The 72,089-nt window shown below is 32.3% G+C and overlaps 4 protein-coding genes across 4 annotated transcripts in view; 3 read left to right on the plus strand and 1 right to left on the minus strand.

Moving 5' to 3' along the window:
* Positions 1–8,126, plus strand: part of LOC128156525 (uncharacterized) — a 10,047-nt gene extending 1,921 nt beyond the window's left edge. The window contains exons 2-8 of the mRNA XM_052818690.1: positions 1,742–1,804; positions 1,973–2,236; positions 2,379–2,468; positions 2,811–2,918; positions 3,950–4,150; positions 4,583–4,687; positions 6,942–8,126. Coding sequence (XP_052674650.1) covers positions 1,742–1,804; positions 1,973–2,236; positions 2,379–2,468; positions 2,811–2,918; positions 3,950–4,150; positions 4,583–4,687; positions 6,942–7,205 — 1,095 coding nt within the window. The 3' untranslated portion in view covers positions 7,206–8,126. The remainder of the gene's footprint in view (positions 1–1,741; positions 1,805–1,972; positions 2,237–2,378; positions 2,469–2,810; positions 2,919–3,949; positions 4,151–4,582; positions 4,688–6,941) is intronic.
* An 8,692-nt stretch (positions 8,127–16,818) lies between these two features.
* LOC128155822 (uncharacterized) lies at positions 16,819–25,664 on the plus strand. The gene is made up of 8 exons (XM_052817699.1): positions 16,819–16,965; positions 21,758–21,820; positions 21,984–22,238; positions 22,359–22,448; positions 22,526–22,633; positions 23,384–23,584; positions 24,085–24,180; positions 25,254–25,664. The coding sequence occupies exons 2-8, from the start codon at positions 21,758–21,760 to the stop codon at positions 25,578–25,580; spliced, it is 1,140 nt and encodes a 379-aa protein (XP_052673659.1). The 5' UTR covers positions 16,819–16,965; the 3' UTR covers positions 25,581–25,664.
* Positions 25,665–39,663: 13,999 nt separating this feature from the next.
* LOC128156433 (uncharacterized) lies at positions 39,664–54,381 on the plus strand. The gene is made up of 7 exons (XM_052818581.1): positions 39,664–39,726; positions 39,880–40,149; positions 40,278–40,364; positions 40,442–40,549; positions 40,971–41,171; positions 41,637–41,741; positions 53,950–54,381. Exons 1-7 carry the CDS (start codon positions 39,664–39,666, stop codon positions 54,379–54,381), a joined length of 1,266 nt encoding a protein of 421 aa, XP_052674541.1.
* A 4,489-nt stretch (positions 54,382–58,870) lies between these two features.
* On the minus strand, positions 58,871–72,041 carry LOC128191578 (leukocyte surface antigen CD53-like). Its single transcript, XM_052863709.1, has 8 exons — positions 71,987–72,041; positions 71,567–71,664; positions 69,980–70,210; positions 69,727–69,801; positions 60,915–61,028; positions 59,841–60,026; positions 59,197–59,280; positions 58,871–59,083 (listed from the first exon to the last, which is right to left on the minus strand). Exons 1-8 carry the CDS (start codon positions 72,039–72,041, stop codon positions 59,018–59,020), a joined length of 909 nt encoding a protein of 302 aa, XP_052719669.1. The 3' UTR covers positions 58,871–59,017.
* Between the last annotated feature and the right edge of the window lie 48 nt (positions 72,042–72,089).

Raw genomic sequence — 72,089 nt, forward strand, 5'->3', positions numbered from 1 at the left:
ATCATATAAAACAGGGCTTGATTTTAAAAACAAAACGAAGACAGGTGTACTGTAAACCATGATAGTAGTTCTGCTCTGCCACTTCTTAGTATTGCTACAACTCAAAGTAAACAAATTTGTGAAAAGGATAAGGATTTTAAGCGTTCAATATTCGATAATGCTCTGCTTTGAAAATAAATAATTACATAACGATACTTTTAAGACAATAGTCAGCACCTTATATCTTCTTACTGAATGAAATCTTGCGTAATAAAGAGGGCTTTAATTGATATTAATTACAATGTAACGATAATAGTAAATGCATCAAAATGGTACTCTTTTGTTAAAAAAAAGAAAGAAAAAGCCCATCATCAATTATTTTCCTGAAACTGTCAGTAAATGTACCAATTTAAAAAAGTGTTGCAATGCGTTATATGTGCACGTAAAGTAATATTTTTCCGTAGCTCGTATGGAATCAGCTATGATCGGACAAGCTGATCACAGAATTCACTCATTTGGTTAAAATTAACTTATTTGAGGTTATATCAAAAATCTTACATCACTGACCCATACTATTGATCAGTTTGAATAAAACCTCGAAAATTAAAATTTTCTGTTGCTTGTTGATTCTTTATTACCCCCGCCCCCATCCCCACAAAAAAATCAAAACAAGAACAAAACAAAACAGCCTTGATTTATGCAAAAAGTTCATCTGAATAACGACGTGATGTAATTTGGACGTTTTTCTCCGCAAATGTTTTAAAATATTTGTTTGATAATGAGCAGGTGAAAAAAGCAAGATATTTTTAAGGTCAAGATCTAGTAAATGATTCCAGAGTTCTTTTTGGTTCTAGAACCATTATGACGTCATAATTGATTTGTAGAATCTTTTCCCCGTACTTTAGGCTTTAAAATAATTATGTAGAAAATTAAACAATTTCCAGAGATCCTATGTTAAATTATGGAAAAAGTAATCCCGATACCTATATTTAATTTGACATAATTTTAAAGAGGAGGCGAAGAGCTTGATTAATCCTGTTTTTGGAGAGACTGTAGCCATTTCTAAATATATTTTATTGGTCTAAAATGGACAAAACTCCAAAATTTGTTCCTTATTTCATTCATATTTCATTAAAAACATGATTTTTTATTGTGTTTACCAAATATTTAAGCCCCAGGACACCCAATCAAACAAAGCAATTGTTATGAACCATTCTTGAAAGAATTTATATCCTAAATTTTATAAACTTGTAGGCACCTTTCATTTACTAGATCTTGACCTTAAGTTAAAATTTCATTTCAAAAATGTCAAGTTAAATGCACAATTACGCCAAAAAAGTTATAGACACCCTACTGTAATTTTGCTTTGATTTTGTGTTAAGCTGTGTGTGTAAATATAAAAAATACTTTAAAAACTTAAAAACTTGTATTTAAGATCCAGCCCCTTGGAATAAAGTAAACACAGAGAAGCATTAACGTTTATTTTTGAAAACGAATCTATTTTTAAGGTCTGTACTTTCATTGTTTACACTGTGTCTTTGTATATATTTTCTAGATGTATTTTCTATTTCTTAAATATAAAATGTTGGCAAATCTAAATTATCTATATTTTGTTTAATTTCGCTATGTCGGAATATGTTACATATCAAATGGTACAGGTTTTTATGCAGGTCAGTGAATTTTTTTTGGTAGATCAGGAGCAAACCATATCAATTTCATGATAAATAATTAAATGATTCGGTATTTTGTTTGTTTTTTTCAGATGACACGTTTAATTTTAATTCAGTCCGCCATATTGGCTTGGATAGTTACCATTCTTCTCTCAGTAAGGATTTTCTTCAGAAGCACAAATTAAAACCGTGGTCCATATTTGTAGTATGCTACATATACATTAAACTTTTTAATAGATTAATTTTTATCCTCGGCAATTTAATACCTTTGTGTTTGGAAATAATTTATTCACATGAATTTTGTTTTTTATCATATTCTATAGATCGCAAGTGGGCCAATGCTAAAGATGTGTTATTCAATGGAGGACTATTCCAATGGTCTCAATGTTCATAAAAAGTTACAGAACTTGAACATCATATCCAGTGATTTCGGTGGCATCAAAAATACAACCAAGCAATTTTTTGCTTGTTTGACCAGTTTCTTAGCTTGTGTCTTAGGTCTTAACATAATTGTGACAATTTTGACGATCTTCCCAAAAATGTTCTACAAGAAGATTTTATACGCAGCAGTCGTATTCTTTTCTTTAGTATGTATTCAGCATACCATTCTCAACCAACCGAGCTTAAATTTATTAAATGTTTAAACTTCTTATTATATTGACAGAAGGAAAAAACACTCAGGTACATGTATTTTCAAAATAAATCGAACGGTTTTTTTTTAAATTACAGTTTACCGCTGTCTTCATAGGTTTAACCATTTGGTCGGTTTTACTTTACGTGGATCTGAACGATGAACAAATCGATCCTAACACCAAAACGGTAATGTATATGTAATATATTGTAATATTTTTTTTCATGTGTTATTACTTGTGTTGACTTTTTTTTTCATTACCTCATAAAAAGTGTTTCCAACTTTGATTTTTGTTCCTTGTGCTTACATCTCATTTTACACCTCTCATATCTGCAGTGTATGCAAGAGAGGGATTAATATAAGCCGTATCGCTCGTTTCCCGATCTTACAATTGTAATTATCACCATGTAAATGTATCTGAATTTATAATGAATAAATATTGTTTAAACTAAACAGTAATGTTCTTTCATAACAACCTTTTTAAAAAGTGTGAATATAATTCAAACAGCATCTTTTTTTTATCAAAACAGAGTGATTTGCATGGTCAAATGTTATCTTCATTAAAAGACAATTTTCGGAGTGACAACTTAACCACTGGAACTAAGATCTCCAATGAGTGGAATCACCTATTTATGGACGTAAGTGAATGTAAAACATTTCAGTAACACACTTTGAATCTTCTTTCAAAAACATTTATTTTATTCAATATATCAGTATAAGCTAATCATAGAAATATCGTTTGGATTGGTTTAACAGTTTGAAGTGAGGATTTTTCGTTAATTTTCCATAAGAAACATTTTATTACTATAAAAAATATAACTAAAATCTGAACAGTTGCAATTCTACGCACATCTGCAATCAAAACTTGTAGAGTCATCATTGATAACCAGTTGCTTTTATGTACTCCACAAATCATTTTTGTTTTACTTTTCTCTTAAAACTGACATGATATCATAAAAATATTTAGTGGAGAGTTACAGTCGGTTGCTCTCCGATCGAGGCTAATTTTTTTTGGCACAGAAATGGTACTATTCTAAATAACATACCAGGTATATGCGATATATAATCTTAGTACATAACTACTTGTGATATTTGGTGGTTTTTTCAAGTAAACACCCTGTTTCTGTGTGATCTTTTCCAGTTTATGATTTGCACATGTGCGACGCCATATAATTAGAAGCTTGGGTCTTCCGGTTTTATTATGAAGTAAAGAAAAAAAACCGGAGCAAGATTTCACTTTGGTATTAATATAAGATGTTGCATATGAGGAGTCCTAATCATTGCATTTTATGCCAATTTAGAAACTATCTTGAAATTTCAAATGAATTTGGAATAGTCCATAAATTCTCCATTTTTATCTCTCGTATGGATAATCGAACATACCAATTATGCAAAGACAGTTTGCATTTGGTAAAAATATGAGAACTATTGGACATTCTAGATTATTATCCATCGTTTCTTTTCGTGTACGCAATGGCGATATGTCTGGAAATTATTCTTTGTATCACATGTATATTTATAATAGCTTATTTTTTTAAATGCTGAGAAAAAGCACATCTTTTTAAAGGGATGAAATAAGCGACATACATTCTATTGTCAAGTATATTTATGCATTCGTTTTACTAGACCTCTGAAGCACAGTGCTATGGCTAGGCATGCAATATTTCAGTTCGAATGTTGCGGCGTGAACAAAGTGGTTGGAACTATCAACGACTTCGAACCCACCTACTGGTGTAAGACAGAGGGGAGTTGTCATGCTACCTCATCGCAGATACCAAGGACGTGCTGCAAAGGTTTTACAGAAAATGATTATCAAAATGCTCCTATTGAATGTAAATCCTCCGTTAAATCCGGCTCTTACTATGACAAGGTAACCACACTCACAAATAGGAAAAATATAATGTTAAAATAAGATGGAATAGATAAAAGAAAAAATAGGTAATAGGAAAGGAAAAGAAAAGAGAGATGATTTTGAATGTGTAACAACTTTTTATTCATTTTTTTTTTGGTCGTGTTCACCTGTTACAAAGATAGACTTCATGCTGCTCAATATTAGTTAATTATTGAGTTACTTGTTTACCCAGGTAAATTGATATGGATGATGATTTGATAAGATAATTGATTCTATTCTGTGTAAATAAATTGTGTTTAATTGGTTCAAAGTATGATATGTATATTATGTCAATAATTGTTTCAAATGTAAACTAATGTTTTAAGAATTCTTACAAAATAGAAAAAAAACAATTAAGGTATTTTAGTTTTTTTCGGTAAAGATATCTAATAATCCTTATTTCCTTTAAAGGGTTGTTTCTCTGTCATCATGAAAGAGGTTATAAAGGAAAGGATTAACTTTGATTCTTTTACCGATGACATTCTTACAGAGGGGCTAAAAGTAATTTTAGTCATGGTGGGTATATTTACTTAGGATTTTTGGAAAAAGAAATAGAACATTTTTTGTGAAGCCATCTACTGTAGATTCCCAATGAAGCGCGAGGAATTAATATCTGCTTAAAAACATCGCTTTTATTTTTCGGACTGATGTAAACTTTAGTGAACTGTGATAAAAACTTGGCGTTTGCCATTTTTATACTCTCGCCATTAGACGCAAAACGGATCAATCGCAGAATTAAGTACTAGCGAATAAAAGGAGTCTACAGTATTATATCCGCTTATTGACCTACACTTCATCCAAAAAGAAAAGTTACATGTGCAATGTAGCTGTCAAATAAGTTTCTGAAAAGTATATCCATATGTGGATAGAACGCTTTGACCAGATCGATATTAACTGGCGGCAAAATATTAAAAGTATATATCTATTTATATATTTATTTATTCGTAGATTAGTTTTCTATTTTTTTTTTTTCAATAAAAGTCTTCTTTTCCGTACAAGAAAAAGGGAAATGCGGAAATCGATTAATCTTGTCACATCATAACTGCAAATCTCTAACTTTACGGGAAAATTCGGAGTGGCATGCCATATGATGTCTACAGCATGTCAACCCTAATTTTTACCTGTAGACGGATCTTCGGCTAGTCACATCTTACATTCCCAATTTTATCATACCCCCGCTACGAAGGGGAAGGGAATATACAGTTTAAATCGTTGTGTGCCTGTCTGTCTTTCCTTCTGTCTGTGTCTATCGGTAGCCAAAATTTCTGTCGCATTTTATCAGCAACCATTTATCGCAGTTGCTTGAAATCTAAAGACTTTATATGTTTAGGCATGCATTAAAGTGGGATCCATTTTTGTACCAATTAGACTTCAACTTCTTGTTAAATGACGATTTGGTTTATTTTTAGCCTTAATATACAATTAAATTTGCGTTAAAATGTCTATTTCTCAGCAACTATTTATCGCAGTTACTTGAATTTAAACACATTATTTGTTTAGTCATGTCATATGGTGAGATCTATTTTTGTACGAATCGAACGTCAACTTCCTGTTAAATGACGACTTTGTCTTTTTAAGCCTTACTTTTAAAACATTTCTCAACAACTATTTATTGCAGATGTTTGAAATTTTATTAATTAAGACACTCTTTGTTTTGGCATGCCATATGGTGGGATCTATTTTTGTACTAATCAGACATCAACTTCCTGTTAAATGACGACTTTTTTTATTTTTAGCCTAAATTTTTAATCAAATTTTCGTCAAAGATTTCTAAGCAACTATTTAATGCAGATGTTCAAAAATTTAATACACTCTTTTTTCAGGAATGTTATTTGGTGGGATATATTTTTGTACCAATCGGAAGTCAACTTTCTGTCAAATGTCGACTTTGATTTTCTTATTCAGATCAGAGCAGGGGTATTACTATTGAGCATTGGCTCACAGATATCTTGTTTTTTGAAACATGAAGAGAACAGAATCATGCGTTTTTACTTACATACTAACTTAGAACATACTTACGTACTTACATTAATATTTGAGCATGCTCAATTCCAAACATGCAACAGCGCTGTATCAACGGTGGTTCAACTTAGGTATAAGGTGGCAACTTAAATGATTTCTTAATCTTAAACTTAAACCGTTGTAAAATCCCTGTCACATCAGTGTTACATCCTCAATGCAATTCCTCGGCGTCCATGAATACTGCAGATCAGTAGAGTCCGACAGCGCCGCAACAGCACGGCGACATCTACAGTTGGGTCGCTTAGAACGCCATGCTCCAAAAGCGGACAATGTCTATCTCGATCCCTTGCTCAAAGAGTAAAGGATACATCCTAACTTCGAACACATAGGTGTGACATATATTTTCTTCAATGATCAAACCTATGCATTTACTTTATCTAGCAATAATAAGTTAAAGTCCTAGAGACCACATGTTCTAAAGGAAAGTGAAAATTGGCAGTTTGCGCCGTTGAATATATGTTTCGTTAATTTTGATCAACATGACCATAGTTTTACCTTATAATGTAAAAAGTTTGCAAATTCCTATAAGAGTTTGCCTGTCCGTTACCTTTGTTCATAAATATGATCATACTCGAAAGCCGCGTATACTGTAGTTAACCCAACTAAAAATCATCAAAACCTAGAACCTAATCATATTTTCGTACGTTTTCGGAACAGAATCATGCAAATTTTATTGGGATTTTCCAACTTTGTTACATGAACTCATTGATTGACTTTATAATGATAAAAACTTCATGTATGTTTTCAGTGGACCTGTTCATTCTTAAGCTTGTTTGGAATGTGTCTTTTTATTGGCATATGTTTGACGAAAAAAGGTAATGCCGAAAAAGGTAATGCCGAGAATGGAGATACTTCGCAAACTGGGAATGCATCACCGAAGACCAAACACTTGTATCCGAACTATCAAAGATCTTCGCAAATCTTCACAAAACAAGAACGCATCAACTATGACCGACCAAACAACAAATATGACAGACACTGGCAAGATATCGGTTACAGTTATAGATATTAATTGTCTATTATCATAAAATGATAAGTTTTCAAAAACTATATTTGTAAAATTATTTTTATGAGCATCAACATAAAACCATATACCCCATTCCCCCCTCCCCCATTTACTCACCCCCTTTCTTTATCTATCTTCTCTCTCCATAAAACCCGATCTCATTGCACGTTTACATACAATAATGTTAAACATGCCTTTGTTTGTAATCTGCGATATACATATATGTATTGTATAGTCTTAGATAAGCATATTTTTGTGGATGTAAGTTTTCTCTACTATATATTGTGCTCAAATCAAAATAGAGAAAGCAAAAATTATGTACTTATCCTATGTTTATATGTGCTTTGATATTGATATGAATAAAAAAATTATTTTAAAAAAAACTATGACCGACCACTTGTATCCAGATTAACCAAGAAACAAACATATTGATTCAACTATGACTGAACTTGTCCATGAAAGTATACGACACAATACTTCATAATTAAAAATAAATGAATGCATAAAAATAATTGGAAACAGTTTAGTATCAGCTTTTTGTAGAAGAAGTTTATATTAAAAGCCAAAAATTTCTTGAAGAATGGTTGGTTGAAACTTTCAAATTACATCGATATATCCACAGTACACATGGTACCGCTGTACTGATGAATTTTGAAACTTGAAAACCATTTAAGGCAAAGTTTTCCCATTGAAACATATTGTGGTTTTCACTTATACATAGTATATATTCTACTGTACAAAGAAATATGCATATACATTACGGATTTCAACTTTATTTGGATATCCTAGTCCAATAATTAGGATTTTCAGGTTGTTCTTAAATTGTATAGGAAATGTTTGTTTTTTTTCTAAACAAAATCTAATTGCAAATATTAATAGTTCATCTAGATGCATGATATATAGCAACATTATTGATCATTTTTAAGTATTTAGTGAAATCCATTCCTTGTATTTACAAAAAACAAATAAGTAAAATTTGATTGTCATCACATCACATTTGGCTATAAAAAGTAGACGCCATTGAAATATTTTGCGTATTAACCGAATATTTGAATTTTGAAGAACTGAAATTAAGAATGAGTATCAGTTTGTTTTTAGATAATAGTTCACGCTATTAGGAATTAAGAATTAATCATGTTAAAAAATACAATGTTTAAAGAAGATGGGGGAATAAGATGGCGCAAATGCCCATTCGGTTTAGTAGTGAAATACAATTTTGAATTTATTTTTCCCCAATTAAATCTATTCAAATATATTATAATACAACTTTGCAAAAGCAAAATTTCTAATTATAGTCAGTTTTTGATATATTTAACAAAAAATAAGAAAAAAAAAATTGTCGGAATTTTGGTGGTATTGAACACGTAACATAAAAACTCTAGATATATAAGGTTAGCTTATGCCAGGTACTATAACTACTGAGCCATTTCAGACACAACAAAGTGGGCTATTTAAATATTATGTGTGACTAAGGCCACGAACTACCGGACTTGTATTATTTTTTCAAAACGTTCAATTGTTGGGATACAAAATGATATTTTTAATGTATAGTGGGTCATCTCTCCACGTTTTTGTTGATTGAAATCAGTTTGTTTTCCAATAGACCTTAAATAGATTATGAGAAAAATATGGAGCACAGACCCACTCTATAAAAGAAAATGCCTTGAAGTTCTAAAAAATGACAGTATTTGCAGGTTTTGATACGTATACGCCTGTTTGAGGCAACATATTCCAAGTATTGAACATACCTATGGGTTAAAAATCAATGATTCGTTAAATATATATTGTTTTAAATGATTTTAAAAAAAACCCATCAGATTTATTGATACTTTAATTTTTCAGTAGCCTGTCCGACCGCGTATGGGCATTTTACGCGCCTTATCCACCCATCTTCTTTATACAGCTTTTATGTATTCAGAATGTTAAAGAACTATGTTACTTAGTATAGTATTTGCACCATTCCTCAAAATTACGTAATGATTGATATATTAATTCATCAACTGCTGTAATTAGTTATTGTATTGTGTTCTCTATTGATGTAATTATTATAGTTCATATTTATTGTTACTATTACCAGTAAACAGATTGTTAATCATATTATTACGGTACATATTTTGTTTAAAAAATACAATTTGCAATAAGATGTGTCTTACGAAATATATTAAATTGAAACTTAATCATTTACCCGAGTTTATATTACTTCTTCTAAAAGAATGATTCGTTATTGGAGAACATATTATCCAATTATAAAATTAAAGATTTGTAATTAACATGTAACAGAAAAAGTAAATTTTTTGTTTAGTATTTTGTATGTTATTTATGTAATTTTTTATTGTCTTACCTAAGTAGTAGATGTTTATATATAAACAGTAATATTTCATTGTAATGTAAATCTAAAATTAGGGTGTTTTGTTATATTTTGTTCAGATACATGTATACCAATGTTGTAAGTGTAAAAAATGTACAGATGCTGCACCCATTCTTTTCTACATTTTTATTGAAACAAAAATAGGTTGAAACCTTAAAATTTCGAGAGGACGTCCGGTAAATTTCTCAAACATAAGTTTTGCCTGAGGTCAATGTCCAATTTATTAACTTTGTACAACATGATATATTGCGTAGTTAATATTGGTATTTTGTTATGCTTCATCAAAATTTGAAAGCAAAATATCGAGTTACAAGCAAGAAATGGAGATCGTAATTCCTTGTTTTACAAAACAAAGCTCGAGTCTTCTTATTGTTTACAAATGTGTTAAATTGGTATAGGTTTCAATAGAGTTGATAATATTAATAAATATAAAATAAAATGTGATCTGAAATCATGTTTAGGTCCCTTTAAAAAAATTTTGTGAAAGCCTTTATTTTATCGCTTTTATACAAGATAGAATATGATACAGTAAGGTGCCTGTATGTGTCCAATTTTAAAAAAAATGGTTAAAAAGCTGTCCATTCTTAACATTATTGAATTAGGTAATTACGAACTTTACACCATATATCAAAATCTCGAGTCAAAATTGATCAAGTTAATTATATTTGTTATTGATTTTATCACAAATCACGTCATATATGTATAGAATGTAATTTTGACAAACTTCATTATATGACATTCACATTCTTTACTTATCAAAATGTTAATTCTCGATCATCCTGACCACATCCCTCCTTGAAAAGGTTCATAATCTTCAACCCCCTCTATTACTTGAAAAATATTCTGCATCATGGCCTATCATTGTTTATTGTTGGGTAATCATTTTATCAAAAACCTTTGTCGTTTGAAAATTTGGCACAATATTATCAACCTCCATATCCAGTATATCACTTTAACGATGTCAGCATTTGCAGTATCTCTTTTACATCCTTAATATTTGATTAACAAAGATTTCTCCCTTACAAAGAATACGATGTTGCTGTTGTTCAGTAGAAAAAGTGATTAAATATGAATTCTTGACACCACAGCTTTTTAAACCCTTGCACAACTACAACTATCCATTAAGTGAAAAAGGAAATATTCTGCGTCAGAATGGTTTTATTGTTCAAACCTTACATGGGGCATTAAATTTAGATGAGGTCCACAAAGTGGTAGATTAAACTAGAACTTAATGCTACTTCCTGACAACTGGGATAAATATTTGAATTTGTATAATGCATACTGGTACTTATGATCATTGCGATGGTAGACTATATAGAACCCTGCCAACAGAAGGCCCTAGATGTTTATAATTAATTGATGCTAAGTATGCATATGAGCTTAAGAAAAATTTGTACCCTCTGCAAGCAGAATTTGGTCAAGTACGCGAATGTCCCTCTGTTTTTACAACAAACTACGTTCAGTCATGGCCATTTGCCTTTGACTGAATTTATAAAACACACTTAAGTTAATTGTAATGGGAGTTGTTGGTTTAATGGATATATCCTGTGTTTAAATCATATGTAAGCCCGGTCCCTTGGAATTAAACACAGGTGCTTTTAATCAACATGTATCAAGAATTTGACATCTGTGCATAAAGACCACCTTTTACCAGAGAAGAGACATGGGTTAAATGAATGCATCAAATGAGAAATACGGGTGGTCGTGACAATAAAGTTGACCGCTTGGCATTTTACTGAATGTGTAAAGATATATGCAAGGTGCAAATTGATTACTGCTGCAATTGTAATGCAAGTGATGATATGATGTTGTTACTGATATTTAACTATAGAGATTAGAACTACTGGTGGAACGTGGCGGGACACTGGATTTATCCCTATCCCTAGTACATGTAAGTGATTAAACATGTTATCAGCAGCGATGAACACACCCAAATCTGTAGAATTTGAACCAAAAACCAACATTAGGATGGACTATTAACTCAATAATTTAAGGTCAACAGTTGGCAAACAAGACATCATAAAGATAATGACAAAGATTATACTAAGTATTATTTTGCCTGATGATCCGGCATCATGGAAGAAGTTGATGAAAAAAGGATGCCGAACCCGATATCAATTGCGGACACCAAACCCGTTGGTTTAATTAAAGCTAATCTGATCCTTATTATGATCACGACTAAAGATAACGTTGCTGTTTCTTGAATAAATGAATTTATCCTTATTCCAATATCTTTTATTATACTTTCATGTTAAATACTGAAATCTAATTGGTTTATACGCAGTTGATAATCCGTTGTATTACCCTAAGCGTTAGCAAAACACTTGGCAATGGGTAACACAACTAATTGTTAGATGCGCGTAAATCATACGCTTACGGTTCGCCGTAGAATTCACGTCATTTCTAAATAAAAGCATAGAGAAATAATTTCTCTAAAATTAAAACATTCAGTATAATAAAATTAATAGTGAACAATAGTTTTCTCGGGGTGTCAATTTTAACTGTTACCCTCCTAAACAGGCACTATGATCAGTCCGATTTAAATCAAACCTTTACTAAGTTTTTCTTGATTGTCGTTTTTTTTTTAAAATTTCAAGTTCAGTAATATTTAAGCAAGCTAGAAATTATTTTAATACAATAACAAGAGGCCAAGGGGCCACATCGCTCACCTGAGCAACAATTGCCTTAATTCTGATCAAATAAGCATTACAGTATCAAAATATCTTGACAACTAAGTACAGTAGATATTGCTAAAAAAATTGAAAATCTGCCAATATTTATCCACCTCTTTTTTTTTGGGTAAATACCTAACTGCAATAATGTAGCCCTCTCCGATTTTATATATCTGATGTTTACTGGAGAGGGCTACAATTCCACAGGATCTCCGTAATGGTGCAAAATTAATTTTTTAATGCGGCTGACTTCGGTCTGAAAAGATCGATTTTATATTCGACTTCCTTTAGATAAAAAGATTTTTTAATTCAGGTTGAACAAAATAACCGTATGTAACCAAAACCAGATAAATCACATCAGCATGTTTACCAGTCGTCTTTTTCAGCAGCCATGACAGTTCTCGCGTGATTTTATGGGATGTACACTTGGAGTTTTGATGGGCTTGATAACGTGAATGTCAGAGTAAATAATCGATCTTACCTCGTTATATCACTAAAACATCATTTTAGGAAATGGTATATAATAGAAAATTCATATTTACCGCGTTAATTATGTTTAAACTAGGGGAAATCCTATATTCAGTTCAATATCTGCTCCTGAATTCTCATTGGCTGTCCAAAAATAAAACCGGTCAAGGTCAGTAAAAATGGCGGACAAATTCAACTTTCGTTGTTGACATACACGAAATATAACCGATATATGGACTATACTTGATATTTTTGGATTAAATTATGCCACATACATCTATAACGTTTGAGTTCATGTAAGAAATGCAAATGTTATTGTCATTTATAAACGATTTGAGACGAAATCGTTCGGGATTGAATCACTCCCGCACTTGCACCATTACGAAGCTGGCATCTTAAAAAGTGTGATGGCATGTATATTCAATTAAATCATTAATAAAATTTAAGCTAAAAATAGTTCTGTTTTTTAACTTTCATATAACTTAATGTAAAAATTAATAAACATCTGAATCAAGAGTATAGAAAGATCTTTAAAAGTACACATTCCTTTTTTTCACCTCATAAAAACTGAAGATAATGATTTTACAATTTTCTACGAATGATTTTCAACAAACTTAGTCAAAATTAGCCTTGTAGTTTTTTTTAAAAAAAAAAAACGTACACAGAAACACACAGAGTGCAATAAAAAATGTCAAAGAAGTGAAAAACTGACACAAAATCGTATAATATCATATGATACAAACTGCACTACATATAAATTTCATATTTCATTGTATAATGCAATAGTTAACAATACAAAACTATACGATATGTGGTTATATCGTATTACACCATTTGATATAATGTCAAATGAATAAATATTATATGATACAATCTAATATTGTATAATATAATGACGAATAATATTTTATCATATCACTTTGATAATGATTCTATATAATTAATCTATCATATCATACGATATTGTATCGATAAATGCGATATTGTATCATATAAATTGAAACATTATAATATCATATGACGTCGAATCATATTATACGATATTTTATCATAATAAATGTAATTGTATCATAGGAAATGATATGATATGATATTGTATGATATGATATCATTTGTAATGTATTGTATATATTTTGTTTTATATAATACGATAATATTTTATATGATATATTGTTGAATGAAATATGATACAATTTTCAATCGTATAACATGTTATTTTAGCATAATTATATGTTGTATCATAAATACACTATGATATTGTTTCATGTAAAACAATATAATATCATACAACATTTCATTATATCCTATCATTCAATATCATGTCCTAAAATTTCATATAAAATAATGTAATATTGTATATATGATATAATAATGTATTATATCATACGACACAATATCATATTATATGATAAATATCATATGACTCGGTATTATAAAAATAGAATGATGTTATATCAAAAATCAACAAGCAAAGTATGTGTCAGGACAAAGTTTTCTTAACATCCTTGATAATGGAGATCGGGTTCTGTACATGCATCTGAAGCTAGTCATATGTTTCAAATTTAAAATTACCCAAACAATGAATGTAAGTCAGAACAGCGTTTTTTCCAACATTGTAACATGCTTTTACTTACTAAAAAAAAACTTAAACCTGATCCAGCATCAAGATAACAGGGATCAACTTCTGTATCTGAAGCTACCAGATTCAGCATTACAGCCTGTAGAGTGCATAAGTATCAAGGTGGACTTACCAGGAAGAGCTTGGTGAAAATAGGACCAGTAATAAGTTAGCTGTGGCCATCAAAGGACACCTGCTTCAAAAACCTTTCCCTGCTCCAGCATTTGAAACCTGTAGTAAATTTAAGCCTGTCAGTTGTATATGTATCATAAAATGCTGCAGCCATGAAAGTTTTAAAATGTGAAGGGAAACACCCAACAGTAGAAGAAGCGTTTATAAATGGCCACAACCTGAATACTCATCAGAAGGTTTAAAGCGACGTAAAAGATGGAAATGAGATACTGAACGAGAAAATTGGCTAGGTTCTTAAGAAAATCTGGAGGGATTGGTGAATAACAGGTGTTGTATTAAAAGCAGTCATAACAACAATATAGTTTTTGGGATAAAAACTCTTTGTTACCAGTTGGAATAGAAACTGTTCCATTGTTATCGAGTAAAGACTTGATTGTAACCCCCCTTCCTCGAAAAAAAGACGAAAGATTGATACGTGATAAGTAAAGAGCCATCATCCTCACCCACTTTTTAGTGCAAAAAAGTGTTCTTCAGAATAGGGATACAAATTATTCAATATAAATGTTTATATTGAGAAAATACGTGACCCCATTCATAGAGAGTCTTGGCATATCATAAAGTTCCTGACAAACTGGTCAAAATTGTTAAAGGACTATATTTGGGCATTCAGAAGTTGGGAGTTCTATTCGCTTTTCGCTATTCATTATTCGAATAGCGAGTAGAATTCTGTGGTCGGTTCGCTATTTAAATTACAGTATATATGCTAATAAACTCAAATTGAAAATTTTATATAAACTTCCCTTTTTAATTAAAAAAAATGTTTTGTAGTAAAAATAATTACTTGCTGACCTAACCTAACATTGACATAATTTACACGACCTGTAAGAGGCTTAGCTAGCCTGGCGAAAATGGGACATTTCGTATATTACAGTTATAATGGGAAATCATTCAAGGGGCTAGCTAGCACCCTTTATCCCATATTTGGGCCTTTATCTTTGGTGGAAATGGGGCCCCGGCAACGCCCAGTTGACCCTCAAAAGGAATTGGGTTTATACGACCAGTAGAGGGCTAAGGTAGCCTGGCAAATATAGCACATACTTACACCCTGTATCCCATATTTGGGCATTCTATTTGGTGAGGATACGGTCCCGGCAACGCCCAGTCGACCATCAAAAGGAATTTGGTTTACATGACCAGTAAGAGGCTTAGCTAGCCTGGCGAAAATGGGACATTTTGTATAATACAGTTATAATGGGATATCATTCAAGGGACTGGCTAACACCCTGCATCCCATTTTTAGGCCTTCAAATTTGGTGAGGATTAGGCCCCGGCAACACCCAGTCAACCCTCAAAAGGAATTGGGTTTACACGACCAGTAAGAGGTATGCTTAAATATGAATGTTATCAATCAGTGTTAACCAATTTTTAAAAAAGTGTCGTATAAAAATCAAATCTCCATAAAGCATTGTACAGAGGATGCCTATCACTTTAATCTTGATTTTAGTCATCATCGTATTTAGTCATTACTCATTTGCTGTTTATCTATGACGTCACCTAAATTAATAAATCCACGCAATTTTGCAAAACAATGAAAATTGTGTCATTTTTCTTTATATTTTGCATTCGGAAGTATAGAGGTATGCTCAAGTACGATTTTTAACATGTGTTTTTTGTCCTAATTTTATACACATCATACTAAAAATGGTACTTGAGCAAGCCTGCGCTCGATATTTCCCAGTCGAAAAACCATAAAAAAAAAACCCAATAGATTGCTACAAAACATCTATTTATCAAAATAAGACAATTTTCATGACGTCATTTCTACATGATGACGTCACTAAGGTGATAACCTTTTACACACTTATTTTCAATATGATTTCAACTATGTGCTACCTTATTTTTAAAGCTCTATAAAAACTAAAATTTTGGGAGCGAAAAATGCACATAGTCCTTTTCATTTATTTCAGTCATTTTAATAGAAGTTCTGGTTCCGGGTAACAACAGGAGTTATTCACAGTTGCACAATATCTTGATTCCTATGTTTGCTTGTTTTAGACTTTGTAATGAAGAAATTTGAATGCATATTACACTGATGTGTATTTCCTCAAAATAATCAGAATCTTAAAGGACAATCTGAAATCAACGATTCGGTTATTTTTAATGCTTCATCATTCAGCTTTCCCATTCAGGTTTCGTTTCATAATTACTTACCTGTACCTCATACATCAAGAGTGTTAAGTTCACAGTTACATTGTACCTATATTTATTTAGCTTCAAATGTTTTTCATTATGTAATAATTCAATGCTTAAATACAAACACTTTTTGAATTCACAGGGATATGCCTCCAAAATGAATAGTTTGGCTGCTTGACAACATGTGGCGATTGGTAATACATAGATTACGTAATCACTACAAGATATGGGTTAAAACAGAACAGGAAGTTTATAGACTTTTGTGAAAAATATGTATGAAAAACTGACTCACACCTGAATTTTACAAATCAAAACGTGAGTAATTATGCTAATTATTATATACTTTATATATTATATATCACATCATCAATTTAAGACGTTTTCTTTGTTAAACTTTCGTTTTGATGGATATTGATTTTTAGGGAGTTATCCCTTCTACATTGCTAATATTCATTTTGTTATAGTATTGAAAAATTGATACGAAGTGGAATCAAAAGATAAAACTGAAATTTATTTAAAAGTTTATCATTTTGGAATATGTTATTTCGAATGAAAATTGATGCGGCATTGCATGTTAGTTTTGAATTTGAGGATTTTTTTTCCCTTTTGATATCAACCATGCCTTTTGGCTTTTGAAATCAATCATGCAAACAATGGGTTAAAAAAAGTTTTATCTAAAGATTTGTCTTGTAGAAAGCTTGTGTCATTGTCTATAGTGCTTTATAAAAAGTTTTATTTTTACAGGTTATTCTATTCTTAGATATCAAACACACACATTCATGAACTTTGCTATCACTGATCAATGGGTTTGTTCAAGTTTGCGACGCAGTAAACAACGACCTTGACTTTCGTTAGATTCATTCAATTAAAAAGACCATAATTTTTCAAAGAGTCCTCCATGTTTGTTAAGAGACAAAGAACTTTATTTCAATGATATGAATGTTTATTCAAAGCAGTTTCTGTTGAACAATTTCTTGAATTAAATTTATTTTATAAAGATAAAAAATGAGAAAAATGGCCGATGATAAAAAATGAATTTTAACTATTTTACAAAAATACTTGATATAATATTACTGAATGGGTAGGATAGTTATAAGGTTTATTTTTTTCGTCTTTGAAATCAACATTTGTTGTAACTTTCAAGAATTTATCGAGAATATTGTCTTTTATCCTCTATTAAACATTGACTAAACTAAACAAGCTATTCATGATTCGGTGTTTATTTGTAATGTAGGTTCATTTCCTGACGTCATGACGTCAGGCATATCTAAGGTTTTAAAGTAGACTGGCAATGTCTGTCTCATGCGAACGATCGAGACAGAGGACCAGTCAAGTTTGAAAGTTGCTTTCTCCGAAACAGTGCAGACAATATGAGCAAGCAATATCAAGATTTTTCATAGAAAATATTAACCGATGCAAATTAAATGTGTCAGCATTTACATTCACAGTAGATGAAAATGTTATATTGGATCATAGGATGTAATAAGCAATAGTGTGCAAGAGTTTTCAAGTAAAAGGGGTGTTCACTATACACGTGTGTAATCCGATTTAAAAATAGATTAGCCATATTTGTATGGTGAAAATGGAGGGGAGGTTATCGCAACAAGCTGTTACAAATTGTCTATTATGGTACAATGTATGCAGTAATTGGTGTTGGATTATCATCATTGCCAACGAATCATCCGGTAGGATTAAAACAATTATATGTTTTTATAGCTGGAATATTTATTAGAGAAACTAAATCGCCGAATCGTGGTGTGACCTGTTTTCGATCAACTGGGCGATTTTATTCATCTTGAATAGGGTACATAGCTCGCGTGTCTTACTTAATGTACATAAAACAATTACAAGTATGTGTGTTAATTCGATAAATATCTTCCAAAACATTCGATTCAAACTATCAAACTATAATATATGTAATTGTTAAAAAAAACAATCGCAAAAAATTCGAAACCCTCCACATGGATGAGTTCATTCAAACCATCAGATCGGGATCTCAACGGTTGCGTGAATAGTAAAGGAGGTCGTCGCGCCATAACATGTCTCATTCATAGTTATTGCGCGCCGATTAGCGGACGAGTCCAGATTGGGATCATGAGCACCCTGTGTACACATCATAGGCACGAAGTATCGAGGGGTGGGGGGCTGCCTCCCCCCGCTTTTTTGGTGCAGACACTTATAAAAAGTTAAAATTCATGGATTTGCACATTTATCTACTTTTGTCGGAGCACAATCTGATCTAAATCAGCCGTTCTGATACATTACCGCTTGACCAGATTGGTCAGATCATAAAATAAAGGAAACTGAAAATGAGAATTCAAATTGAATTAAATTGAAGTTACAATTTGGAATTTTTTTTTCATGATTTTGAGAATTCGCCCCTTTTTTAATTGCTTGTCAAGATGTCAAAAACAATGATACGTGCTTGAATATACATTTGTACTTTCCCTTTTTCCTATGGTTGGACATTTTTAAAAACTGCGTTTTAGTTGATTTGAATCTTTATATAATATATATTATAAGAATAGAATTCAAAATACAGCTGCCAGAATAATAACAAGAACCAAGAAGCATGATCATATCACACCGGTGCTGGTTGCTCCTCATTGGTTGCCAGTGGAATTTCGAATTCAATACAAACTAGTTTTGACTGTTTTCAAGGCTTTTACAAGAGAAGTCACCGGCATACATTCAGAACCTTATTGATGTATATTTTCCATCAAGATCACTTCGATCAGAGAACTCGAGATTTCTGGTTAAGCCCAAGGCACGTACCAAATTTTATGGAAATCGGCGTTTCGATGTCAGTGCAGCTAAACTCTGGAACAGTCTTCCCGCAGTTTTAAGACTCGAAGAAAATCTGACCAGTTTTAAAAAGTCACTCAAGACACATCTTTTTAAATTAGCGTTTTATAATTGACCCTTTTATCAGTTTAAATAGATCGTCAGTCTTTAATCTGTGCTAAAAATGTTTTATGAATATTTTAAAAACTGTTTAGCCTATTTTCTACATGTAAACCTCTTTTTATAGATCTATATGCCTATAATAACTCAATTTTATTTGTGTATGCTCATTGTGTAATTTTAACTTATTATGTAAAGCGCTTTAGAGTAATTTTATTATATTTAGCGCTATATAAATGTTATAATAATAATAATAATAATAATTTAAAAATTTGACTGTTTTACCCTCCGTTTTCAAGCTTACATTCAATTATTTTATATATGGTCATTCCTAAAATAATTTGAATTAATGAAATAATTTAACTTCAAGTGATATACACGTACATGCATTAGATTGAAGAAAAGACTGAAAAAAAATGTTCTTCAATCTGCACGTTCCCTTTATGAATTTATGATCAGCAGCAAAAATTGAAATTTATTTCTAATAAGTTAACTTAATTGACACATGCTTGCTTCCATTGAATTATTTTGTTTGGTATGGCCAGTTTTATTGTATATTATGTAATGTCTCACCTGACTTTTGAGAGGGTGGACGTTTTCGTGAGGCTGCATGATTTGAATGTTTTAGGTAATTCCAAATTTACAAAGCATTACAGACTTTTCTTTTCCTCGGTTCGGTGATAAATTGCTGTACCCTACTTAATTTATGTCAACTTGAACATATGAGATTAAAGAAACAGCAACTAACAGTTCTTTCGGCGTGCAACTTAACTATGTCTTTCTGCAACACAGTTTAAAAAGGAATGTATTATTTGTTACGGTGGCAAAAAGTTTAATGGCCGTTCACATGTGACACCCAACATGAGAAGATACAATCTGTATAAACATGCAACTCTAGTATGCAAACATGAAAACTAATTACGTTAACGTGCAGCTTTAGACATGCAATTTAATGATGACAACATGCATTTATTCTGATGTGCATTTATTTCTTTATGCAAACATATTACTGATTCTTTATTTGTTTTTTTTGTGGTTTTTATCAAAATTAAAACTGATCATTTCATAAAGTTGATAGATATATTAATATTAAAGATATAAAGAGACACATTAACTCCAAAAATACAGAGTCCGCATGGAGATAATCTAACTATGCAAGACATGATCTTTTTAAATGAAGAAGGCAGTAGTAGGGCTACTGTTAATCATGATAATAGTTTCTGCGAAAATTAGCCCCTTATATCTCCTTATATTATGGAATTTGATGTAAATAAATCCGTTTCTTTTTATCGGGTAATAAAATATATGCATCAAAAACTATTATAGCCTAGATGGCAAGAATGTATTAAACAGAAAATAAACATTTTTCATATTTCAATATTTTTCAACGAACATATATATATATATATATATATATATATATATATATATATATATATATATATATATATATATATATATATTAGTTTTACCGACACAAGTTGGGATAAATATTCAATATTTCTCAAAAGAAAAAAAATTATGGCATAATCGGATATCATAAATAGATCAAGTCTCATTCTTTTGTTGCTTTCAGAAATACATGTACCAATGAGTGAATATTATTTTCTGGTAGGGAAGGTGCGTTGTATACCTGCATGTAACTTCCGAATAAAAATCTTATAAAGGCAAACTTATATTAATCACAATGTAATTGATTATTAGTAAATGTATCAAAATGGTATTCCTCTGTAAAAAACATGTCATAAGTTATTTTCATGAAATTGTAAGTACAGATACCGATAAGATATAGTATTGCAAAGCGTTATATGTGCACATATAATAATATTTGCCCGTAGCTCGTATAGAATTAGCTATGGTCGGACTAGCTGATCACAGTATTAAATTCATTTAATCTTAATTAACTTACTTCACTTTATATCCACATTTCATATCACTGACCCATACTTTGATCTTATTTTCTAAATTTTGAAGCTTTTTTCTGACCAAATTTGAGTAAAACCTTTAAAAAAATTATTTTATTTCCTTGTTGAATCTTTAATACCTCACCTGCTTGAAATGATAAAATATGTTAGATACCAGCCGATACAAATTTTAAGCAAATAAATTAATAGTAAAGCATGCATTTTTATTATTGATCAGTATTAAACCATCTTCATTTTATGATAAATGATTAAATGGTTGGCTATTTTGTTTTTTGCAGATGACACGCTTATATTTAGCCCAATCCGCCATATTGGCTGGGATAGTTACCATTCTTCTCTCAGTAAGGATTTTCTTCTGCAGCACATATTTAAATCTTGACCCGTATTATTCTTCATGTACATTAAACTTTTAAATAAATTGATTTTTGTCCACAACATTTAAATACTTTTGTGTTAAACAATCATATATACCCATCAGTTTATTTTTTTTTTAAATTTACATAGATCCCCAGTGGGCCAATGATAAAGATGTTTTTATCAATGGAGGACTATTCAAATGGTCTCAGTGTTCATAAAAAGTTACAGAACTTGAACATCACCACTTCCAGTGATTTTGGTGGCGTCAAAAATACAACCGAACTATTTTTTGCACGATTGACCAATTTCTTGGCTTGCGTCTTAGGTCTTAGCATAACTTTGACAATCCTGATGATCATCCGACAATATATTTTATACACAACAGTTGTTTTCCTTTCTTTAGTATGTATTTAACCTACTTTTTGTATTCAAACATAAATTCGTTGAATTTTTTAAACATATAAAGACAAAAGGAAAAACACTTAAGTATTTTTTAGTTAATCGACCGTTCTTATATTACAGTTTACCGCTGCCTTCATAGGTTTGACCATTTTGTCGGTTTTACTTTACATGGATCTGTACAATGAACATATCGATCCTTACACCAAAACGGTAATGTTCTCTCAATACAACATCATTGTTTGTTAAAGTGTGAATATAAATCTTACATCTTTTTTTTGTCACAACAGAGTGATTTGCATGGTCAAATGATATCTTCGTTAAAAGACAATTTTCGGAGTGACAACTTAACCACTGGAACCAAGATATCCAATGAGTGGAATCACTTATTTATAGACGTAAGTGAAAGTAAATCTTATCAGTCACAGACTGATTTTCCGTAAGTTCCCTTTTATTTTTGTTTCTTTTTGCTCTCAAGGCTGACATTTCATCATAAAAATATTTTATGGATAACTGATAGGGTGATGCTCCGTTTGACATGTACTTGTTGACACATTAACACAACACATTTTTTCAGGAATTAGAATGGTCATTTATTGAGGAAATAAATGACAAAGAATATTTAAACAAAGGAATGTAACCAACTAACAATGCTACACTCCTAAAACAAAATACATGTATGCACAATACATACACAAAAAGAAATGTAGTTATAAGAAAAACTACCTCATCAAGCAAAAACATGTATATACAATAGTACTGTTTAGAACCTAAACAGTCCAAAGGTTAAAATAACAGTACCATAATTAATACCAGAATCAAGTCAAAAAGTACCTGATGAAAAAGATACAAATGTAAATTGTTAAAACAGCGTCAAAGATGGGGCCATTGCCGCCACATATCAACACCTGTGACAGGTGTTGATAAGCCCCAAATATTTTATCGGGAAATACAGTCGGTTGCTTTCGGATCGAGACTAAAGATTTAAGTACATGCATTTTGGGGGGTACGATAAGAATTGGAAGAAATCACACGAAAACCGCAATCAATAAATAATATTTTATTAAGAAATGTCACAATATTTAGACTAGTCCATAAACTCCGACTTTATTCTGATCTCTCGTATGAGTGGGCATGCAATATTTCAGTTCGAATGCTGCGGCGTCAACAAAGTGGTTGGAACTACCAATGATTTCGACCAAACCCCATGGTGTACCACAAAGGGAAGTTGCCAAGCCACTGCATCTCAGATACCAAAAACGTGCTGCAAAGGTTTTACAAAATATGATTATGAAAATGCTCCTACCGAATGTCATTCCTCTGTTAGCCCTGGTCAATTCTATGACAAGGTAACGACATCAAAAGGGTAAAATATAATGTCTAAACAATACAGAATAAATAAAGGAACGTAAAAGAGAGATGAGTTGGAATTTGTATCAACCTTTTATTCATAGTTTTACTTTTGTCGTGTTTACTTGTTACAATGATATTAGACTTCATGATGCTCATTATTGTTTAATTACTTGGTTACTTGCATGCCCAAGTAAATTGATTTGCATGATGGTTTTGGATAAGAGATAATTGATTCTATTCTGTTTAAATTTTGTGTTATTGGGATCGAAGTATATATATATATATATATATATATATATATATATATATATATATATATATATATATATATATATATATATATATATATATATATGCATTATGTGTTGCATAAAGACACACACACACGTCAATAATACTGCCGTTGTTGTAATTTCTTGCAAAGTAGGGAAGAAGCAATTAAGATATATTCGGGTTTTTTTTTTCAATATATCAAATGATCATCATGTTTTTAAAGGGTTGCTTCTTTGTCATCAAGAAAGAAGTTATAAAGGAAATTGATTCTTTTACCAATGGCATTCTTACAGAGGGGCTAAGACTTATTTTAGTCATGGTGAGTATATTTGCAGGGGATTTTTATAGAACATTTTCGTGAACATTTTAGTGAAGTCATCTATAGTTTCCTATTGACCTTCACCTCATCCGAAAAGTTACATGTGCAATGTAGCTGACCACTAAGTTTCTACAAAATGAACAGAAGGGGTGGAACGATGTAACGCATGGTTTTGATTTATTACGGATAATTTAAAAACAATTTAAACCTTGAGCCCCCAAAATAAGCTTTCTGCTTCTCATCTCATTGAAACAGGGGTAACATATTTTTCGTCTACAATAAACACTGGTTTCCAATTCAAAACATTTTCAAAATTTGCCAAGTATATCCATATGTGAATAGAACACTTTGACAAGAAGTATGATGTCTACAGCATGTCAACTGAATTTGTAACCGTAGACGAATCTTAAAGCAAGTTACATTTAACGTTCCCGATTTTATGTTTTGAAACTTGTATAGAAGAGAATCTTGCCTTTTCCCTCCCGTTATTTGTTCTTAATAAGGGTTGTTCAGGATTTTCGGTCCGTCCTCACATTTGAGCATGCACAATTCCAAGCAGGCAACAACGCTGTATCAACAGTGTTTCAACTTTGGTATCAGGTGGGAACGTTAATGATCAAGTTTAAACGTTTATTTCTTATTTAAATCGGATCGTTCTACTTGTTAATCATGTACACTCGAAAAGCAAGTGCAAATTATATACAAGATCAGAGTAAAGTGAAAGGAGTTATTAGAATGTGCTGTTTTAAAACAAAGCAATTTTTCTTTACACTGAAAAAAAATTTAAATACTGTGGTTTTGTGTGTTTAAGAAGAGTTAATTTCTGTCGTAGAATGTGAGCCGTCACGTTGTTTTCAGGTTGTTTCTCTGTCGTCTTTCAAACATCACTGCGCGAAAGATTTTTAATGTAAAACAACTAAAAAAAAACTATCAAAACCAATGTTTATATAATCCTATTTCTACTTATTTTTTGGGACAGAATCATGGAAATTTTATTCCGATGTTTAATCATTGTCACATGAACTTGATAAAATTTAATGACTATTATTATCAAACAACATGTATATTTTCAGGGGTCCTGTTCATTATTAAGCCTCATTGGATTGTGTGTTTTTATTGGCCTATGTTCGACCGAGAATGGAGCGAATAGGCAAACGAAAAATGCATCAACTATGACCGAAGACTTGTATCTGGATTTTCAAAGAAACAATCATAATTACTCAGCTATGACCGACCATGCCCAACACTTGTATCCGGATTTACCAAGAAACAATCATAATTACTCAGCTATGACCGACCATGCCCAACACTTGTATCAGGATTTACCAAGAAACAATCATAATTATTCAACTATGACCGAATATGCCGATGAAAGGATACGACACATCACTCCTCTATGAAATAAAAATGATTTCATAGCAATAATTGCAAATAATTTGGAATTTATTTTATGTGAATCAGTCCTCTTTATAAGTAGCTTATATTAAAAAACAAAAATAACCTGAAGAATCGTTGATTAAGGCTTGCATTTACATAGGTTTATCCACGGTATTCATTGTACCAGTGTTCAAGATAATTTTATTAACTGGTGAACAATTTAAGGTAAAAAAAACACTTTTCCATTGAAATATGGTTTGTGGTTTTCTACTTATTCACTATACACTCTACTATACGAGGAAATATCTATACTTATAAATTAAGGCATTTTGCAAATAAAGTACAAAATGCCTGCACCAGAGTACTTGCTTACACCTTTGGTATTTCAACACATGTTAGATGATGTCCGTAAGATCTAATTGAATTTTAAGTGATAAGTTATTAATGTAAAATTAATCAAAAACCTACTTTCATTTTCGATAAACAAGCCCAAAATAGCAAAAATAAGAGTAAGGTGGTGGACACGCTTAGGCGGATCCAAGTCAGGGATAGTCTCGATCAAATTATATAATTGAAATGAAATGATATTAAATAATATACGTAAAGAGTGTATATATTCATTAGGAACTTACCTGGATTACACATAGAAGTTAAGATTTGACAAATGTTGAATAAATGAAATAAAGCAATTCGTATCTTAAGTGAGCGATTTTAGTTTTAATAGATAGAAGCTAGCGAAGCGCGACCTCTAGCGAAAGAATGGAATTTCCAGAACGGGGTAACCAAGTTCGACTAATTAACGTCTTGGGGAAGAGTGTAGGACGGGTTCATCATGCATTACGGGTTGATATTTATACCTTGAATTGGACATATTTGGTTAATACAAAAAAGTAATTAATGAAATGGAAAAATTTGATGCCATTTTAGATTGAATTGAAAGAATTTCTTTCCAGAACGGGGTGCCCAGGAACGCGGTTTGACTTATTTATACTATGGCGGAAAGTGTAGTGCGAGATACTTTGAAAATGACACATTTTATTTAAAAAAAAATGAAAATGAATATGCATTCATTAGCGTGTTTTTTTTTTGTATTATTATTAGTTTCATACATTATAATGCCACGACAGATTGGTATACAGTGAACTTTATACATTAGTAATGTTATCAAACAGGGAAGTTAAATTTGAGGGGGGGGGGTACCCTCCCCATTTTTTTGAAACAGTCTTTTATCTGAACTTAACATTTGGACAATTACGAATAAAATACTGAAATTTGACCTTCAGAACAAAATTTAGACATATGACGTTCCAAATACCCACTCACTGGTTTAAAAAATCATTTTGATTATTTTCCACTCAGCTGCAACAAAGAGAATGAAGGCCATGTTCATGTATATATCATCCAATTCAGTTTAAAAATTTTTATCACTTTTCTAAATATCCAGTTATACAGTTTCTTTTTATTTCAATTTTAAAGAATAGGTATGTCATTCATTGGTTAAGTGTTAATTCCCACGCTCGCGGGATATTAAGATATCAAAGACAATTTTATTATATTTTTTTTATAAATCTTCTTCTCCAAGCAATGGCGTGCCGAACTTTTTTTTTTAAATATGTGCCTTTTAAGCGTGTGTGCTTAAAATTGAAAATTGAAGCTAGACAGTTTTCAAACCCTGGGACAATGGTGACAACAAAGGGATGATCTGACATGGATTTTTACCAGACTGGGTAAAGATTAATTTTAAATTCAGAAGGATCAGTAGAACATAAATTAAGAACTCATCAAAATTTCCATTCAAACAAAAGTTAATTAAAACATTGATTCTGTCGGTTGTCATGAATTGAATTGTGACGTGGATATCAACACAGCTAGACAAAAAAGAGATCTTGATGATTCATAGTACATGTAGATGCAAGACAACATTCCTGTAAAATAGCCAGATGCAATATTAAATGAAGAACTTCATAAAAAAGCAAAAGTAAATTAAGACCGCGGAACATTAACTGGCAATATTGGAAACATACAGCGTAGTCAATTTCATCTGTTACAGTCAAAACATTTGAAATGGGAGGGAACAAATTTATGCGGACGTCTGAGAAAACATTGGATTGAAACTAGTTATAGGGAGTGTATTTTCAATCCACCTCAGCATTTCTATATACATGTTAGTTAATGCGATCGAAAAACATTATATTTATTATCAGCAAAGTGATTGAAAAAAAATTATAACATCAATAACTTACATTGTAAGTATATAATCAGCAAATATGAGAAAATCTCTATTTGAGAGAGATAATACGCAAGGCAAGTCATTGTCCATGATTGTCCAATGACTTCAGAAAATCAGGCGTCACAAGTCTGAAATCAAGTGGGATCATAGTTGAAACGGGGTTAATTAATTCCCAGAGAACAATCAACGTTCCGATTTATTAGATTAAAATTATATCCAATAATAAAATATTAAATGTTTCATTTAAGAAGTCATCGGACAATGTTCTGCCCTGCGTATAATATCTCCGAATTGGTATCTTTTCACATTAGCTGATTATATACTTATTGATGAAATAAAAATGTTTTTCAACCGCTTTTCTGATACTAAATATAATGTTTTTCGATCGCTTTAAATTATAAAGCAAGTTAAAAATGCTGAAGTGGATTGAAAATACATTTCCTATATCCGATGTTTTTTCAGACGTCCGTGTCAATTTGGTCCCGCCGATTTCAAATGTTTTGACTGTACATAACAAGTGAAAATGACGTAGGCTGTATATTTCAAATATTGCCGCGGTCCTACAATCAGTTCAGGATGTGGAACTGGATTGAATTTAGCATGTACTTAGAATGGAGACGAAGAACATTCGTTTCTTTAACCTAGAGAGAAAGAGGAAAGTAGACCGATGAAGAACAACTTGGGAACTACAGAGCAATAGAGGCTCAGGTAAGTTTTTCTGTTCGAATACTTTTGTTGGTTTTCGTCGTCGTCGTTGTAAACTTTCGACAGTTTTATCTTCTTTAGCATCACTTGGCCAATTTCAAACCAGTTTGAATAGAGCATTATTAGCTAAGTTTTGGCTTTCAAATATGTACTTGTATTCATCTACATAATAACACTTAAAGTCAGAGTGAGACGGTCCATATTTACAGAGCTATCAAAGAGAAATTATATGCATTGTTCATTTTTGAAAGTTAAATAGAAAAAAAATTTGCATTGCACATGTTTAAAGATTATAAGATAGTAAAATATATAGTAATATCAAAATTGGGAAAGGAAATATTAGGTGGCATTATTCTGCCATCAATTGTCAGATAATTATGTCGACTTGTCGGATAATTATGTCAAGTTGTCTTTTTTTTGGTCGACTTTTAAGTTATTCACGTGTATAAAAGCTAAACACGAAAACGTGTCATTCAGTTGACATCATAGTTCTGACATGTCGACATAAGGATCTGACAGCGGCCATTTTTGCGTGGACCCTGAGGTCCACGCAGAAAATATATAAGCGATGTTAAACCGGATGCAATGGGGAAAATTCAGCCTGCGCATGAGCTAGCCTGGTTCCTGTGCGTTATGATAGATCAAGGAACCAGGCTATCACAGGTTTATCTGAATCGGGATCGGGATTCCATGCCATATGCACATATAAGATATATGTTCAAAGGCGCTGTAATTGTAAAGTTGTCGGTAAACATTACAGAAACAAAGTATTCCTTTTAAAGAAATGATCGGCATGTGATATAAATTGTCAGTATTATGAAATAAGGTAATGTTATGCCGAAACTACAACATGCATCAAATAGCATAATTGCAATGTTTTGTTGTTTTCCGAATACACATGTAGCTTACTAGTAACTGTACTTTTATAGAAGGGAGGCTAGAGTACTTCCCGATTAAAACTATTTAAAGCATTTAAATATGATTGAATAATTATGTGACTGTATATAATAGATGATTGAATAATTATGTCACTGTATAAAAGTTTAAATCTCAAGAAAAATGCATCAAAATATGAAATTGATTTACACATTTATAGTATAGCTGTCACTGCATAACGTAGTTACATGTCACAAAAAAGTGCGAAGCGTAATGTGTGCGCAAATAGTAGAATTCGCCGAATGCCTGATACTATACATGCAATCATCATTTATATAGATCATAATTATTTTAGACGTATAACCCTTTTAATTCTGGAATTAAAAGTCAACTATATATATATATATATATATATATATATATATATATATATATATATATATGTAATACAACGTACAAATTTAGTGGTTAAATGCAGGGGCTAGAGTCGGTGGAATCTGTGATAATTTAAGGCTTTCACGTTTTCGTTGGAAACACATGCAAATGGTCCACGTATTGCAGTCCTTTTTTAAAGGACAGCAACTTGTGCTATTTTGTATTGAGTTCATGCCTACTGTATTGGCACCCCTACCTATTGTACACTTGCATTCGATCGTTTCAGCAAAAAGCAAATTGGCCTCAATCTTAAATTATAACTTATTAATGATAATCATATTTCATCGATAAGTTGACATGTCAGATAATTTTGATGACAAGTACATGTAAAAGGCAATAAGTGGCATTAACACGCGTAAATATCAAAATGTTGACTTTTTAGTAACTCTAATTATTTTCTGACAAGTCGACATAAAGATCTGACAAGTCACAAGTGGTGGCAGAACTATGCCACAATATGATCAACTGAATTTCAAATATATATATATATATATATATATATATATATATATATATATATATATATATATATATATATATAAATACTACTTCAGCAAAATATATAGCCAACGTTTTAAATACTGATCATGAAACATTCATTTTAGGAAGAAACAAGTAAAGACAACAATTTTGAAGGTCAAAAATAATATTGCTCAGGTGGAATTAGTTTGCACAATGGTTAACCACTGAATAATTTTTATATAGGTAAGCTAGTAAGTAACTGGATCCAACCACGTTAGTCGGAACAGCGACGAGGCTCGCTGGACTCCCGCTTGTAAAAGGTATAACATGGTTAATGTCACTGAAATAAAAAAAATGTATTAAGATATTTAATAGCTTTGGATAGTTTTGGATTTTCTAAATCTAACGCTATGTTCACCAACTAATCGTTCTTTATAACATATATTTGCATTTTCACCTTTGCTGATTCCCTGTATTAGACCTTGATATTATATCTTGCATTAAAAAACGTTCAGATTGTAATGTATTTTTTAACTTACATAGATTGTCAACATTGTATTTATTAACAGAGTAAATGATATGTTAAAACAGTAATTTTAATAAATGTTAATATAAAACATGTTTAAAATGTTAAATGGAGAACTATATTTTCATGCTTTGTTATCTGACTGCTAACCAGTTGTAAACACGTCTTTATTCGAAATAAAAGTTACAATTTGTAAATGTTGAATATGCGAAAAATCAAGGAGTTTGTGTGGCAGACTGCAGAGACATCTGATATGACAGTTTGGATGAAACATATGTGGTTGTTGTGGTTTCTAAGGGATTTTGTTTATTTCAAAGTAGTGCCAGTTTCAAACACTACTACACTTTTTGGTTTAGAAAGAGATTTCTCTCCAGTTAAGAAAACTTATTTTTCTTTGTATATTGAATTTTGTTCAAATAAATATAAAAATCACACACTTTCGTTCTATTCCAGTAATTTTTATTAAACAAAACATGAAAAAACAATATCTGTAATTGGCTAAAAAAATTATGAATAAAACTAAAATATTATTGTATTTTAAACATAAGATAAATCATATGAATACTACATGTTTTTGTAATTAAAAATATTAAATTTATATACAAGTAAAAGTCATATAATAATTGTTGAGAATCCGCTATCTAAAAGTATGTGGTAATTGCGGATACAGGCAGAGCATGCGCAATTGAGATTATAGAAAAAAATAATGCAGCTCCTCGGTGTATGCATAGTGGACAATGAATATGCAAATATTTTACATATGGTGGTTACAGGTAATTATAAATGCAACACACAACTTGTTTATGATTTATTTTCTTTTTAAGAAGATTGTTACTTATAAATAGCGCCTTGGTAAATGATGTCTCTTAATTAGCATACTCTTGTTGGGTTTTTTTCATCCAGTCATGGTTACATTGAAAATAAATATTAGTACCGAATCAAATGTGAATTGATGTGAATTGATGGACAATACTTATTTCAAACAGTGTTTTATTAAATACCTTTCTGCTGCTCCAACACTTCTATTTTCAGTTTTGAGGTAGTGTTTTATGAGTACACACAATATAAATTTACTGAGTTCATAACAGATTTGTAATTGGATTCATTCTTGAACAATCAAGTGCAGGTTTAAATGCAAACTGAAAATAAATTTAAAACTTTTATCAGATATGAATAACATTGATGAAAAGATACTTTTTTTACAAATTCATTCAGACTAGTGGGTGTTGTCTCGAAGCTTAAGCGTATAGTTACAAACTAAGAATAAAACCTTTGTATCAATATGTCCTTGTGTGAATGTTAAATTATGAGATAGATCACGCGAGAAAAATCATATTTCTGTGCTCCGTATACAATACCACTAATACATGGCATTAATTGTCTTTATAATTTGTTCCAACCTCTACCCTCAAATTTAAAAAATACAAATCCAAAAAAAAACCATTCTTTTTTAAAATCTGATCACCAAAAATCAATACTAGTAACTAAAAATAATTGGTTTATTAGCAAACAAATCACAATCACAGAGAACAATCTAAAAAAATCAACGACTTTCGATATCTTATTACTTCATCATTAAGATTTCCCATGTAGGTTTCGTTTAATGATAATTAACTTTTAAAAACATGTACATATAGCTCATACATTAAAAGTGTTGAATTGACAATTGCATTGTTCCTATATTTGTTTAGCTTTAAATGTGTTTCATCATGTATTAATTCAATGCTTACAAATCTATTTTTAAGCGTTGAATTCTAAAGAATACGCTTTGCACAATAACTGGTTTGTCTGCTCGGCAACATAGCAATTGGGCACACACAGATTACGTAATCGTTATGAGACATGACTTTAATCAGAAGAGGAAGTTTATAGACCTTATTTTTGTGAGAAATATGTAGGAAAATCTGACCCACGCCTGAATTTTACAAATCAAAACGTAAGTAATTAGGAAAATTGTCAAATAGTTTGATGAAATCATCAAGTAGAACGTGTTCTTTGGTTAACTTTCGTTTTGATGGGTATTGATTATTAGGGTGTTACCGTTATGTTATATTAGTTTTAGGTTTAGAATTTGAGATTTTTTTCTTTCAATCATGCAAACAGGTTCAATAAGAAAACTTTATTCAGAGATCAGCATTATAGAAACCTTTTTGTTGTCTACAGTGCTATAATAAAAAAATTGTTTTTATAAATCATTCCATTCTTTAATATCACATACACACATACACACACGCACGAACTTTGCTATCACTGATCAGTAGGTTTGTTCAAGTTTGCGACGCAGTAAACATTGACCTTGACTTACATTAGATTCAAATGACATCTAATTTAAATAAAAATGCAAAAATCTTTAAGAGCGTCCTCGGTGTTTGTTAAAGAGACAGAGAACATTTTCCAAAAGTAGCACTTTGTCAAAGTGTATGCACTTAAGAATGTCACTTAGTCTCAGTTGAATAATTTCTTGAATCAAATTTATTTTATGAAGATCATAAAATCGGCACAATGGCCGATGATAACATATACATTTCAACTGCAAACGTTTAAAGGGGCATGGTCACGATTTTGGTCAAACATTATTTTTCCAATTTTAATATTTACAATGCCTCAGAAAGGCATTTTTAATAGGCAACATTTTGAGTGTCATTTGTTGAGTTCTTCGCTGTGTAAACAAAGCGTTTATTTACGTTGAAGTAAAAATTTTAGTTTTAAACCTAAAACGAATGTTTTAAATGTTAGGAACTGTTTATCTATGCTTAAAATAAATAAAAAGATAGACAAATAAGGTGGAAAAAGATTTTTATTGGTATATTGAACCTATGTAAACAGAAACAGGGCACGAGCCTTGTTTACATGACAAAGAATTGTGAGCCCTGTATCTTGCTTATAACTCTACGAATGACTCTCAAAGATTTGATCATTAGAAATGCATTTCTAAAGCATTGTAAATAATAAAAACATAAAAACAGAATTTGGCCATAATCGTGACCATGCCCCTTAAAGATATAAAGCCTCTTATTCTCTATAAAAATTGACCAATCTGTTCACAAATAGGTGGTTTTGTTTTGGTTATGCAGGTTCATATGATATGTAAAGTCTCACTTCAATTTGACATGGTCTACTTTTTAGTGATGCTGCTGGATTTGTATTAAAATTCATGACAGAATTTACCTCATGGATACTGTGGTGAATTATTTTACCCTATTTGATTTATATCAACATAAAACATCAACTGATGTTTTCTGACGTACAGCATAACTATGTTATTATGCAACAAGGTTTTAAAAGTCATGTGTTATCTGTTACGATGGAATAAAGTCCGTTATAATTGCTCGTCTTTAGGTGACCCCAACATATAAGAAGATACCACCTGTATAAACATGCAACTTAAGGTAGTACAAAACAGATAAACTAAATTTTTCCTATAATCAATTTTTCTGAAATTTTTATATTTTTTTCTTTGAAATCTTTTACTATGTAAAATTTGAAAAAAATCCAACCTCACAATTTTTGCCCACATCCCCCCAAACCTACCACTGGAATCTCCTTTCAGTGCAGTGTAAAATGAAATAGTCATCATTATCTTTTTCTATGCCATTAAGTTATTTTTCAAGATATTACAAATATTTGTGCTGCTATTTTAACAGGAGACCTTCTTGTTACTTTATGATACTGAAAAAAACTCTAACTGGTAACTTAAGATAATTTCTCATTCGATATAATGTAAGACTAGCGCTTGTGCATACTCTTTTAAGACAAAAATTTGTAGCACTTAACGGTATCTAAAAAGAAAATGTATAATTCAAATTTCAATAAAATTAAGTGTGATTGTCATGACCCTGTAATTAAAATATATCAAAATAAAGGAAAGAACTATATATGGTAAGAGTTAAATTTGGCCCCCATAATTCGCCATTTTTTAAGTGTTTCGGGTACAATAAAATGTTACCTAATTTTTTAGAAGAGTTGATAGAAAATATATTTTTCATCTATTTATTTGATTTATTTGCACTCACTGGCAGTATATGACATCAGATGTGACGCCATTTCTATAATTCAATCAAAATCAGCCAAACATTGACATTTTTCTTATCTATGTACGAATGGGAAATATAGAGCGCAGGCTTGAACAAGGAAAATTTTTTTGTCACTTATTAGTCTTGGATAGATACATCTCTGATTGAAATATTTTATTTGTTCAAGAATGCGCTCTATGTTTTCGGAAGGAAAAACTGCTTGAAAACAAGCTGTTTTTCGCTAAAAATGCAAATATGGCGGGAAAAGGTTGTCTTTACAGACCCTGAAACGTACTACTACACCAAAAAAGCGTGCGACTTTCGTGCGAGAAACGTTTCGTGTAAACCGTTTAGCGTTTCGTGTAAACCGTTTAGCGTTTCGTGTAAACCGTTTAGCGTTTCGTGTGAATCGTGAAGCGTTTCGTGTAAACCGTTTAGCGTTTCGGGCAAAGCGTGCAGCGTTTCGGGCAAAGCGTGTAAATCGTTTCGGGCAAAGCGTGCGAGAACCGTGTGAAACGTTCATCAGATTTCATTCGGAACTCTCTGACAATTTAATTGTTTCAAATATGCGCTTGTGTTAAACATTACTTTAAACTGTTTGTGATTGGCAAAACTCCTTTGAGATATTCTCGTGAAAAAAATCTACATGTATAAGAAATGATATACTTATCTTTTTACAAAATTGAATTAATTTTTAACAAACAAAAGAAAAGTACGCGTATTAAAAGAAGACTGAGACTATTCGGCTGTATACAACCAGGACACATAATCTCGGACATCGGGTAGACCTGCACCTGGCTGAACCTGTCAATCAAACTCTGTGTATTCGTTTTCATTGGATGGTCACGTGTCTCTTTTTTTGTCAATAGCCAATATAAATTTAATGACTTCAAGGTAGTCGGAATCAGTATTTGATGATGCACACAATTTCAATGATAGATTATTTAACATTAATTTGAACAAAATTAAATGTAAACATAGAAAGAAAATATACTGTTCATTTCTATGAAATGCGGGAAGTAAATTCTTCTGAATCCCGATTAAAATTAGTTCTACAAGTTATTATTCTAATTATTTAAACACTGATAACGGAAAACTACAAGTAATTAACACACTGAAATTTTCCTAAAATGTACACATGCAATTAATTATAATGGGAATCTATATGCATGGTACTTAATTCAAATAAATTATGATAGATATATTGTACGCCGTTATGCAGGGCGCCGGTTATGTATACGAATATTGAGACAAAAATCTAAATCAGTTTTTATTTTTTGTTCTTTCCGAAATGCGAAATAGTAATGACAACTTTCTTTATTGTTTAATCCATTGATTTTTTTCTGTGATATTATGTACGGAACATTTATTTACGCGAATGATTCGACATAAAAAAAAATAATCGGCTGTTTTATAGCATTTTCTAACTTATGTGACTAATTTCATTTTACATAACTTCCAAAATTATCATTGTAAATAATTACAGGTTTATTTACAGTTAGTATTTTTACATCGTATTCTCTGAAACCAATAAAAATATTAACGTGAGAAGAAAAAACAAATCCCGCCGAATACTGAAAAAACAATTTCAGTTTGTAATCATACGGATTTTATTTTTGGTATTGCATATTGTGTTACGGTAACTTTTTTCTCTGGAATTTTTATTATTTACGACACTAATAAGACTCATGGATATTTCTTTTGAGCAATAAATATATTTATAGAAGTAATATTTTTGGCAAATTCTGTGAATAAAAAAATGTTTGCTTTAAATATAAGTACCAAATTAATTTAATGAATAAATTCAATACTTCTGTACATATATGTTTCTAATATCAGTATTTCTATTATTTCGTGTTTTCTTAAAATTAATTCTTACTAACAGAGTCAGGGTAAAAATCCGAGAGGACCCGAATCGATCAGGATAAAAGCGTGTCCAAAGCGTGTGGAAAGCGAGCAAATCGTTTCGTGCGAGAATCGTTTCGTGTAAACCGCTCAGCGTTTCGTGTAAATCGTTTAGCGTTTCGGGCAAAGCGTGCAGCGTTTCGTGTGAACCGTTCAGCGTTTCGTGTGAACCGTTTAGCGAGCGGGTAGCGAGCGTGCAGCGAGCGTGTGGTGTAGTAGTACGTTTCAGGGTCTGTACAATGTCATATTTCTAAATTGTGAGCACTTGAACCAAAATGAATATTATGTAAACACATCACATACATATCTGTACTAAGAAAACAAAGAATGATATTAAAATGATGATGTTCATTTTAGGGGGCCATTTTAGGCCCTTATCATATATAGGCCTTTAACAATTGGTTTAAGATTTATTAAGGTTTAAGTATGTTTGATTGAGCTATAAATTTACAAAAATCCGAGATGACGTCATTATATTTGACCTTTGACCTGTTGATATGACCTTGAAATTTGTTTTACATAAAGCCTAATCACTGGTGGTGGTTGTGTTCAAGTTTCAGGTCTTTACTTTGAAAAGAACACAAGTTACGCATTTTTAAATGATATAAGGCTAAATTGCACAAAAATCAACATATGAACACTATCCAAATGTATGTTTCAAAATTATTGAAATACATTGTATCTCAAATTTTTATGGCCTTGTGTAATTGATGGGCATGATTTCTATTTTTTCTTGAGATAATGGACTGAAATTAATTTTTAGATAATATTAAGTCATTATTTTGTGTATTTGAGAAAATATTTCAAATAAATAATTTCAGGGGTGTTTCGTACTACTTTAAATTTATAAATATGAAAACTAATCATGTTAAGAGACAGCTTACTATCTAGACATGCAAACCAATGTTTCAACATGCATTTATCTTGATATGCATCTATTTCTATATACATACGTACATTCTTTTGAGTTATTTTGGTTTTCATCAAAATATCTTGCGCATTAACTACACTGCATGCCCAGTGTACATATACTTATAACAATAAAGTATTCTCATAAAGTATGATTATATGGTACCCCAAATTTATATTTGCTAATATGATACTCCCAAACTAAGTATCATGCTGACCATTAATAATATACTTTTATGTTGCAGTGAGTAGTTTTGAGCCATTAATGATACCATTATGTATGAAAAATATTTCTATTTTGCTAACATGCATTTTTGTATGCGTTTTATTAGTTAAAACGAGGTTATCTAATCAGTTTCTACTTTGTATATTTTTATTAGTCTTTTGTCTTAGGGACTGGCTACTCGTAGCCGTTTTAAACCGTTTAAACCCTTTTGAAAGATATAAAAATACATTAAAACTTTTTTCTTTTCTAAATAAAAGATTTTTAATATCTTTACAAATCATATTTTAGATATAGGGTAGATCTGGTGGTTAATTTTGTAGACCATCCAGGCTCCTTAAATAGTGTTTAATCTTATATTATAGGCACTTGTAAAGTACATTTCATTCCTACATGTAACATGTAAATAAAAATTGTGCGCAATAAAGGCAAACTTGATATTAAACACAATGTAATTGATTAATAGTAAATGCATCAAATTGGTACTTTTTTGTACAAAACATGTCATTTATTATTTTCATAATTCTAAGTACATGTAACTGTTGAATGAAATAATGCAAGTCTTTATATATGCACACATTATGATAGCATTTGCCCGATGCCTCGTATTATATTAGCTGTGATCGGACAAGTTCATTGCAAAAATGAATTCATTTGGTTTAAATCAACGTATTCCATGTTATATCTAAAATCTTACATCTCTTGCCCAAACTTTTGATCTTTTTTTTCTACCAAATTCGAGTTAAACCTCAAAATTTTTAACCTTTTTTTTTCTTTGATCCCCCAACACACACACACACACACACACACACACACACACACACACACACACACACACACAAGCGCAAGCACGCACGCACGCACGTACACAAATGAAAACAAAACAGCATTGATTAATGAAGTGATATAATTTGTACTTTTTTCTCCGCAAAATTTTTGAATTCTTTTGGGTGAAAATGAACTAGTCAAGAAAACATAGATTAGAAAAAGTGAGTCTTTCTTTTGTCAAAATTTCAGTGTAAAAATGTTAAATGCAATGAAACGCAAAAAGAAGGTTATTGACAACCACCATTATTTCTGTTTTGATTTTGGGCGAAGCTGTTTGTGTAGACATAAAAAAAATACTTTACAAAAACATAATTCTTGTATTCAGGATCCAACCTCTTTAAATACGAATCTATTTTTTTTTCTAGGTCTGTACTTTCACTTTTACACTGTGTCATTGTATATATTTTTCTAGACTTATAATCTATAACGTTAACAAATCAAACAATCTAAATTATGTTTAATTTCTTTATGTCAGAATGTTGCATATCAAATAATACAGATTTTAATAGATAATATAAAGGGGCATGGAACGATTTGGTCAAATTTTAATTTCCTTTATTTACATCCTCACTAGCCAAGGATTTTCGGTATACTCCGCTCCAAATAATTCGCTGGGTTTAGGGGGAGCGGAATGGACCAAACCCCCATGGCCAGCGAAGATGTTTATTCATTGTGTATATTTTGATACGGGTCTAAACCTGAAATTTTTAAAATGTAAACAAAAACATGACCTTAGCTTGGATTACGTAACAAAAATTTGTGAGCTCTGTATATTGCTTTTAACTTGACGATCGACACTCAAATTTTCGTTCAGAATGAAAAAAATGCATTATTGAAGCATAGTATTCATTAAAAATGGGGAAGGGTTTGATCAAAATCATGACTATGCCCCTTTAAATGCTAAACCTTGCATTTTTATTGTAGATCATTAGTAAATCTTCTTAATTTCATGATATTTATCGAATAGTTTGGTATTTTTGATTTTTTTTTTCAGATGACGCGTTCAAATCTAGTTAAATCCGCCATATTGGCTTGGATAGTAACCATTCTTCTCTCAGTAAGGATTTTCTTTAGTAGCACAAAGTAATTCCTTGATAATATTATTCTACATGTACATTAAACTTTTAAATAAATTTTTATCCTCAGCAGTTAAAAATCATGTTTAAAAATCATTTATACACATCAATTTTGCTTTTTATAATTTTCACAGATCGCCAGTGGACCACTGATAAAAATGAGTTTATCAATGGAGGACTATTACGATGGCCTCATTGTGCATAAAAAGTTACAGAACTTGAACATCACCACATCTAGTGATTATGTTGGCATCAAAAATACAACCAAACAATTTTTTGATCGTTTTGCCAATTTCTTGGAATGCGTTCTAGGTCTTAACATAATTTTGACAATCTTGGTGATCTTCTCACAAATGTTTTATGAGAAGATATTATACGCCGCCGCAGCAGTTGTGTTCCTTATAGTATGTATTTAACATACCATTCATTCTCATTTGAGCTTAAGTTCAATGAGTGTTTAAGAGCTTTTGGTATAGACGTAAGAAAAACACTTAGGTATTTTTTATGTAAAATGAACGTTGTTCTTTTACAGTTTACCGCTGCCTTCGTAGTTTTCTCTGTTATGTCGGCTTTACCTTATAAGGATCTGTACAATGAACATATCGATCCTCACAAAACGGTAATATTCGCTCAATACAACTCCATTATTTAAAAGTGTGATTATAATTCAAATAATGTTATTTTTAATCACAACAGAGTGATTTACATGGTCAAATGACGTCTTCATTAAAAGACAATTATTGGAATGACAACTTTACCACTGGAACTAAGATGTCCAATAACTGGAATCATCTATTCATAGACGTAAGTGAATGTAAAACTTTTCAGTCTAACAGACTTTGAATCAATCTACGAAAACGTCTATTTTATTTATTGTACAGGTAAACGGATGAATGAAAATATTATTTTGATTGATAAAACAGTGTTTAAAATGGGGGTTTTCAATTGATTGTCTATAAGAAACCTTTCACAGAAAAAAAGTCATAAAATTAAAAGGGTTGTATCATAACGACAAGCATGGATTTCAGGTTTTCTCAACATTTTCAGGTTATCCACACAAAACCTGAAATCCATGCTTGTCGTTAGGATTTTGTTAAAAATGCCGAGAAAAAAATCATACTTATGAAAGGGAATAAAATATGCAACACACATTTTAATGGCATTCATTTATGCATACGTAGGATCTCTCTAGCATAGTACTATGAGAAGGCATGCAATATTTCAGTTCGAATGTTGCGGCGTGAACAGAGTGGCAGGAACTACCAACGACTTCGATCACACATCATGGTGTACCACAAATGGCAGTTGTCAGGCCACCGCCTCGCAGATACCAAAAACGTGCTGCAAAGGTTTTACAGAGTATGATTATCAAAACGCTCATTCCGACTGTCATTCCTCTGTTAGCCCCGGCTTTTACTATGACAAGGTAACGGCACACACACACACACACACACACACACACACACACACACACACACACACACACACACACACACACACACAGGTAAAATATGATTGTAAAAATAAATGAAAATAGATAAAAGAAAGGAGATTTCAAACGTGTTCTAACATTTTATTCTCACAATTTTAAATTTGTTGTGTTTGCTTGAAAAAAAATATGACCCAGAGACATGACTGTGTTCAATGTGAATTTATAAATGGATTAAACGCAAAGGAATCCAAGTAATTTGATATGAATGATGCGTTTGATTAGATATTTAATCCTATTCGAGTTAAATTTTGTTTTATTGGTTCAAAATATGATATGTTTAGTGTCAATTATTATTTAGATTGTATGTTAATCTTTCATTAATTTTTTACAAAGCACAGAACAAGCAATTAGGGTGTTTTCAGTGGAGAAATAAAATAATTCCTTTTTCCCACATTAAAGGGTTGCTTTTCTGTCATCAAGAAAGAGGTTATAAAAGAACGGATTCAATTTGGTTCTTTTTACGAAGACATTCTTAGAGAGGGGCTAAGAGTGATTCTGGTCATGGTAAGTAAATTTTGTGAACATTATTTTGTAAAGCAACCTATAGACCCTTTCATGATAACTGCGGTACTGCCCTCTTGCAGGGCAAATTGATTTACTTTGCCGACGTTTAACGAGGCCGAGTACAGAACGAGTACGCACGCTTTTGCGCAGCGTTTCATTTGTATTGTGACGTCATCTTTTTGCTTTGTTGACGCCATGGCGTGATAGTTTCAACAGCGAAATTTGTTGAAAATAGCGCATTTGATGCGTAAAATTGATATTATATTGTGGAATAAACATAAATGTTTCTAAGTATAAGCTATATTTCGGCTCGGGTCGAAAACGTGAAGAGGGTTTAGCAAGCCTAGCCCTCTGTTACGTTTTCTTAACCCGCCTAAATATAGATTAATTCATATATTTCAGGACAGTTACCATGTATTTTATATTAATGACCCTTAATATGTGATGTTATATATTTATTTATTACTTACATATGTCTGAACGTTTTAATAATACTATAAAGATCACCATTTCCGCCTTAGCCAAATAAAAAATAGCCATAATCCGACAAATCTGGGAAATTGGGCATACAAAAAGCAACTTTGATAAGACCCCTGGAACAAACCAGTAGGTAAAAGTGTTTTTTTATTTGACCATTTGATGCCTTTTAGCAATAACTTTAATATGTAGAACAGAAAAAGAAATCTCTAGGGCAGAAGTTTAAAAAAAATGTAAGAAATGTGCAAAATTGATACATTTCAAGCAAAATCCCATACAGTCCTATGTTAAAAATTAACAAACTTTGAGATGACCCCTTAAACAAACGGTGTGGTAAATGTCTTATTTTTTTTATATGAAAATAATAATTATATTAGTAGAAATTCATGTAAAAAATTACATTAAAAAATCTAGGGCAGAACAAATTAGACCCGGCCTCGTTAAGTAGGAAGATAATTAAATGACGTAATTGAAACAATTGACGTTACGTCATGTATCACGAAACTATGTCATATTGCCCTGCAAAAGAGCAGTACCGCAGTAACCTTGAAAGGGTCAATACCTTTATATCTTCTTATCGCTCTACACTTAATTCCAAAAGTAACGTGCAATGCAGCTGTCCGGTTGTTTTCTTTAACTGTAGATTCCTAATGAAACGTGCAGAATTAATTTCCGCGTAAAATTACAAGAGGCAACCCTCGCAGATTTTAAAATCTCACTTCATTTTTCAGAAAGTTTTGGACTATAGAAAATTATAACAAAAAAATGGTGATCGCGATTTCACATTCTCGCGATTCGATACAAAACGGCGAAATTGCGGATTTTAAGTAATCGCGTAAAATAAGGAATTTGCTGATTACATTATTCTAGAATATGTGAATCGATACGTCGTAATACGAATGTATCGTGATACATTCCGGATTATCAAATTAACTACGACTTTTCGTTAATATTGCAGAATAACCCATGAGACCGAGAAATTGTACTTGCTATTTTGTAATATAAAGACAAAGGCGCTTTTATATATATATATATATATATATATATATATATATATATATATATATATATATATATATATATATATATATATAGAATAATTCTGCTGTCTGTGATCTAATTCAAGAGAATGCGTCGTTTCATTCATATGATGAATCATGACGATTCTCTGAAAGAATCAAATACAAATACAATATTACAAATCACTCACACACACATTTATATGTACGCAACAGATATAACAAACAATACAGCCTTTTAAGTATTTAAATAAAAAATAAAGGTTCACAGATGTTATTGTTGTTCAATAAACTTAGGCAGCTTCGAGTGAGGCCATCTCTACCCACATTTACTTCCATAACTCGACCTAGCGGCCACTGTCCTCTAGAAACGTTTTCTTGAGCTATCCAAACCATGTCACCTATTTGAATATTTGACATCGGCCTTTGACACCTTTGTCTGACTTGCAATAGGGGCAAATACTCATGCATCCATCTTTTCCAGAACACATTTGCAATATACTGGACCTGTTTCCACCATCGCCTAGCATATACGTCTTTTTTCCTGAAGATACCTTGTGGAATACATGAATTCGTTTTCATCAAAAGTAACAGGTGGCTGGTCATTTGGGTCGTCACTTTTAGAAGAAATTGGTCTGTCATTTAAGATTTTTTCGACTTCAGTCATCACTGTTAATAGCTGTTCATCTGTGAGAAGCTGTTCATTGGCAATTGCTTTTAGAATAGAACGTGTTGTCCTTATCATTCTTTCAAATGCTCCACCCATGTGACTGGCTAACGGAGGGTTAAAATGCCATTCAATTTCTTGTTGGAACATATTTCTGCTGATTTTAGACTGGTTCCAGTCTCTGATTGATTTGCGCAACTCGTGGTCACCACTTACAAAGTTAGTGCCATTATCACTGTAGACCTTTTCTGGGACTCCTCGTCGACTGGTAAAACTAGAAAATAAGCAACCATATCTCTTTACATGTGAACGGTGTGATTTCACCAGAAGCAGACTAAAATAGTCTATGCCGACAAACGTAAATGGAGGTTTGTTTGCTGTTGTCTGTTCTTTCAGTAGAGGTGCCATTTTTTGTTTACAAAACGCTCTATGTCGATGTTTACAAGGTACTCAGTGTCCAACGATTCTTTTTACAGCACTGAGTCCTCTCAATATCCAAAACTTTTTGCGCGTTTCAGAAAGCACTCGTTGTTTTCCCATATGTCCTTGAATCTCGTGGTAGAACCGAATAATAAGGTCTATAACATGATGTTTGCTCGGCAGTTTGATGGGAGATGCATTCAATTCTTTGAAATGAAGACGTCCTTTGGCTAGAACAATACCATAATCTAGTGTAGGGTTTAAGTTTGCGATACGACTATCAATTTTGATAGGTATCCCCTTCCTCATACTTTCAAGCTCTTCTGCAAAGGAACAACACTGCACATGCTTCAGAATCACTTCTGTAGCTTCTCTCATCTCTTTGAGAGACAGTTCTTCTTTTGCACATGAAATGGGATGTTTCAAATACTGTTGTCTGCAATAGGTCTTGAACTTAATCATCCTTGCGACTGCTCGTCTAAGTTTGGTCCCATCCGAGTAATATTCAATAAGTCTTTCAATACAACCAACAGTTGTTGTATATACTGCGATTTCTTTCTTGACCTCGGCGTCATTTTCAGCTATATCTGGGACTTTGTTTGACGCTTCTTGTGGCCAATGGGTTGGGTCTTGAAACAGGAAATTAGGCCCCTTCAACGAAAACTACAGTTTTTCAGTATCGCATGCAGTGATGCCTTTTGAAGCTACATCAACCGGGTTTGATGTAGAACCGACATGATGCCACTGATCAGGAGTTGTCATCTCCTAAATCTCACTGAGACGATTTCCAACATGGGTCTTGAAACGACGTGATTCATTCCTTCGGTCCAAAAGTAGGTCTGTGTAAATGTATACAGCTCCTGATAGTTCAAAACGTGGAATACTCTGTTGTTTGATAGGCGCTAATCTAGATTTCCCTAGTACAAGAGACACGTCAACATTGTCTTCTATATCCACGACTCGTAGATATGCACAGGCACCATTACCCATTTCGGACCTATCACTAAAAATGTGAAGTTGAATGCTCTTGATGTCTTCAAAGTGGTTTGGTATGAAGTATCACCAAAGCGATATGTTTTCTATGAAGGATAAAGTTTTATGCCAGCTTTGCCATTCCTGTTTGATCTCTTCTGGGATTTCATCATCCCAACCTATTTTCAATCGGCAAAGCCTTTGTACCAAGGCCTTTGCCTGAAGTGTTACAGGGGATATCAATCCTAGTGGATCATAGATTGCGCTTATGGTGGACACTATGCCTCGTTTTGTTCGCAGTTTCTATCAAATTTTACCTTGAATCCGATTGAATCGTTTTCAACGTTCCACTGAACACCAAGTGTGCGATTCACTGGTAAAGTACTAGAATCCTGACCTAGTGCAATTACTGTCGGAGCTCGATCTTCCTCTGGTATTGAACGGTCTTGCTATTACTCATCCATTTTGTGAGCCGAAATCATCCAATTGCCATTAACGATTGCAAATCTGTAGCAAGTTTTGTAGTACCCTCTTCGGTCGGGGCAGATTTCAACAAGTCATCAACATAGAACTTTTTTTCGAACTGTTGATATAACTTCTGACTCAAACTTATCTGAGTTATCTGTAGCTGTGCGTCTAAAAGCAAATGCAGCAGAGCTTGGGGATGATGTGGCTCCAAAGAGATGTACTTTCATCTAGTACCATTTAGGATCCTGATTTAAGTTACCATTAGGCCACCAAAGAAACCTTAAGGCATCCTGGCCCTCTTCAATTACTCTCACTTGATGGAACATTGCTGCATTGGCGATTTTGTCCTGCCTGAATCGTAGAAGTACACTAACCAAACTGTTCATCAAATCTGGTCCCTGTAACAATTTGCTGTTAAGTGATCTGCCTTGATATGTGGCTGCGCAGTCAAATACGACACGTACTTTGCCAGGTATGTGCTCGTTAATCACAGGATGGTGAGGTAGATACCATACACGATTTGTATTCATCCCACTTTTGGTGACTTCTGTAGCGTATCCTTTCTCGATATAGTCATTTATTACTTTTGTACATTTCGTGTAGATTTGGATTGAGTATCAGCTTTTTACGTAAATTTTGTAATTTTGAATGCACAAGAGGAAGATTGTTTGGTAGACTTGCATTCTTATCTTTCCAAGGTAGTTGGAGCTTATAGTGACCATCCTCCTGAATAACTGTAGATTCCATAATTGCGAGAGCTCGTTTATCTTCCACAGACATACTGGTTTTGTTGCTCGATATTTTATCATCAAAATCAGTGTTCCAGATTCTCCCAAGGAGTTTTTGGAGAAGTACTTCCTTTGCGTTCTCGAAGTTTATGTTGGCCGAGTTTCTTCGTGAGTCTATGTGCACTTGTCCGCGAACTACCCATCCCAAGTGAGTACGGATTGCATATGGATGGTTTATATCGCCAGCTCGCACTTCGAGCGGAATGTGTGCGATAGGATTATCTGTACCAATCAATATCATCACATCATCTGTCTCAATCTGTGGGATGCTAAGATCTGACAGTAGGGGAAAGGGCCCAAATCGGCTTTCCTCGCGGCTAAGCGTGCTGATACTGGAAGTTTTTTGATGGACCACACTCTTTGCAGTGGTATCACATGATCACCACCCATAGGTTTTACGTCTAAGTTGACTTCCTTGCCAACATTTGCACTGTGTCTTGAGGTTATTTTTGACATTTTGTATGTCACAGGCTTGCTCGGAATATCCAGGGCACTTAGAAGGCGTTCATCACACAAGGTCTTGTCTGTTCCATCGTTGAGTAATGCATAAGTTTGTAAAGACCTACCCTCTTTACCAACAACGGTAATAGGAACAAGATCGTTCTCGTTGCGAGCAACGAGTGTGTTTTCCGTCCGATTTTTGAATAAATGAGATAAAATCCTTCACTTTTAAGACTAAATTGTTAATCAACGCAATAAAAAAATGAGGAAAAAATTTTTCGGCACCCGAACCTTGAACCCGGGTCGCCTGGGCACATGTCCACGACTCTAACGACCGAGTTACTCAGACTCTCGCTTCAGGACTTTGATGCTTAATATCTCCGGAACACATCAATCGATTTCAAAACAAATTACATATTCTGATTCAGTAAAAGAGTCTCTATCAACCCATTAGAAAAATATATTAAAAGCAAAAAGTTAAAAAAAAATCGATTTTTTATATTTCCTTCCGGTGACGACCGGAAGTGACGTCGGACGTTTTTATGACCATGTTGCAACAGGTAAAAGTGATGTCTATCTTCACTGAAAATTTCAGCCCTATATCTTTATTCGTCTAGCCGACAAAATTGACTTTTAAAAATAGTAAACGGACGATAACTTCCAACCGGAAGTGATTATCAAGAAATTGAAACGGCGGTACAAACTTCAGATGCCGACACATCATCCCTTAAAATTTGAAGAAAATCGAATGAGCCATCTTCGAGATATCGCCTGCACAAAATTTGTTAGACAAAAAAAGAATAAAAAGAATAATAAGACTAGATACGATCTCGTTACGAGTAACGAGTAGGTCTTCCGTTCAATTTTTAAACGATACGATTAAAATATAAATGAAATTTCAAATTTCCCCCTCAACCACTCCCTTTCAGATAATGCATACGATTGTCAATATCCCTTGAAATGCTTAACAAAGAGTTTTGCTTTTTCACATACAGCACATTTAAGGTTTAAGATTTTAGTCCCCTAAAATCCCTAATTACGTTATTAATTGGTTTAGAAATTCGTTTTACAAAGTGCTATTGTTACGACCAACAACTTTGTTTCTATAATGCATTACAAAATCTTTATCGTTTTTAAGTTATTTGTAATAGACTTTACGAGTATCTTGGCCCCTAATTTAAGGGGCCAGTCCTATTTTCTTGAGTTCATTTGAACGGTCTCACGAATACTAACATTTTTTGTTCTTACACTTATCTAGAATTGTTGTTCATTTTTTAGATACAAATGATTGAATATTTTAGGGGCCAGCCCTCTAGATCCTTAATGGGGACAGACATTGGTGTTTTGATTAATGGAATCGATTAAAATCATCAATGCAAGCATTTTCTCTTCAACAATGCTTAACAAAATATGTCTATTTTTCTAGATAAATTGAGTCAAAGTTTTAGTACTTTGGCCCCTAAAAATCCCTAATTACGTAATAAATGGGCGTAGCAACGATCTTGCCTAATAGATATTGTTACGGTCAACAACTTTGCTTCTGTAATGCATTACAAAATATTTATCGTTTTGAAGTTATTTGTAATAGAGTTTATGAAAGTCTTGGCCCCTAATTTAAGGGGCCAGCCCCTATTTCTTGATTTTGTTGGAAAGGACTTTTGATTATCTACCACTTTAATTATATATGTTTTAACAAAATATCAACTCATAAAAAGATACAGATCAAAACGTATGAAAAATTTGATTCGAAATTCGTACCCAATTTTCGAGCCTAGGCGAGCTCATAGAAATGGCGCCACTGGCGATAAAAAACTACTTTGTGCACAACTTTAACCTATGGTCTACCTATCCTGAACATTTCATATTCCTATCTCTGATAGTCTCTGAGTTTATGTCTGCACAAAATGGGTCGTAAAAACTGACAAAATCGGCCGTAAATCGGAACCGGAAGTGCCGATTTTAAAATTTCAAAAAACCTCTAAAATTATGACCACTAGCAATCATCTGTGAAAAACTGGTCGAAATCGGCCGAATAGTTTTCGAGATATCGCGTGCACAAAATTTGGGGAAAAAAATAATAATAACTAGATACGACCTCGTTACGAGTAACGAGTAGGTCTTCCGTCCGATTTTTTTTTTTTTTAGATAAAATGATACCATGAGATATCGACACAATTTCAAAATTACCCCCCCCCCCAAAAAAAAAAAAAAAAAAAAAATTTGAAGATAAAGAATAAAAACCCTAATTACGTCAGACATGGGCCTGACGATGACTCTTTCAAACCGATAATGTAGAGATCAACAACTTTGATTTTTATAATGCATAACAAAATATTTATCGTTTTCAAGTTATTCGTAATAGAATTTACGAGTCTCTTGGTCCCTAATTAAAGGGGCCAGCCCCTTTTTCTTGATTTTATTGGATAGAACTTTTGATTCTCTACTACTTTTGTCCTATATGTCTTGTCAAAATATCAACTGATAAAAAGATAATGATCAAAACATATGGAAATTTTGATTCGAAATATGTACCCCATTTTTGTGCCTAAGCGAGCTCCAAGGAATAGCGCCACTGGTGCAAAACAACTAAATAGTGCACAACTTCAAACCATGCTCTACCTATCCTGAAAATTTCAAAGTCATATCTCTTTTAGTTTCTGAGATCAACTCTGCACAAAATTGGTCGTAAAAAATTACAAAATCGACCGTAAATCCGGACCGGAAGTGACGACGACAAAAAATTCAAAAACATATAAAATCCAGATAATTTCCCATCATCTGTGAAAAAATTGTTCAGATCGGTTGAGTAGTTTTCGAGAAATCGCGTGCACAAGATTTGGAAAAAAAAATAATAATAAACAGTACGAAAACAATAAGGTCTTCCGGTGGAAACGGAAGACCTTAATAAGAAACAGTACGAAAACTATAAGGTCTTCCGTTGGAAACGGAAGACCTTAAAAAGTGAAAAAGAAAAAATAGAATAATAGTAGGGTCTTCCGCTGAAGACGGAAGACCCTAATGATTCCCAAACAGTTCTTGATTTCGTTTTTTGTAGATGCACAATGAACTGAGGATCGATCAACACTTAACTGATTTTCACGTACAACCGATTGTTCAACTCTCAGTTGACTTCCATTACTTACAACCCATTTGTGCAAAAGCGTGTGATGTTTAACATTACAACCAGATACTGAACAAGCTTTTCGTTTTCTACATTTGCTGGAAAAATGATTTCCTTTCAAACAATTGTAGCATAACTTAAGTTTGCGTAACAATGAAACACTGTCGTTTAAGCTCATGAGCTTAAATTTTCCACAAGTCGCTAAATCCACACATGTACCTGAACAACATCTACAATATCGCTCACTGCCTGATTTTTCTGCTTTACTTTGGGTAACTAACGTAGTAACTTTGCCCTTAACATTCCAATCAAATTCATGAAATATTGCATGTCGATTTCTGTTCTCGGTGTGAGACCTTGGGTTGTTCTCACGTACAAGGTCAAGGCCAATTCTTGAAAGGAGATTCTTGCCCTTTCATCAACAAACTTTGTCAAATCCGAGAACCGCGGCTCTCTACCGGACTCTGTGATTGAGTGAGCAACATCCACCCACATGGTCCTTCGATGAATAGGTAATCTTCTAACAATGCGTCTCAAGTTTTCGAGTTGTTAATATCTGACTTAAACCCTAATTGTGACGATGTAATTTCACACTTTTGCATTTCTAAAGCAAGTTTTGACAATTCATTGACATTGGATGCTTTGATTTCAATGCCATTAACAATTTTCTCGATAAATGATCTTGCAACTAAATGTGACATGCCATATCGTGAGAATAATATTTTTCTTGCTTTAAGATACCCTTCTTTTGGCTCTAAAAGTAAACAGTCCTCAATTGAGGATTTTGCCTCACCGTTAGAATATTGAATCAAATAACTCAATCTTAACTGATGATCGCTAACCCGACATTTTGTCTCAAAGTTCTTAATAAACTTACAGTAATCAATAGAGTTACCACTAAATGTTAGTAATTCTGGCTTCAGTAAGGTGAATCCTTCTTGTAGAGATGACACCAGTTTCTCAAAGGCACTCTCTATATCGCTCGTCTGTTGTGAAGTTTCTGGAATAGATGTGGCGTGCATATTGAAATCCTCCATGACTCGTACATCTTGGTGACCATCTCTAGGTGTTTGGTCCTCGAACTGCCTGGCTAATTTCCCATGTACCACTGAATCAGTGACGACGGATTCCGGAGTAAGCATCGATGTCGTTTCCTCTTTTAACGCTTCTTGTAGTACGCTCTCGACTATCATGGATTCCTCCACTTCAGCATTTGTTCGAATAATTCTTGCTTCATTTCCAGATCTTTGCGGGCTCGCTCAAGTTCTTGTCTTTCTTTAAGCTTTCTTAGCTTGTGCTCGGCCACTAACCTCATAACTTTGGCGTTCTGAAGTTTAGACCGTGACGAAAAAACAGACCTAACTGAATGGTGTGAGTTGCTGATAATGGAACCCTCAACATCGAGCATCTCCTCTCGGTGCCTGTGTTTCGCACTGCACTCGGAAAATCGTTCTCGGAATTCACTAAGGTTCTGTACACAGCTGTCAAAACTCGTCTCTTAACTTTCTCTTACTTCTGGTTGCGTACACGCATCCAAACACAATGAGTGACTTGCTTTAAACTGTTCGAATTGTTCGCACAATTTTTCGTAAAGCTGTTTCACACGTTTTTCATTGTCGTATGATATCATATTTTTCTCCAAGTCCTTGTACAATTTTGTAATCTGAGCCATATGTACACTTCTGCTACGTCATAAATCGCCGAACGATATTCCTTTCTCCGACGACATATTTTGCGTTGAGAATTTTTAGACTTTTAATAAATCTGTTGTCTATGATCTAATTCAAGAGTATGCGTTGTTTCACTTGGTTTTATTCATATGATGTATCATGACGATTCTCTGAAAGAATCAAATACAAATACAATTTTACAAATCACTCGCAACAAATATGACAAAAAATACAGCCTTTTAAGTATTTAAATAAAAAATAAAGGTTCACAGATGTAATTGTTGTTCAATAAACTTGCGTACGTACTATAGATTAATAATCTAAACAAACTATATACATCAGTAAATAATTATAATTTCTTACCAAAATTTGATCTCTGTATACACAAGTAAACAGCAGTTACGTTTCAATATACCAATAAACAAGTAATTACGTTAACGACGTCATAGTCATGACAACTCGTGCAACGTTGTGCCAAAAATATAACGCTCCAATTCTTTAACGTAAAAACATATAAATAAGAATAAACAATTTTACTACATATATATGTGTGTGTGTGTGTGTCTGTGTGTGTGTGTGTGGTCCTAAGGGAGTCATCAAAATTAGCGCCGTTATAATACACCGGTGCACTCTTTCCTGACTTTTCTAAGTAAAAAATCTTAAAAAGTAACATTTAGTCGCATGACCTTTTGACCTATTAAATAACCTGTCGTACAACTTTTTGGAATGGAGGCATATAATCCTTGAATATAGTGCCTTGGAAGTGAACTCCACATTTCTCTCACTTTTGCAGGCAGATCTCCTCTGGTTTTGATGTTGTTTATTTTCTCTTTGCAAACGGATTTAAATTTTTCGCAATACATTGGTCCGGTGATTGGGATGGCCAATTTTAAGATTTGACATTTGTCGTTTTTTCCATCGCTTTGATTCGTTTGAAGTATGTACGGGGGGTTGTCTTCTTTGAATAAAAATCGTTGTCAGGGAAATGCCAAGCTAAAACCGGCCACAAATTTTTATCTAAAATGTCAATATATATATTCGGGAATTGATATTGCCATCAATTTCTGTAAATGTTCTGATCCCATTATGGGAAATACAACCCCATGGCAAAAAACTTATGTTTGCCTCATGGCCCTAAACATTCCGGTCGCCAGATTTTATCAGCTCTCCTACATTGCTCTCTGAATTGTTAATGTTTTGCAAATTTTCCTCTTTGTAATGCCAGAAAAAACTTTTGACAGTTCGGATAGAAACTGAAGAAGGTAATAGTATACTACATTAATTTGTTGTGTTATTTATAAAAGAGATGACATAAAATATATGTGTTTCATCTATTTATTTGATTTATATGCACTCACTGGCTGTACATGATGTCAGAAGTGACGCTTTTTTATAATTCAATCAAAATCAATCAAAAATTGACATTTTTCTTATCTTTTTTCGAATGGGAAATATAGAGCGACTCTTTGAACAAGAACGAACTTTTTGTCACTTATAAGTATTGGGGAGAAACATCTTTGGTGAAAATATTTTGTTTGTATAAGCAGTCGCTCAATGTTTCCGTAAAGAAAAACTGCCTCAAAACAAGCCGGTTTATGCAAAAAATGAGAAAATGGCGGGAAAAGGTAAACTTTCTGATGTCATTTTTTAAATTGTGGGCTTTAAAATCAAAATGAAAATTATGAAAAAACTTCAAATGTATATTTGTACAAATAAAACAAAAATTACAGTAAAATGACAATGTTCATTTTAGGGGGCCATTTTAGGCTCAAACCATATATAGTCCTTTTCTGTATCCAAAAATTTACGAGTTTTTGTTACATTGAAATGTAAATGTTGTAAGATTTTTATTATATATATTGATTTACTGAAAGAAGCTACGCTAGTGTGAACCGTGAAATGTGAACCGTTAGGTTGGTTGTTTTTTTTTTGTTTTTTTTTTTTTTTTTTGGGGGGGGGGGGTCTTTTTTCTATCGTCTTTTAAACATAATTTCTGGGTAATTTAACATGTTCAAAAATTGTGAAAGTTGATAAAACTCATGTACATGTATATCTAATCCTATTTCTACCTTTTTTTCAGAATCATTCACATTTTATTTCGATGTTCAAGATTTTTTACATGAACTTGGTGTGTGATTATATATCAAAACTTTTGTATGTTTTAGGGGTCCTGTTCATGCTTAAGCTTGCTTGGAACATGTGTTTTTATTGGCATTTGTTTGAAGGAAATGACTTCAAAACCTATCAATGGATCAACTGCCCAGGGTCATGTAGAGCACGTGTGTCCAAATTCGCAAACTAACAATGTATCAGCTACGCAGGGAAATGTCAATCAAGCATGTTCGACTTCTCAAACTAACAATGCATCAACAACGAACGGACAGGTCCAGCAATGTTGTCAAACTACGCAAGTTGACAATGCATCAACTGGGCTGGAACGTTACCAGAACGTAGATCCGAAATCGCATGCTAACAATGCATCAACTGCGCCCGGACATGCCAAAAACATTATTTCGGAGTTAAACGGAAACAATAATTCTGATTCAACTGTGACTGAACATACCGATGAAAAGACACGAGAAAATACTGTATTGTGAAATAAAATGACTGCATTGATAATATAATGAGAAATAATTGGATTTTTAAAAATTATCAGCTGTCTTTAGAAAATATTTATATTTTTAAAAATATACTTGAAGAATAATTGGTTGGGACTTTCGAATAACATCGGTATGTGCACATTTTCATGGTACTTGAGTTCAAGATAACTTTAATACTGGAAATCCATTAAAAGACTAAAGATTTAAATTTAATTTTTAACTTAAAAGTTGTATCGTCGGAGGCTCTAACTTCGTTTCAGGCATTTCTCGCCAAGGACCATTTCTCATTTTTTAACCAAAATCGATGTACATGTAACAATGCATTGACGAATAATGGTCCTTTGTGACTATTGGTCGGATGCCAGCACGGTCTTTGAGGTGTTTCCCTTCTGTTTTCCTCGCTTATCTCGAGAAACTTAGTACGAGGTTGCTAAAATAATCTAATATATAATAAAGTCAAACGAAGAAATAGAAGTTCTTTATATTTAGGCTATTAATAACTTAGTGTAACAAGTTTAACCGACTTCTATTGTGGCACATTTTGTTAGGTAACGACTCATGTGCCTCCGAAAACATATTTTTTATGTACAAAGAAATACACAAAGGTTATGATTTTTTCTTGAATACTATAGTCAATTGATCAGAGTGTTTAGTTTGCTTTGAAATTTTACACTGAGAACAGTGTTGTCGTTTTTTTGTTTCAACAAAGCAATGTTTCTGCTACAAACAACTTATATTCAAAGAAAAATATTTTTCAGCTCATAAATACTTGTACTTAATGTCTTTTAATTAAATGCTTTTAAATCAAATTATAAATAATTCAGCTTAATGTCCCTAAACAAATGTTCTGGTTTTTCCTTTCTTCCTTCAAGTTACATTGTATGCTTTTTGAGCTGTATGTCTCACAAAGCCACCAAAACGTCTCTAGTTTTAAAAATGCTGACTTGGGGTGGGGGTGGGGGCTAGAAAACTAAAATATTTATAGAAAAGTACTATATATCTATGATATTTGTCAAATTTTCCACCATAGTTTGCCATTTTTAAAGTGTTTCCGGTACATTAAATTGTATTGCTTTTTTTTTTTAGAAGAGTTGATAAAAGATATATTTTGTACCTATTTATTTGATTTATTTGCACTCACTTTCTCTTAAAGAGCCATCTCAAAATACATGTATGTAAGAAATTGCAATTTTTTGCACTTCGAAGCAGATTATAGAAATGATAAACATTTCATCAAATTGTAATATATGATTAGCAATATTAAACAATATGTAGAAGAAAATTTTGTTATTTAAATTCGTCATATGAAGATATCAAAACTTATCAAACGTTTTGTTTGTAGTATTACAGGTACAAACGTACACTGGTACATTGGATTTATTCAAGAATTGTGAAAAATACCCAAATGATAGCGTATTTCTGTGTGTAAAACTCCCAGATTGTACAATTTTTACTTTTGTCAATATTTAATAACATTCTATTACAAAGATTCATTTTATTATAATAGTCATGAAGCACAACGGCATTGCACACCTGCATAATAACTAAACAAAAATAATTGTGTTCTGTTTACTATGATTTGTTTATTGAATTGTATCCCATAGAATTCTATTTTTTAAAAGATATGAATATATACGATATTTTTCTAGGATGTACAAAACCACATGCAATTATAACTAACGGGGTTTTTTTTTTTTTTTTTACAAATATCTTATTCAGTAATAAACAGATTTTCTATTTTCATGTAAAAAAAAAACCCAAACTTTTTGTATCTTGTTTGAAATGTATTTTATTTTACTATATCATAACCCCCAATCTGAAGTAGATAAGATTATACTGTTTTGCATGTACCCTCGAGTGTCTGTCTATTTGTATGTCTGTCCTTAATAAATTTCTGTCGCATTTTCTCAGCAACTATTTACCGCAGATGCTTGAAATTTTATAACACTTTTAGTTAATGTATGCCACATAGTATAATTTTCTTTTGTACCAATCAGATTTTAACTTTCTTTTAAATGATGACTTTTTTAAGCCTAAATATTTTTTAAAATTTCGGCAAATATTTCTCAGCAACCGTTTATCGCAAATACTTGAAATTCTAACACACTCTTTGTTTATGCTTGCCATACGATGGCTTGCATTTCTTTTTAGCAAATTCGTTATTAACTTCCTGTAAACTATGGACTCTGATTATTTTGTATATTTAGATCAGAGCGGAGGTATCACTACTGGCTCATAGATATCATGTAGCCTTATATATCTATGATTTTGTTTGTTCGGTTAGTTTATTATTGGCTTCTTTAATTACCCTCCTTTGTGGTAAAGGTTTAAATATAATCCATAATATTTCATTGTAATGTAATTTTGAATTAAGTGGTTTTATTTATTCCGTACAAATACATGTATACCCAAGTCAGTGTAATAAATTGTCGTATCCATTTTTTTGTTTTGTTAATTTATCATAAACAAAAATACGTGTTGAGAGTTTCAACTTGAAACTTTACAATATATTATGTTTAACATACTTTATGAGAAAAAATATATTTATTAGCTCATTAATATTATTGTTGTTGTCCTGCACTTGGTTACATATAATCCCCAGCTCTCTTATTGATGGATATCAAACAATCCTAAAGGGTAATGTTTTATTTTCCTACAGTATTTTAAAATTCGCGAGATGTGCTTTAATTTCTTGCTTTTAATATTAGGGTGTGTGTGTGTGTGTGTGTGTGTGTGTGTGTGTGTGTGTGTGTGTGTATATATATATATATATATATATATATATATATATATATAATAAAAAATAACAGAAAGCCGATTAAAAACTCTACCGGTTTCATTATAATCTTCAGGAGTTTTGAACAATCACCATAGATACATAAGTACATACATTTCAAATGATCATTGTGACGTCATATAACATCAAGTAAAGGCTATGTTGCGCTTTTCAGAGTTCATTATGACGTCATAGTATAAGCGTTTTGTAATAGTACGGGAAAAACATATAATATATTCAAATATTCTATAATTGTACAAGAAAAACATAAAATATACTCAAACATTCATAATTATAATGCATTCAGTTTTGGTTTATATAATGATATATATATAATATATATATATATATGTGTGTGTGTGTGCGCGTGTGTGTGTGGGGGGGGGATTAAATATTGTATGACAGGAGTGAAAAATAAATAAAACACTTGGATAATGAAATTTGAATAGAAAGTTGTGATGAATACAGCAGCAACGTTTGAGTTTTAGAGACAAGGTTTGTAAACATTCGAAGCTTTAAACTATTAAAATTTAGTGTGATAATTTATTATCATTTCATACAATATTAGATAACTTTCTGCAAAGAAGAAGGTACAGTTTCTTTCAATAGTTGCCCTAAAATTCAAAAGTTGTTTAATCTCATAAAAATACATATGTACCATCTTGAATATATGTGTATATAAAGTACCAAGTTATACACTTTTATCTTGTTTCAACAAATAGTTATGACTTAAACATTTTGGCATATTTCTAAGGTTTAGTAAAAAATGATGAAAAATGGCACATTTTCTTACAGTTTTTTAAAGAGGAAAATGTGTCCGCAGCTGTCGCCCACAACGAAATTAATATATTATATGTGATATCACATGATAAAGTTATAATGTGAGGTTCATCGTGGGCGACAACTGCGGACATATTTTTCTGTTAAAAAAAAACACTAAGGAATTAGTGTCTTCTGTTCAGTATTAGGAAAATTACGGGAAAATGCACTGTTTGTGACGTCACAATTAAACTTGTGGAAGTCTAATCGGCTTACTAAATATAGATTCTTAATCTATGGGTATTCTTGTGTAAATAAACGTTGCATTTCAATTTCTTGGGATATTTTTTAAAAATAACTCTAAAACAGGGCAAAATATGATTGAAACTGTACCTAGTTCTTTAGTACATAAAAAGAACATACATAGACATATGTACATTTCTAAACAATATAAAAATAAAAGCTACAATACATATATAAAGCACTAAAAATGGATAGAGATAGACGACTTTCAAATCTTAAGGACAGCCAGTCCCTTCTTCAGGACAAGATATAAATTACATAGGAAAAAGGAAAACAGAACCTAGTACTTTTAACTTACCCTACCAACTTAATAAATTATAAAAGAAATAGCAACTACATTTTATACGGCTTTGTATTTCAGTGTAGGGATTGTGTAGACCATGCAACCGACTGCTCTGGTGTAATCAATCAATCAATCAATACTAGGCATCTTTCATGTGTCAGATCTAATATATAGATAGTTAGCTAGTTGTAAACAGTAAAAAAAATGTAGTTGGTATTTCTTTTATAGTTCTTCTAGTAGTGTAAGTTGTGATGCAAGATTTTGTTTTGTCTCTGGTTGTCCCGAAAATATGACAATTTCAACTGTTCGTGTCATTAGCCATTTTTAGTGTTTATCTGTATATGTGTTACACATATGTGTGTGACTTTCTCATTGTACAATCATGTACTGAAATGCATGTTTTATAATCATAATTAAAAACCTAACAACATCAGTATCCTAGTTTAATGGTCTCTATATCTATTTTCATGTATCTGTCCTGATTTTTTTCCTTGAATTCACATGCCTCTAATCTACACAGCGTGGTTTTTGTCTCCAGTCTGGCAGCAAATTACAAATGCAAACACAACTGCCAATAACTGAAAATGATATTTATCAAATTTCATAAGCATTTGTAACCCACAAAAATGTGAGAGAATGAATTTAGACTGAAATGTGCATCTATATCAAAACGTTGTTTGTATATATTTACCTCTATTAACAGAATGGTAATACCAACACCAACAAATATGTTCCCGTATGTCGTGATCTCATCTTTTAAAGCAGCGTAACAACCCTTTAAACAAAAAAAAATGTTAAAGTGTATATGCGTCTTAATGTTTTCTTCTAAGAACTATATTTTAACGCAATATGAGCTGCCAATTTTATGTTGAATTTTTTTTTTACGGAAATGTTATTTTCTACTAAAATTACAAAAACTATCACGGTTTTAAAATTTCTGTAAGCTGTATTTTTGTGCGAAAAGCCATTAAGAAGCCTTAATTGGAACAAAATTGAATTATTATACAAAAATTGATCTGCTATATATTCCTTAGAGAAGAAATCTTGCTTCTGACAAAAGTTAATGATTTTTTTTCAAATCTTAATTATCATGAAAGTTAAATGCAGATTTATAATCCTAGCAGATTTTTACAGTAAAATAAAATTCTAAAACATACAGCTCATATTGCTTTACATTGGGGGTTGCAATGGTTACATATATTGCTATTAATTTTTTATTACGTACAACATTGCTATCCTTATTAAAATGTCGTATATGATAGCTCGAGATCGTATTTTAATATTTGATCTTCGCGTTTTACAAACGCCTAAAGGACACGTAGCCATGTAACAGACCTTCATATTGTAATCAGCAGTGCCCGGTTGACACGTAGAAAGTTTGGGGTTTGTCTTATAGTTTGAAGAATCCGCTCCGATGCAGCATGTTTTGGGGATTACGGGAGTCGGGGTAAGACCTGCAATCCAAGCGGGAGTACCGGTGCCGAAGTCTGTTTTAATATCTACAACCCCACAGCATTGTAGCTGATGGAGTCAAATGAAAAATAGAGATAGAGAGTATATAAAAACATGTAAATAGCATTAGAAAACATAAATGAAAGCTGTATGGTATTACAAATCATGTTTTTAGTTCAGTAGATATACTAGTGAATGAAAATATTTCATATTGTTATACTTTCATGTTAAATACTGAAATCTGATTGGTTAAGACCCAGTTAATAATATTTTCTATTACCCTCAGCGTTAGCAACGCACTAAGCAACAGGTAACATTATATAAATACTGCCTGTTTGGGAGGGTAACAGTTGAAATTGACACCCCGAGAAAACCATTGTCAACCGACGCGAAGCGGAGGTTGACAATGGTTTTCGAGGGGTGTCAATTTCAACTGTTATCCTCCCAAACAGGCACTATTTATTTTGTTATACTGAATGTCTTTTTTAAAATTTTTAAGAAAATTTTACTGCTTTTATATAGGAATAACGTGAATTCTACAGCGAACCGTACGCGCATAATTTTCGCGCATGTAACATTTTTTAATGTTACCCGTTGCCAAGTGCGTTGCTAACGCTGAGGGTAATAGTAAATATTATTAACTGCGTCTTAACCAATCAGATTTCAGTATTTAACATGAAAGTATAACAATAAATAATGTTACATGCGCGAAAATTATGCGCGTACGGTTCGCTGTAGAATTCACGTTATTCCTATATAGAAGCAGTAAAATTTTCTTAAAATTAAGACATTCAGTATAAAATAAATAGTGCCTGTTTGGGAGGATAACAGTTGAAATTGACACCCTTCGCGTCGGCTGACAATGGTTTTCTCGGGGTGTCAATTTCAACTGTTACCCTCCCAAACAGGCACTATTTATATACTGGTTACTAGATTTCATGCTTCAAGTATACTTACTGACATGAACATATAGTTCCAAGCATTTGAAACAGCATTACTGCTGTCAATAGTGTCTGACTTGTAATTATCTTTGAGGGACTTCAACATGCCTTCCTTCACTACGTCTTCAAACTTTAATATAAATCACAAATATATAAATGAATATTAGTACTTTTTATCATGTTATATTATTAACTTAATATATATTATACAAATATTGACTGGGGTTGAGGGCAACATTGATTATATTAGCCCCCGAGGGACGAAATATTGCCCGACGCGAAGCGGAGGGCAATATTTTCGTCCCAAGGGGCTAATATAATCAATGCTGCCCGAAAACACAGTCAACATTTGTTTTGTTATATGAAGAAACAAACCAAAATTAAGAAAGTAATTGAAAACAGATCGCCATAATTGTCTCGGCTCAACAAAGAATTCACGAATTCAATTCTGTGCATTTCCCGTTCATTTCCAAAATATCCTCAGCATCAAACGATCACTGGTGATTTTCCGCCGACCGAAAGAATTAATATACAGATGTTCTACCTGATTTTACTTCACAGTAATTCGCAAATCTTTATATCCGTTATGATAGCAAACCGTCGCATTGCGTGTCCGTTGTTTACTTACCTTGACTGACTGTCTATTATGACGTCACCTTGTTTTGGAGTAGCGAAGAGTTATTTACGTCATCGTTTACGAATCAACTAATCAGAGGCGATTATTTGAAATAGAGGGAATGTTCTCTAGATTTTATTCCTAGCCGGTTAATATCAAAAAAATATTGACCGGTCAATATTTTTCGGACGAGCTAATATTACAATTATTGACTATTCGTCTATATAGAGTTATATAGTGAGTATATACTACTGAATATAACATATATATATATATATATATATATATATATATATATATATATATATATATATATATATATATATATATATATATATATATATATATATATAAAACTTAAATAAATGAAAACACAAAGATCGAGTAAAACATAAGCGCTTTCATTTTCTTCAGATGTTTTACAATACTAACATGGTAACGTTTGTTATGACGTCATAATAGTTTAACGGCGTCTTCAAGTCTCTGAATGACGTCATATTTTCCCGTATTTTCAGATATCACAATACTAATAATAACATATTATATAACACGGTTAAAACATGAATAAAACATTTCGAATACTCAGATGTTACATTAAGCTATTCAATTTAGGTTTAAAAGTTCTTATAAAATGTTTTTCTTTATCACGCCTTTCAACAGTATTAGAATTGTACATTTTATAGAACGGAAAAACAGTGAATGATTTTTTCCCGCATAGGTCAAGGTGTTCACTAACTTTTAGTTTGCGGTATTCCGGTTGGTTGATGTGCTGTTTGTGAATTCGGATTCTTTCCCGTAAGGTACTTCCCGTTTCTCCAATATATAGTTCCCCGCAACCTGAGCACGTGATAACGTATAATAGATTTCTGGTTTGACACGACATGTTGTTGTTAACGATAAACTGTTTCCCACCAAAATTGAAATGATGTCCTTGTTTAATATAGGGACAAGTGCCACATCGCGAATCCTGGCATTTAGTGACTTCAAACTCCGATTTTTCTTTGAAATTGGATTTAGTAAGGATGCGTCGAAGATTCTTCGGCTGTCTTTTGCTGTTTATAAATTTTTGTTTTTCAAATATCTTGGCCATTGTTTCATCAGTCTTCAAGACGTCGTTTAGATGGTGAACAATCGGGGCGATGTTAGTATTTCTGGGATTATGGGTGGTAACCAGTGGTAATATCTTCGATTTTTTATTGTTGTTTTGAACGGGATTGAGGAGCTTCTTTCTGTCTAATTTCATGGTTTTTTCAATAGCATCGTCAATAATCTTATCCGGATAACTTTGTTTCTTTAGATACTTTTTTAATTCCTGTAATCTCTGTATTTTGACAGACTCGTCGTTAACGATTGTGCATATTCGTCTAGACAGGTTATACGGTATTGCTCTTTTCGTATGTCGTGGATGACATGAGTTGAAGTGTAAATACTGATGAGTATCCGTAGGTTTGTAGTATACATCCGTCATAATGACTTCGTCTTGTTTGGTCAACAAAATATCTAAAAATGAAATTCTATTCAGGCTTTCGTCCGCTGTAAATTTGATATCTGGATTAAGTTCATTCAATATATTTTTAAAAACTGACAGATTGTTTTCTCCGGAATTCCAAACAATAAAACAGTCGTCCAGGTACCTTTTCCAGTGTTTTGTTATATACATTTCCGTCTCTTCGTTAAATAATCTATTTGTTTCCTTATACATTTTCTCTTCCAGGTATCCTAATGTAAGGGTAGCATATGTTGGAGCCATTTTAGTGCCCATGGCGGTTCCTTTAATTTGTTTAAAATGTTTTTCGTTGAATGTAAATGTATTATTAGTCAATACAATTTCTGCAGCTTCTAAAATGAATTCTTTTAAAAACCGATTGTTGATTTTTTCAGGTATCCTATTGATCCAATATTCCATCGCATTAAGTCCCAGAGAATTTGAAATGTTGCTGTACAAATTAATGACATCAAAAGTAATGAACTTGCTATTCTTATTAATTTTTTCAGGTAAATGACGTAGAAAATCCAAGTCATCTTTCACGTAGCTTTTAACATCAGTACACAATGGTTTAAGTAGAATGTCAAGTAAATTGCTAAGTCTTTGAGTAGGTGCTGAAGGCCCCCCTACAATAGGTCTGAATGTGATATCATCTGGATGTGGACAACGGATGTATTCAGAACACTGGACTTTGATGGCATCTTTAATTTTTGTTGATTTATGAATCTTTGGGAGACCATAAAAATTACTTTCTTTATATTCATAATCTGTTAGGTAGTCTTCCTCTTTCTCAGTTAAGCAGGATGTTGTTTTATGTCTTTTTAACAGATTCTTGATTTTCTGCATCGTTTTTTTATCGTCATTGGTTGGTATTTCCTGATAATAGTCGACGTTTGACAACATTTTCATGATATGGTCTTTATAAAAACCAGAATCCATAATCACTACTGCGCCACCTTTATCAGCTGTATATGTTATATATGTATATATATACCATTTTTGAATAAGTTTTCTCGTTATGTCACAAATGAAACAATTTTATTACTATGCCCTGAAAATTGCTGAATCACACCGGAAACAGTTATATTGCCCTCCCGGAAACAGTTATATTTCACAGGAAATAGTTATATTGCCCTCCCGAAAGTGTAATATCACCATCGCGTGCAAGAATTCTGCATATTAATTACGTCGGGTTCGAAATCCAACGAGCCAGTTGCTAAGCAAACGTAAACAGATCCGCAAATTTTAAACATGTCAGGCCAACATCTGCGGTTTGTTCATCTAAATTCAGATGAACTCGATAGTTTAATAACCCTCTGGCTGCCACGTTATTGAACAAAAAACTTTACGTCTCTGCGACATTAAAAACGACGTCATAAGTTTTTGACGTTTTTACGCGGGATTTTCTCAAAGTTCAAGGAATATAACAAGTGAGCGTTCTATTACAAAGTGCGGATTACAATGCCGTAAATTTTTGAGTGTGTTTTCCACTAATTTTTCCAAGATTTCATGACTGTATCCTTGGATTTACTGCAGTTGCCCAGAAGCAGAAGCAACATTTGTTTGATACATAATTATAAAAGATCATAAATGCATGTGAGGCTTAATAATTATATAAACTTACAGTATTCTCAATTTTAATAAAAGCAGTAATAGGTTACAATTAAAAGAAGATCAGAAAAGGATGAATGCGATGATCGCCGCATTTTGGGCCCTTTTTCCGTCATTCGTGTTGCGTTAATTCTTTTTTAAAAAGTTTGGTGAAATTCCAATGGAAGTTTTTTGTCATAATGGTTTTAAACTGCGTTGCAATAAATTGAATCTTTTTTTCCCTCTTACTGGTCTGCAAATATCTGGGATTTAGACTTGTCTGCCTTTGATTGAAGAGAAGATTCATAAATATGCATGGAGGGTGGAACTAATATTGTGATGAGTGGTCTAGAATTAGAGTTGCGGTACTATAATCACAAGTTACATTGACTTAGAAATCACGTGGTGAATAATACATTGTAACTGGTCAGAGTATACCGTTTACAACAGAGAACGCGAGCACAAGAAGAAACAGTTTTTCAATAGTCACAGTGGTCATTACATATAAAGCGGACTGTTTTTATGTTGTTAGAAAATAAAACTTGGTTTTGCTAAGATATTTGGTTATAGTAAAAAAATATTTTTTTTATTTAAAAAAGTATCGTGTAGCACAATTGAAAATTGAATCATTCTTACCTTTAAAGTAGCGGAAACGGACCAAATTTTCAAATCTTATTTGGAGTGTATTGTTTGAAATTGCTTGAAAATTACAAGTAACGATTGATATGATAAATGCAATATTATAATTGACCATTTTTAGGATATACATATATCACTCCCAAACGTTCTCCAATACCCAAATATGATGTAGATTTTGATAAAATGTTGCAACTTAATTCAATCGGCAGTTTAAAATAAAAAAAAATTTGACCATTAATAGTTCTAAAATGGGACGGACAAAATCTTTTGAATTTATTGATAAAAAAGACTATGAATATGAATAAAATATCATGTAACTTGGGTGCATTTTCTTAGAATGAAAAATCCAACGTAAGCCACAAACATTACCTTAACAGAACACAGTGCCCATCTTTTAAAGTCAAGGGTTTCTGATCCGCTCCGCTTCTCACAAAGAGGCAGAGCGGATCAGAAACCCTTGACTTGGGAAGAAGCACAGTGCCTATCGTAAATAAACAGCTTTTTCAAATTTGATTCCTTCACCTTTTTGTTTTTTGACTTCCGACTTCCGACACGTTGTTGAATCTACTTAGTATATCAGGCCATCATCATCTCGCAATTTATCGGACAAGCAGATTAATATTGACTAAAAACATATTGATAGCTCAATATAAAGTACCATATTACGTCTTTTGTACTTTCGTTCATGTGTGCTTGCTATGGCTGTTTCATGCACCACGATCGTTTGATGTCATGATGAAAACTTGCATTGCCCTTCTATTAGGTTCAAAAATTATATTGAACATAAACTACGAAAACTAAGTAATTAAACACATCGGAATACTTTAATTTCCAACTACATGTGTACATGTAATTTAAATATTTGTAGATGTTTATCATCGAATTAAAAGTTGTATTTTCGTTAATTATTTTTAAATCTTAGGGTTAAGCACTGGACTAGTATAATAGGTATAGCACTAGCAATAATAATAATGATGTCCTTTATATGGCAATTATATAATTGAAGAAGTTGCTTGCAAAATGTTAATCACATTTCAAACATCAACGTATGTGATCAATTGTGAAAGTAAACCTTTCAAGAAATAAATTATATACGTAGTAAATCAATACCTTTATTTTGTTTTTACTTTGTTGACAATTGTTTAAAAACACCACTGCTACAAATTAAATGAGTACACTTCCAGTGAGAATTTGTAAGCATTTATTGTGTATTTAAGGGATCTCCAAATCCAGTGCCTAGCGTGCTTTATAAATTTATACGGTCAAAATGATGATAGTCGTTTAATTATTTACTAAAGTAATATCTGAAAAAGAATACGTAGATTAATGACCCCCCCCCCCCCCTCTTAAAACAATTCTTTTTCTCAAAAATTTTCAAATTAATTTTGAAAGTTGTGCTTTATATCAAAAGTGGATGATTGTACATAATTGTTCGAGTATATGTACAGGTAGGAATATCTACGTACAAATAAACCATCACAAAATCATTGCATGACGGCCAAGACGACATCCAATAATACATGTGTTTGTATATATGGTTAGTATGTTTGAAAGTTTCTACAAGACAAAATTTATGTCAGAAAGAATCGATGATGGATCGATTTCTCCATTTATTTCCTTCAAAACTTTCTTACAATTGATTCTCGCAAAATTTATATCAGACTTCTACCAGGGTTTCATATGCATACATGTACTTTTAGAAAATCTTAGATAGGAAAACTTCGAGTACGGCACTAAAGAGTCCATATTTCTGAAAACGATCTGATGACTTGCAAATACTGCTAGTCAACATGGAAAACCATACTCTGCATTTTGTTTTATAGCAGAGGAATAACACTTTCATATCATTCAGATTAAAACTAAAAATGTGATTATGGTGTGCATTCGGATATCGGTAATTTGTGTAATAATAAAATTATAATGTACTCTTACAATTTACGAGAAACTGCATGTATTAGTCATTGTTTATTCTGATGAAGATCCGGGATGGGGGGGGGGGGGGGGTTGGAAAGGTAATGACGACTGAATAATTCAATTTTTGGTAATGGCGACTTAATAATTCATTTTTTATTTTTTGTATTTTCTTGGTTTGTATGATGTGTTCATACTCATAACCGGGATAATTGAAAAGGAGAACGAAATGTATAGGTATGATATACTTTAAACTTTCTTATTTTCGTGCGACTCCGTTTCATGAGAATCGCAAGAAGCTCAAAGTCACAAATATATATCAGCTCAAACCAGTCTTTATTTTTATTTCACATTTGTCTGATATATAATCCACATTAAAGGCTGCATGAGTCTCGGAAATGATAAACGCAATAAAGTGAACGCAATACGAGCTGAATTTTTTAGAATTTTATTTTGCTGTAAAAAGCTGCTAGTGCATATGTAACTTACATGTAAACTTTTATAATAAATAAGGTTTGAAAAAAACATAGATTTTTGTCAGAGGAAAGATTTCTTTTCTCAGGAATATATAGCAAATCAATTTTTGTACAGGACGACAAAAAATCAGTTATGCTCAAATTAAGCTTCTTAACGGCCTTTTCACACAAAAATATGGCTGAAAGATATTTAAAAACCATGATATTTTTATGTCATTTTAGTAGAAAATAAGATTCTCGTAAAAAAAATATCAACATGAAAATTGCAACTCGTATTGCTTTAACACTCATTACTTACGACATCAAGTCGTCGCGAGTAACTGTATCTTATGCGTATTTTCAAAATGTTTGCTAAAAAATTCAATAATTTTTATTAACTATAACAAAAGGTTGATGTTTCTAATAAATATAATCAATCTATATAGTAAAAATCGAGTAAAAATGATATAAAATCCATTGAAAATGAAAGGGAGAAGTGACTTTACGTTCATGACGTCGTGAAGGACATATATGTCCCTCTCGCAGCCAGCGGTAAAAGGACATATATGTCCCTGCCGCAGTCAGAGGGTTAACTGATGAAAAAAAATCGGCAAATACGACAAAAGTGATAAACTCAAGCGTGAATGTTTTAAAAACATTTGCCTCTGCCTTGTGAATTTAATAAATATGTTGATAACCCGAGTTTGATTTGTTTAAAAAATTAATAACGTATATTACATGTTTTCTCGGGCGACAATACCAGAATATTTGCCCCTCGGTGACAGGAAAGCCCTGGAGTGTTATGTCGCCCTCTGCCTTCGGCATCGGGCGACATACATGTAACACTCCAGGCTTTCCTGTCACCTTGGGACAAATATTCTGGTATGTTGCCCTCGAAGCCATGTAATATATGTATAATATACTCTCTTCTCATTATATCGCGGGTTCCGTTGTATCGCGGTATGTTCAAAAAATAGGATTCCCGTTTTTTCCCGCGATTTTCCACAAGGAGTTCATGCACGAACTTCAGGATGATTGCAAAGAAGGTTGTCAAATATATCGGCAAATAAAACTTTTCTCACAAATAAAAATTTTTCCGGAGAGAAAGCACGTTCAAAAGTCCACAATATATCTGATAAAAAAAAACTAATTAAAAGCACAATAAAATGTTTAGTTCATTCCCTAACCAGTTTAAGGGACTTTGCTTTCACGAAGAATCATATGTTATTTTTAAAAAAATAAAAACTGTCCGTTTTAATTGAACCAGGCTTCCAGATTTCTAATGCCGCGATACAATGGAACTCTCTAATTTTGAAGGTGAATAAGACTTGTGATTTAAAAATAGCACACAAAATAAACTAAGTAAGTTGAAAAATTGATCTTCCTCAGAAAAGCTAGTCTAATACAAGCGTTTTGAACAGCAAAAAATAGGATTCCCGTTTTTTTCCGCGATTTTCCACAAGGAGTTCATGCACGAACTTCAGGATGATTGCAAAGAAGGTTGTCAAATATATCGGCAAATAAAACTTTTCTCACAAATAAAAATTTTTCCGGAGAGAAAGCACGTTCAAAAGTCCACAATGTATCTGATAAAAAAAACTTATTAAAAGCACAATAAAATGTTTAGTTCATTCCCTATCCAGTTTAAGGGACTTTGCTTTCACGAAGAATCATATGTTATTTTTAAAAAAATAAAAACTGTCCGTTTTAATTGAACCAGGCTTCCAGATTTCTAATGCCGCGATACAATGGAACTCTCTAATTTTGAAGGTGAATAAGACTTGTGATTTAAAAATAGCACACAAAATAAACTAAGTAAGTTGAAAAATTGATCTTCCTCAGAAAAGCTAGTCTAATACAAGCGTTTTGAACAGCACCAATGACATGTAAAAATGATTACGTGGTATGTCTTATTTTAGGGAAAAAAATAAGTACCGCGATAATATGAGACACCAGTATATATATAAATATATATATATATATATATATATATATATATATATATATATATATATATATATATATATATATATTTCTTTACTTCATCGCCATGAGAAGATAATATCTACCATTCAATATGTTATACTAATAATTCACTTCCTACATTTTTTTAAATCACATGGTCTCTTACCCCACTCTTCATAGTAAACCAGAGGGCAATCGCTGCGATTTTCATCACAAAGAGTATCATGACAAGAACTGCATACTGCAAAGAAAGCACAATTGTTACACAACTAGACGATGACCACATGAATTGTCAACATTGAAATATTGCAAATTTTATCAAATTTCCTGACTCTTACATAACGTAACGAGAAAGAAATATGTTTAAATTAACTTATTTAGAATATACGATTACGATACATTTTGTATATTATACTTACAGTAACCAGCATGCATTTGACCTCACAACACGCCCCAAACAATCCAAGACCGGATACAATAAGAATGAAGGCCCCTATAACTATAAATAATATGGACAGACTGTCCACCAAGTTTCCCAGTTTGTAACTGGCAACGGTCACGCCATTCAGCGCGGGTTTGACGTCATCATTAATGGCGGAAACATTGACCTTCATCAGGATTCCAAGGACAAAGAGACCAATGCCGAGAATCTGTAATAAACAGGAAGAATAGTAAGATACGGTCAAAACTACATTATACATTGCATATGCTTACGAAGAAATCAACTGTAGCTAAATTTAAAAGCTAAATCGTCTTCATTTTTTTCTATATTAAAGTAAAGTAAAGCACTTAAAGTTTAGTCATTTTCTATTACAGTTATATACAAACTCACCTTAAATGTGCTTATGGGAAAAGTAAAGCTTTAACAAAATCATTACACTAGAAAAGAAGGCATATCTATGACTTGAACAAGCAAGATTCAATATAATCAAAATGATTTGGAATGTTCGGGCGCAAGCAGGGTTTGCATAATGAATATTCAAATATTTAATCGTACCAGTACATTTGCTAAAAATTATATAAATATAAGTAAGGAATAAGAAATTATCTTTTTTAGCATTACGAAGTGATATTTTCCTGATTTGATGGATTTGATCATGTCCGGATTGAACGAGTGAACGATTCCTTATTTCGACTCAAAAAGAACATCGTCGAAGATTAAGGATTCGAGCTTTCAATATTTAAAAAATGGATAAATTCAAAGAGGGTGATCTGAAAAAGAATTTCTGATAAGGCTCTGATCTGAAGTTTACTGTCGAATTTTGCTATTTAATTTGTCAGACAAGTTTATGCTGTTTCAAAGGTAATGTGCTGTGTCTTATCTCCTTCTTATGTCGACAAAACAAACAGAATGTCACCGAGTTTCAGAGGGTAACGTCCTACGAAATAAGATGCAGATCTACCTACAAAGTCACAGTGATGCCATAAAAAATAGATTTCATTAATACTAAAATTATATACCGGTAGTTGATAAAACTTATCAACAGTAATTGCTCGAAAAAAGAGTGCAGACTATGAATAGGCCCAGGTGGATGGCTTACCATTTCTGAAGGATAAAAAATATCCTTTTTTAGTTTAGATAAAAAAAACCCCTAATTCACTTATCCAAACTAATCAAGTACTAGTTACACCTTAAATACATTGATTTCTTGAATACCTTGATAAGAATAAATGTTATTTTGATTCAAGTCCGTTCAATACTTTGCACTACTTTAAAATCACTTTTGATTTTGAGTGTCATATTATTGTAACAATCACATACCCCATTCTCACCCCTCAGAATTAAGTTTGAAATTTGTTCTTTATTCAAATATGTATAATTTTGATTTCCTAAAAGTGTATGATTATGAGATTGGCGAAATGCAGAGAAAATGTAGAGCATACGGATGTTTATGAAACCTGCAAATAAATTCAACAAAATATTCAATATCGTCGAAAGTGGATAATAGTCATAAGGAATAGTTTACCACCATTGTTACCTTAACACAAAACTATGTTTTACTCACAAAAAAGAGAATGTTGATAGCAACAAGGAATCCTTTCCCAAACTTTCCACAGCCGGTTAGTCCCATGGCGTTGTTTTCAGTAAAGAAGGAGGTTAAATCTATTCACATTTAATAGATTGGAACTTGAATCTTCTATAATTTTAATGTATTACATAATTTGATGCCCGTTGTATAAATTCATAGTCATAATCTTGCTATAATGTAAGACCTTACCTATAGCTGTAGTAACCTGTCGCCCTTTCTGTTATCTTTCAGAGAGAGTTAAAAAACCCGTATCGGATATGTTCTTTCTTTTTCAAAAGGAACGTTGAACCACGTTATCAGAAAACATTTAAGGGGAAATTTTGAACCACCGCTTCAAAGCGAATGTCCACAAAATTGGTGCATGCATGTTAAAGGTCAGGATATACCTTCATCTACCTTTAACGTTGCATGTATTACTCTTCTGTTGCCAAGAGGAAATAATGTTGTTCATCTGAACAAAAGATTACATCGGAGTTGGACCAAAGTCCTTCATAAAACA

This window comes from Crassostrea angulata, chromosome 7 (assembly GCF_025612915.1).
Source record: "Crassostrea angulata isolate pt1a10 chromosome 7, ASM2561291v2, whole genome shotgun sequence".
Lineage (NCBI taxonomy): Eukaryota > Metazoa > Mollusca > Bivalvia > Ostreida > Ostreidae > Magallana > Magallana angulata.

Coding starts and splice junctions, on each gene's coding strand:
- LOC128155822 (XM_052817699.1), top strand. CDS start 21,758: ATGACACGCTTATATTTAGCCCAATCCGCCATATTGGCTGGGATAGTT. Junction 22,634..23,383: donor GGAATCACTTATTTATAGAC/GTAAGTGAAAGT, acceptor GCAATATTTCAG/TTCGAATGCTGCGGCGTCAA. Junction 24,181..25,253: donor TAAGACTTATTTTAGTCATG/GTGAGTATATTT, acceptor GTATATTTTCAG/GGGTCCTGTTCATTATTAAG.
- LOC128156433 (XM_052818581.1), top strand. CDS start 39,664: ATGACGCGTTCAAATCTAGTTAAATCCGCCATATTGGCTTGGATAGTA. Junction 41,172..41,636: donor CCGGCTTTTACTATGACAAG/GTAACGGCACAC, acceptor CCCACATTAAAG/GGTTGCTTTTCTGTCATCAA. Junction 41,742..53,949: donor TAAGAGTGATTCTGGTCATG/GTAAGTAAATTT, acceptor TGTATGTTTTAG/GGGTCCTGTTCATGCTTAAG.
- LOC128191578 (XM_052863709.1), bottom strand. CDS start 72,041: ATGAACAACATTATTTCCTCTTGGCAACAGAAGAGTAATACATGCAAC. Junction 70,211..71,566: donor CTATCAACATTCTCTTTTTT/GTGAGTAAAACA, acceptor TGTTTATTACAG/ATTCTCGGCATTGGTCTCTT. Junction 60,027..60,914: donor GGAACTATATGTTCATGTCA/GTAAGTATACTT, acceptor TGACTCCATCAG/CTACAATGCTGTGGGGTTGT.